The sequence below is a fragment of the Necator americanus genome, chromosome IV (assembly GCF_031761385.1).
Source record: "Necator americanus strain Aroian chromosome IV, whole genome shotgun sequence".
NCBI lineage: Eukaryota > Metazoa > Nematoda > Chromadorea > Rhabditida > Ancylostomatidae > Necator > Necator americanus.
The window spans coordinates 5,422,991-5,494,256 of record NC_087374.1 but is presented as its reverse complement, the minus strand read 5'-3'; the positions used below and the strand labels follow the sequence as shown (position 1 = coordinate 5,494,256).

The 71,266-nt window shown below is 39.2% G+C and overlaps 7 protein-coding genes across 13 annotated transcripts in view; 1 reads left to right on the top strand and 6 right to left on the bottom strand.

Annotated features, from left to right (window-relative positions):
* Positions 1-786, bottom strand: part of RB195_000446 (uncharacterized protein) — a gene marked incomplete at both ends in the record, with an annotated part of 12,025 nt that extends 11,239 nt beyond the window's left edge. The window contains one exon of the mRNA XM_064196798.1: positions 616-786. Within this exon, the coding sequence (XP_064052679.1) occupies positions 616-786 (171 nt within the window). The remainder of the gene's footprint in view (positions 1-615) is intronic.
* Positions 787-2,505: 1,719 nt separating this feature from the next.
* RB195_000445 (uncharacterized protein) lies at positions 2,506-2,763 on the bottom strand (the record flags this gene model as incomplete). 2 transcript variants are annotated; one of them, XM_064196796.1, is made up of 1 exon in its annotated part: positions 2,506-2,763. In XM_064196796.1, the coding sequence occupies one exon, from the start codon at positions 2,761-2,763 to the stop codon at positions 2,506-2,508; it is 258 nt and encodes an 85-aa protein (XP_064052677.1). The 2 variants fall into 2 exon arrangements, with proteins under 2 accessions (XP_064052677.1, XP_064052678.1); XM_064196797.1 differs by having other exon boundaries at positions 2,506-2,736.
* Positions 2,764-3,987: 1,224 nt separating this feature from the next.
* RB195_000444 (uncharacterized protein) lies at positions 3,988-10,204 on the bottom strand (the record flags this gene model as incomplete). Of its 2 annotated transcripts, none has more annotated exons than XM_064196795.1 (13): positions 3,988-4,009; positions 4,077-4,137; positions 4,667-4,844; positions 4,903-5,041; positions 5,527-5,619; positions 5,679-5,767; positions 5,838-6,018; positions 8,129-8,219; positions 8,294-8,436; positions 8,497-8,614; positions 8,764-8,890; positions 9,013-9,117; positions 10,202-10,204. In XM_064196795.1, the coding sequence occupies 13 exons, from the start codon at positions 10,202-10,204 to the stop codon at positions 3,988-3,990; spliced, it is 1,350 nt and encodes a 449-aa protein (XP_064052675.1). The 2 variants fall into 2 exon arrangements, with proteins under 2 accessions (XP_064052675.1, XP_064052676.1); XM_064196794.1 differs by lacking the exon at positions 10,202-10,204 and adding an exon at positions 9,169-9,225.
* Positions 10,205-12,806: 2,602 nt separating this feature from the next.
* Positions 12,807-17,233, bottom strand: RB195_000443 (uncharacterized protein; the record flags this gene model as incomplete). Of its 3 annotated transcripts, none has more annotated exons than XM_064196791.1 (6): positions 12,807-13,033; positions 15,191-15,339; positions 15,408-15,596; positions 15,660-15,815; positions 15,916-15,998; positions 16,748-17,233. In XM_064196791.1, the coding sequence occupies 6 exons, from the start codon at positions 17,231-17,233 to the stop codon at positions 12,807-12,809; spliced, it is 1,290 nt and encodes a 429-aa protein (XP_064052672.1). The 3 variants fall into 3 exon arrangements, with proteins under 3 accessions (XP_064052672.1, XP_064052673.1, XP_064052674.1); XM_064196792.1 differs by having other exon boundaries at positions 16,748-17,191; XM_064196793.1 differs by lacking the exon at positions 16,748-17,233 and adding an exon at positions 16,095-16,127.
* RB195_000442 (uncharacterized protein) lies at positions 17,226-50,692 on the bottom strand (the record flags this gene model as incomplete). Of its 2 annotated transcripts, XM_064196790.1 has the most annotated exons (36): positions 17,226-17,272; positions 17,337-17,339; positions 17,382-17,421; positions 17,545-17,599; positions 19,868-19,965; positions 27,562-27,660; positions 27,735-27,824; positions 27,902-28,029; positions 28,139-28,243; positions 31,073-31,253; positions 31,360-31,479; positions 31,542-31,679; positions 31,944-32,122; positions 32,181-32,316; positions 32,850-33,011; positions 33,122-33,216; positions 34,366-34,465; positions 34,526-34,635; positions 35,080-35,240; positions 36,257-36,389; positions 36,461-36,533; positions 36,595-36,696; positions 36,762-36,866; positions 36,943-37,073; positions 37,171-37,277; positions 38,369-38,478; positions 38,533-38,646; positions 38,703-38,837; positions 38,956-39,068; positions 40,009-40,666; positions 41,528-41,629; positions 41,683-41,811; positions 41,870-41,990; positions 43,372-43,451; positions 43,591-43,694; positions 44,047-44,074. In XM_064196790.1, 36 exons carry the CDS (start codon positions 44,072-44,074, stop codon positions 17,226-17,228), a joined length of 4,392 nt encoding a protein of 1,463 aa, XP_064052671.1. The 2 variants fall into 2 exon arrangements, with proteins under 2 accessions (XP_064052671.1, XP_064052670.1); XM_064196789.1 differs by lacking the exons at positions 17,226-17,272; positions 17,337-17,339; positions 17,382-17,421; ... (3 more) ...; positions 33,122-33,216; positions 44,047-44,074 and adding exons at positions 22,979-23,068; positions 32,371-32,483; positions 50,560-50,692 and having other exon boundaries at positions 41,716-41,811.
* A 1,889-nt stretch (positions 50,693-52,581) lies between these two features.
* Positions 52,582-62,840, top strand: RB195_000441 (uncharacterized protein; the record flags this gene model as incomplete). The annotated part of the gene is made up of 8 exons (XM_013452700.2): positions 52,582-52,679; positions 61,112-61,226; positions 61,303-61,477; positions 61,659-61,841; positions 61,903-62,000; positions 62,056-62,127; positions 62,526-62,679; positions 62,737-62,840. The coding sequence occupies 8 exons, from the start codon at positions 52,582-52,584 to the stop codon at positions 62,838-62,840; spliced, it is 999 nt and encodes a 332-aa protein (XP_013308154.2).
* Positions 62,841-63,465: 625 nt separating this feature from the next.
* On the bottom strand, positions 63,466-70,542 carry RB195_000440 (uncharacterized protein; the record flags this gene model as incomplete). Of its 2 annotated transcripts, none has more annotated exons than XM_064196787.1 (12): positions 63,466-63,627; positions 65,727-65,868; positions 66,458-66,580; positions 66,635-66,727; positions 66,801-66,928; positions 67,044-67,176; positions 67,246-67,351; positions 67,880-67,985; positions 68,046-68,120; positions 68,209-68,288; positions 70,203-70,302; positions 70,357-70,542. In XM_064196787.1, the coding sequence occupies 12 exons, from the start codon at positions 70,540-70,542 to the stop codon at positions 63,466-63,468; spliced, it is 1,434 nt and encodes a 477-aa protein (XP_064052668.1). The 2 variants fall into 2 exon arrangements, with proteins under 2 accessions (XP_064052668.1, XP_064052669.1); XM_064196788.1 differs by having other exon boundaries at positions 70,357-70,416.
* Positions 70,543-71,266: the final 724 nt, after the last annotated feature.

The window sequence follows — 71,266 nt, the reverse complement described above, 5'->3', positions numbered from 1 at the left end:
CGATTGGAGCGCGCCAGTGCAGGCCGCATCTTCCGGGTCTTTTTTATCCAATTAGTAAGCAACTCGGTCACCTACTCTCCATAACCGTACTATCTCGTATACGAATACACCACTTGGAATCCGAACACCTCATTCGTGGGGGGATGCCTTTAAAAAAATCGCAACTACTTTTAACCTAATGTACCTACATTGAATAAAACCTCTTACTAAAAAAATAAGAAAGAAAAAGATTAAAAAACAGTTTTTGGAAAAAAATGAAAGGCACTACAAAATCTTTTTTTATCTTTTATTGCTACCCCCTTGAACGAAAAGAATTTTCCTTCGTCTGGAATATCTATCTTTTTTTGTGTTCCAAACTTTGGAGCAAGGCGCATTTCAGAGGAGACTGGAGCAGTGAACCTGTCATTTTCCAAGTCAATTTTGTTTTTATTCATTTTTTCGTCAATTAGGAGCGTTATTGCACGTCCATGCGCTCGTAGACCTTTAAAAGAATTCGAAAATTCAAAACGGCGAAGAAATGAGGATATACATTGTTTCATAAATAAAACAAATAAATAGTTCATAAGTGAATAAATAATTTGTTAAATAAATAAACAATAAATTCCACATACTCACTCTTGAATAGAATGTCAGCAATCCAACGAATCCCTCATAATCGAGCGCAGAAGAAATTGTGATGAGTAGGTAGGCTGAGGTGCCCATAGTGGGACATGCCTCTTGATAGGAGGGTGAAATTGAGGAAAAGACAAGGAATACGTAGCACCAGAACAACGAATGCCCTTTCATGAGAGTTCTTACTGTAGAATAACTTCGAGTCAGAAGTTGTCAGCGTAGAAAACTCATGCAAGTTCGTTGTTGTTCGTGAACGCTGGAAGTAGTGAGCATTCGTTATCTCATGAGACGACTTGGACAATAAAGTGCACAGCTACTGCTCGTTAAAGAGTCAGCGGACTGCTTCCGTAGATCGCTAGCGATCCTTGAGGAATCTCTCTGAGGATTCTAGAAATTTCAATCCATTTAAATTGAACAGGGTGACCCATAGCAGCAAAATGGCTGCGGAGTATGCGGGCCCAAGTGCTGAAGATCATTTTTCGCTATATTTTACAGTTTTTTCTTCGAAGAATTTCTTTTTACAGTTTTTGTGTTCTGAATAGGGTTAAAATTCTTGAATAAGACAAAATTATTATCCAAACGGATAAAGATGTTCTCCAAAAACCGTGGTGACAGAACCCTTGTTGTAGATAGCAGTTCCGGTCCTTATCAACGGTTATAAAGCAGAGAAATTGCACCAAATCACAGGAGCGGAGCCCATTTTTATTGGCAAACTTGACAACCAACGCTTCTGGATAGTAACACAACAGACACAGGTTGAGAACTTGGTAATATGTAGCAGAGCGTAAAAACCTTTCCCTATATACTTTTCCATATCAATCATCGATGATTTCTGGAAGTACTGTAATCTGATCTATTACCATTGTATCTTTAACGCACTATACCTCTAATTAACAGGTTGTAACTAGCTTAATTAACTACTAATTGTATTATTATTAACGAAATAAACAAAACAAGAAAACTCCCGAAAAACGGAATAAATTTGCTGACTACTTTCATATCCGACAGTGAATTGTCACCTATTGTCGTATTTTTTCACAGTTTACATCATCGGTAAAAAATTATGCTCTTGAGTTGCTCAAATTTTTCATACTCTCACATCAGCAATTCTTTTTATTTCTTATACAGTCTTTTATGACTTTCCAAAACAGATCTCATTCACTAAGGGGTCACAGCCGGTTGTTCTTGAGGCTACCTGGGGCGATGGCGGATAGGAGGCTAACCGCGGATGGAAAGGAACTCCATAGGTGCCCTTGTGGAACCGTATCTTGAAGCTGAGAAGAGCTGAACGATGGTCAATGTCAATTACAAGTTTTCGAACAGTTCTAGATTTTCGGATATCCGACTGAGAAATGTTCCTCGTCGTCAAGCTAAAGTTTGAGAATTCTCATCTCCTGCTTGCGCTTCTCTTCAGGCATCAAAGAAGTGAGCTAATAGCATCCATGATTTCTCTTAAAGGCATCACTCCACGAATCTGAGGTTGTACGGATTTCAGGTGGAGTATTCGTATACGGAATAGCAGATTATGGAGAATGGGGTGATTCCGTCCATTTCTTCCTAATTGCAGTAAAAAACGACCCGGAAGATACGACTTCGAGCGTTCTGGCGCGCCATCTTCTACAAGGAGTTCGACTGGAGCGCGCCAGCCTTGTGCGGCGCCGCATCTTCCGGGCCGTTTTTTACGGCAATTAGGAAGAAATAGACGGAATCACCCTCCTCTCCATAATCTACTATCCCATATAAGAATACTCAACCTAAAATTTGCACCACCTCAGATTCGTGGGGTGATGCCTTTAAACGAGGAAGCGACGATGAGTTTCGTCAGTTCACATAAGTCTGTTACAGTTTTCTGGTCACGTTCGCTGGATAATTTCATTTTCCTAGCATATCGGACTATTGCTCAAGTTCCATCTTCGGATTTGCGTCAATCCCGACGATGACCACCTGCCCGCTAGGTATGTTAGACATCAACGCATTGAGGTCATCATGAAATGTCGTGTCTCCTGTAACACAACAAATGGCAAGACGCAACGCAGAGGTGTCGGAAAACCTTCGGCAGGACGGCTTGTTGGAGTTCACTGGACAGTGCTCGGCGAAACGAATGGTTGTTGCCAAAGATTCCATGCTCTCTTCTGGCAATTGAACTTTCATGTTATGGACCTTGGCGATGTCCAGGACGACGGCACCTTTTTGCAATGTATGCGACTTTTTGCAGTGTATACGAATCTTGAGCCATATTACTGTGCACGTTATATAACTCGTACGTTCCCAATGCGTACACTTGATTGTGTTTAGTTAAAGCAGGGCCACCACGAGCAAGTAGCAATCAGACTTGACTAAAAATCTATTAAACTGTCATATAGACGTATAGACGGCCCCAAAGTTCAGATAATATAGTATCACACAGATAATATCGCATCCTGCAGGGAATTTTGCGAGAAAAAAAAACTGCCGATGTTTTAATTGCAAAGATACACAAGTAGAACGAGACGAGGGAGAACATAATACTTGACATAAGGAACCCAAAATCCTCCTAAATAAGCAACAAAAAGTCACGTCACGATCTTGAAAAAAGGAACTGTTTAAAAAAAAGGCAGTAAGGCGAAACCGTGTACTGCGCGGAAAAAACTGCAGGACTCCCGGAAGACTTCGAGTTCTGCTGTACGTCAGTGACGCAGTAGCTATCGACAGATAACTTCTTTAAAGACACTACATCAAGATATTTTCTAATAGGGTGCCTGCGAGGTGTTTGGATGGAACTATTTGCCTGAAGTTTCGGCTTTATCACCGTCTTCAGAGGCCTAAATAGGGGTTGATTGGAGCAATCCTACGTTTATTCCGTCAATTGTCACACCACCCTGGGTCAATGTTTCGATAATCGTTCAAGTTAGTGGAAACGGAAACCATATGCGTTGAAATACTCTTACTTAAGACAAATAAAATATAGAGAGAAGTGTGCCGAGGTTTCAAGAAAAGGGAACGTTTGAATTACTACATCCCATTCCTTTCTGATTCATGTTGCTTTTTGATGATTATCGCTGAGCAAAGCGCAATATGGCGGGTAGTTTATTTAAAAATTATGGTTTGATGGATGTTCCAATTATTGTTGTACTTATTTTATTTCTTTCACAATTTCCGATGCACATTTTATAAGTATGCACAGATAAATACGACGTTAGACTTACAAATCCACACTTTTGCATTACAGAAATGGAAACGTTTCAAATTTTATCACTGTCTTTTATCGAAATTAAAATATAGATATTTAAAATATGTATTGAAATAGGAAATCCTTGAAGGAGTAGTGGTAATAAGTGGACTGAATAGAAGTAGTAATTAGCGATATCCAGAATGCAACTCTGCTGTCCTCCATCTTCAATAATATCCTAGACTCGGGCTGAAAACGTCTTATTGTTGGAACGCATCTGCGATTCTACAGAAGCAAAAAATCGAAGAACGCTTACGTGATCGGTGGAAGGATAAAGGTGGGAGATGGGTCCAGTACACAAGGAACGACTTCGGCTCCTGAAATTGACAGTTTGAGATGAATTCGAACTCTGTTGTTTACATATCGATAGCATGGGGTCGTCGGTGAACGCCTTCAAACGAGCTGATGCGACGCGTGCAAATCAAAGGTTAGCACTGGTCCCCTCTAGGACCCTACCAGCACAAATTGCGTCAACTGTGGATCAATTGGCGGGAAAGACACGGTACCAGTGCTCGATTCCTTTGTGTATGCATTGGGGCATCTCGGATTAGGTCATGGCCGCGGTACATTTAGTGGGGTCAAAATGACATTAAGCATGGTTCAGTTGCGCTTGAAGCGGTGCGGTCGGGACAGGTGTTGGAATCGAGGTGGGACCGTCGTGAACTGCAGCGATTGATGGTGGTAGCAAGAGTCTCGCCACGATCCCAACCGCTTCGCGCGCAGATGCTTAAGCAAACTGAACCGTCCTCGATTTTGTTTTGAACCTACTATGAACCATTCGTACACGCTATATGTTGCCATCAGGAAAGAAAGTTCGTAGGAAAAGAAGAAAAGAAGAGAACGAACCGTTCTTTGGTTTCTGCTTCGCACGAAGGTGATCCTTGTATCTCCTAACGAAACAGATGTAGGTTAGCAGAGCGATAAGAATCAGCACAAGGATTGCGACTCCTGCGATGAGCATCACCACTTCCGTCGGTAGCATAAAAGCGGATTGACGCAACTGTGCTACTACAGGTTCACAACGCTGAAGAACCTCTTTGAATTTATGTAACACTCTGGCTCAGACTCTGGAGCTAACTAACCTCAATATTGATAACCTTATAGAGCTGATAGAGTTTCGACAGTTCACTGTTCTCGACGGTGGATTGCGATAGTGCCGCCATCACTGCGCGTTCTCCTTGTACTTTACCATTCATCGTTGCATGGAAGCACACAGATGTCCTAAAATTGACGGTTATTTTCTTTCAAGGCTACGTATCATGAAACTAACGTAGTTCAAAAACCCTAGGAAAAACATTGAATTCGGGTTGTAGATCATGGGAACATTCCGCTCATCCTCCCCTAATTGTCGTAAAAAACGGCGTGAAAGACAGCGTTCTTCCCTACAAAATCAGTTGGAACGCGCCACCCTTGCGCACGCGCCGCGTCCACAAGCGAGCGGTCGAAAATCGATGAAGTCTTCTCAGCACTGTAACCAAGTAAAACCAATGAATAATCTGCTGAGGGGACCGTAGAGTGTAGTAAGGTGGTACGTTCTAGCACACAACGTAGGACCTGAAGCGGATTTCACGCAGTTTTTCACGATGATTGGGGGGAGGATGAGCGATGCCATCCTCGTTTCGGTAATCCACAACCCGATCTTTACGTTTTTCCTGGTTCCTTCGTCAATTTAATGCCTTTAAAGCAGTATTCTATATCCAAGATACCAGGTAGAATTCCTCTTGTCTTTGTTAGGATGCGAAAGGTACACCTTCATGTCTCCTTCCGGATGATCTCCGTCCAGAGCTTTCTGCAATTTCCTGGAAAAAAAAACCACTTATTTGTTGGTGTTGTTAGTTCTTAATGATACTGAACGCACTTTGCAAATTCATCACTGTTTTTAGCAAACTCTTCCGGGATCATATTGAAAATATATCGCATTTTCATGTCGTCTTTCACGTAATGGAACTGTAATTCATATTTTAGAAAAAAGAAAGAAAGAAAAAACATGGAATTCCCATGGAATCGTGAATTTTACCTTCTTCACAAATTGTTGTAGTACTTCTTTTGTTGTCGCCGACATCATATTCACAAAAGCGCTGTAAACGCCCTCCGGTTGTTCGGAGATAACCGGATTAACGCGTAGATCACCAGTGTTTGGTTCCACAAACACCAGTGTATTGGTACTGCTGTGAAGTACACCAGTGGAGTCTTGAGCACTTAATAAGAACGAACATACTCCACGTAATTTTAATAAATATCCAATAAAAAAAAATAATCTTGCAAAAAAAAGAAACTGATCTTGTAAAGAATTAAAATTTTTTCTAAAACATTGCCATAGGACTTCCGCAGCGCTCCTCCATATCCCAGGAGAACGCGCACATCCATGGACGAACAGCATTCTTGTACTACAGTACTGTACTTGCAGTAACGCTCAAAATCATGATCTACCACTTTCCATTCTTTCATGATCTATTTTTATCTATTATTTTCGTGTTTATGTTAGGTTAGGTTGTTTGTTAGGTGTTAGTTTTATGTTGGTAGTAATGTAATATAATTACTGCGTTAATATATATTATAATATATATTATATAAAATATATCACATGAATAGTTTTATTTTTTTAGTATTTTCTCAGCATTTCCTCCTCATCCAAACATTATATCTTAACGTAAAAGTTCTTGGATACAATTTTGAACAAGGAAACAGAAAAACAGAACCCTGTTCCTACTGCTGGAGATGATTGAGATTCCGTTCTTTCATCCACGGGAAGAAGAACCGTGTTGTTTCATTGGGAATTATCCCATCACCAGAAACTGGTTTGACTAGAAATCTAAGGCTGTATGTAGGCTGTTCGACGTAATCACTGTATTGTCTTCTTAGAAAAATACTGTTATCGTTTCATGTGTGTCCGAAAAAGAAAAAAAACAACCGCATACTGTAGTGAGTGCGGTGAGCTCGACAGTATGTATAAAATCTTTGTGTCTATATGTTGATTTGGAAACAATATGTTAAAACAAACAATTTAGGAACTTCCCTAAATTTTTAAAATTTTAAGGTAAGGAATTCCTAGCGGGTTTATTTCTCATTGCTCCTTCCTGTCCCGTTCCCTATGAACCACAAATTTCCATCACATCTTCAATACTGGAGGGCAATTATAAGATTATCTACTAGTCCGTTTCCCCTTAAAGCTCGTAAAAAGCGAAAAAATCGCAATTCTTGGTATAGGTACACGAAGAAGTTCAAAAAGTACAAGGTAGAGAGCGTAAGCTCGCATTCTAGTACATTCTGGATCAGTTTATCAATAACGCGAAAACCACGGGTGATCAACAAAGTGGCTTTCCTTCTGGTCTATTTACAATTGTCCCTTATTTATCCACTATATCGCGCAGATGAGTTTGTGAGAAAGTTTGCTTATTCCGTTTTCCGTGAGTAAATCCCGTTACTCGGAAATAAAATGCGAATGACGCGACCGGAAATCGGAACGGGAAGTCATTCGAAATTTTCCAGTTTCCAGGGGCGAGCAATGACAATATAAGGATAAAAGGACAATGTCCACGGCGTTGAGGACCATTGAATCCCTATGGGGATTGATCAACGCCGAGTACTTTGTCCTTGTTTCAAAGCTCCCCAAAAAGTGTTTCTATCCTCGCAAACAAGCCTGGTACCACTTTGACGACCGCAGAGGGACGAAAGGCATGGTTGGCACTAGGGGGTTTTGAACCAACGATTGGTCGCACAGTCACAGCGGAATCTCTTACCGATTGCGCTACACTCGCCCTAATAACAATCCTTGGAAACAAATTTATGCGTTGAGAAAATTTATTTGAAATGTAGTATTCTTCTTATTGTCTAGAATCCGCAACAGCAGCCAGAAATGAGAATCAACATGTTTTTTTTTCTGTTTTTAGTCCCTACTATATATTTTCGGCCTGTTAGTAGAGTAGCGCACATGAATTTCTTATTTCTGCCACCAATGGATGCATGCAAAATCATCCTTGCATTCTGGATCCGCTGAATCTGGAGAAGATTGCTGGGAAGCGAGAAATTTGTTTTCTTTGTATGCAACCAAATAAAAAGTTTTCTTCCTATGAAGATGTGATGGAGGGGCGGAGAGCGGTGGTGGGAACGAAGTTTGACGAAATTCGATGGTCAAAGTTAGAAGGGTCCCCGCAAAACGATGCAATTGATCTTTTTTTGCTTAATGTTCATGAACTCTTTTCCGTAAATCCTATTGATTCTTCCCGTTCGATAACATGAAAGGTGAAATAAAAGTAGATATATATATTTTTTGTATTTCCCTTCGTTTATACTCTCTGAACAACTCACGGTTCAAAATCGACGTGATCCAATGAGAAATGAAAAGCTGGATTGGAGCTGCCAACAGTCACGGGGATAGGAGTGTCACGGAGATTCTCTTCTGCAAAAAAAAAGAACCTCGCCAATCCTCGTACTTGTGTAAATTTTAACAATTTCCCGAGAAAAACCCCTCACGAATAATTGTCACAGTATTGTTCTCAATTGGTGGAGCTGGAGGTAACGTCTGTGTTTCCGTCTCAAAAACCACTGCCACTCTAATCATACTCGAATTTTTCGCGTCAAATTCCAGTTCACTGACATCTAACTCAGGATAATAGCTGTAATCAATAAATTGAGCAATATAGATCATTTTTTTGCAAGAGAAAAAGGAGTGAAACCTTGCCAAAACACATAGCATGAGGCGCGCTGGACGATCCCACATAATTCCACCCTCAACTGTTATCTCCCCTGAGTAATCGTTAACCGAGAATTTCTCGAACTCGGCCGTGGTGCTGCCTGAAATGTTTGCAGTTCAGCTTTCCGTTCACTTTTTTTTCCAAGCGTATACGAAAAGTTTATACTTTTCGTGAAGTGTCAGGATGTTCCAGTGGATGGATCCATTGGAATGTTAACTGCACGAATGGGGAAAATCCCTGCAAACCTACATTTCGGCAGTAAATAATAATGAATAGCGTTTAGATCAGTTCCGTCCCGATCATCAGCGTACACTTTTCCTAAGATGATGTTCGAACGACTGGTTGAGCGAGGAACGACAAAAACCAGCGGAGCACCCTAAGAAACGAATGAACTTCGTGACAAGTTACTCTGACAAGTAAAAAAAAGCAAAGAAAAGTCGAAAAAAAACGACAAGATGGAAAAAAGACAAGTAAAAAAGAAGCGAAAAAAAAACTGACTTTAGTAAATTGTGGAATGTTGTCATCCACGTCTTGTATTTCCACGCGTAGAACCCGAGACGCATTTCTCGACGGGTCGAACACGCTCCATGCAGTCACAATCAACTACAAACAAAAAAAAATTATGTTATGGAATCCACGAGGTCGTTTTTTCACCTCTACAGCGGGAAAAAAAGAGCAGTCCAACCGCTGAGAATTTCTCAGATTTTCCATCTTAAAGTTTAACAAAGAATTGCCGTGTTTTTTTTTTGTGAAAAAACTTTGTAAGCAAAAAAAATAATAGAAAGTGCAAAGACGAAAGATTTGGAAGAGAAAAAAAAACGGAATTTGGAATGTTCAAGTCACTTTCACGAACCGATACCGATTAATGAAAACCTTGTGAAGTCGGTGGGGGAATTATTTCTTTTTTTCGACATTTTCTGTGATATTTCTTTAAAAAATAAACAAAGTCTACAGTAACAAAAACCAAATGATCTACAATAATAATAAAATAAGTAAATATAGAATAATAAATAATAACAATAGTGTACAATAATAAACAATCCTAAAGTTTTCTTCGAGATTTTTAAAAGTTCATATTAATTACGCCAGCAAGTAGCGAAGTCAGCAAGCTATCAGTTCAGATTGATTCGAACTCCTAAAATCTCTACAGGAATTTTTTTTTCTCCGTAGACTTTTAAAGATTACTGTTGAATGAAGGGAATTCTACAATAACAAGGACTCTTGTTAGAACTGTTTTGTTGTATTGTTGAAATTTTTTCGTCAGGCCATAAATATAATTTCTTCGAAGTTTTTTTTTCAGCAAAACGTTAGAAAAATTGAGTTTTTCAACGTAGGTCTCAAAATAAGAAAATATAAGAAACAAGGACTTTTGTTTGAGGAGGTCTTGGCTTTGAAACATTGAGCAATTTTTAAAATTATTTTCCCGATCCACCGCATTACCTTTCTTTTAAAACTCTGCAGATCTCTTTAGCACTAGCGCTACACGTCGATTTCTCTTATAATTCATATTATTTTCCTGACGTCCAGGATTTTTTAAGTTCCAACTGATATGGAAAGTCGTAAAAATGAAAAAAAAAATGAAATTATAGCGTCGAACCCCTATCTCCTCATGGTATCAACGATGAAGTTTAAACTCTTCACTCAAAGGGAAACATAAAACCTAGGCTAATTACGTGCGCATAATTACCATGTCGATTTTTCCCCCCGTACAGACGCTGGGTTGGCTCCGAAGTGATGAATTTGGTTACTGTTCGAAACATCTCACCACTACTTCTTCCGTTACGGTAATTATTAAGAAACTGGTTTGATTACTGCTAATTGATTTCACATCGCCAATGACACAACCTTCACCATTTTTTATTCGTTCATTTTTGTCGTTTTAATTTCACCGAGCGATAAATGTCACACGTACACAACAATCAGTGTTCACTTATGGCTCGTAAGAAATCGCTTCGCTTCGCCACTTTTTTTTCCCCTGGAAATTCATCTATCTATTCGAACATTAATGTGATATATCGATATAAAGAAACAGCACTAACAAGTTTTGTATTTTTGTCAACGAAGAAAAGTTCAATGCCATAGAATTTGGGAGAGTTTTTGAAATTATTCTAATTGACATAAGGTTTAGGGTCCGTTGCAGGGAGTAATGAGGTTAAAATTCCTCCACTATCCCCCTTCACCCTCCCCTAACTCAGAATAATATACTAATAATATCATATATGATAACAATAAATAATGAATTAATAAATAATTTTAATAAATAATAATATTATATGCATAATACATACATATAATATATAATTACACATAATAATATATAATATATATACAGTATATTTAACACGTAGTTATATTAAACTACTTAAAAAAATTACGTATTATATTAAACAGTTTATGCGGAAAAAAGCTACCAACGCCCCTGGAAGTATTCCAATGGATTTTCGCTCTATAACCGATTACAAAATAAAATAAAATTACAAACCAAAAAAAAACAACCAAAATTAATCTTTAGCTCCTCTCGCAAACACAAACATCACGAACTTGTTTTTGACGTTGAATAAAAAAAAGTGTCATTTGCAATATTAAACTAAATTGCCTTCACACTTCTGGTGAAAGATTACAGTGTGACTAAAAGATTATAGTATGTAAAACACATAGAAAGAACGAATTCGGAAAATAATGATAGGTCATGTCCGGTTTCCGAACTTTTCGTGGCAGCACAGCGCACAGCTATGTGAAACATTTCTGAGAATTGTTTCAAGGTCGCCGCGTACCCGAAAAAGTTAGCCGTTTTTCAGTTCGGAAAAGTTAGCTGTTTTTTATTCGGATAAGCTTAGAAGAACGAACAGAGGTGATTTGTTCCTGTCCTATTTGTGACTCAACGATCCATCACGATCACGGAAGTGTGGATGCTCGTAAACTCTTTCGAATAGCGCAAATATTCTACGTACACACGAAGAATTGTGAACAAAATTACGACGTGAACTATTTCTTCTCGAAAAAAAAAACTCACCACATCTTCGGAGCCGTGCACGCTACACCCGTGGTGACCGCAACACACTATTATTTCTATTTTAGTTTGATTTTCATTTTTTTCCATCTCCACATCGATTTCATTTTCACTTTTTTTCATTTCATTTCCCCCTAGTACGGTTACGTGTTGATATTAAACGCGAAATTTCCTTTAACACGTCCAGAAATTCCTTCCAAGCCACTCCAACTTTTTTTTCCAGATTTTTTTCTCCACAATGTAATGTGTTATGAAAGACACACAATAACATGGGAGTGTTTTTTTTGTTTAGTAGTTCAATTTATAACATTTTACATATTATATCCGTATTATTTCCATATTATTTCACATATTTATTTTTTAAAGTAGGAAATTGCAGTTGTGAAACCATGAAGTGAATGTAAAGTCGTAAGACACGCTATGTGCATGACACTGTTTCCAAATCTCTCAGAAATTTACTTTTATTCATTATTTTTTTCCACTTTTCACTTTTTACATTTTTTACATTTATGTGCATTTTATTCGTTTTTTTTTACTTTTAACTTTTTACATTTATATGTTTTTTTCGAAGTGTCTGTTTGCCTGTGAAGGTGTCGCTAGTTGGGGCATCTGATAGAAGCCGATAAAGCGTACATCGCATCGCTGCGCGACTCCGGCAAAAACCCGGAGCGACGGCGATCAGCGCTCGGCTCAGCGACACGCGCCAGACGTCCAGGAACTGTTTTGCAGCGGCGTCCGGGAGCCCGTTCGATGCTTCGCGTTTGATCTAATGAAGTGTGAAATGTCTAGCGTATCAATCCGCTTCGGATCCGCCACCACGTTCACTTCAAATCAGAATTGGTAGAAGTTTACGAAGATTGATCGTATACATTGATTTGCTGGGCCAAGCCGGCGAAGCCACTGTTTTTATCCCAGCAGACAGGTCTGGTACCAATTTATCCGACCCCCGAAGGGATGAAACGCTTGGAAGAAGGTGAAACAGTAGAAACGAAGGATTTTAGAGCAGGAGTATGTGTTTATCTCATGAAATACTGAAAACTAGGTGGGTTTTGAAATATCGATTGATCGTGTCTCATTGATTGTACTTCTGCAACAAAAAAAAACACAAAAAATCAACAGCAATCTTTATACACAACCCGATGAGCGTATAAGCTTTTTTTTTCTGGAAAATGTGCTCAATTTAATGTACAGCGTAGAACATACACACACACACATACACACACAGCATAGAACGCATCACTAAGTGCACACCAAAAAGAAATAATCGAAAAGCAGCAAGCGTTTATGCGAGCACATCGTGTGATTGATGTTTAATACCAAAAATTGATAAACCGATAATATTGAATGAAATAAATGAATGTGTACGAAATTTCGTGGAATCATCCTCGAGAAAAGCAGATTTTTGTGGTCGTACAGGTGTTTGGGAGAGTTTCCAATACGGTGCATGCCATGTCGGTGTGGCCGAATGTACGAACGGTAGAAGTTTGTGATAACAACGTTGATAGACGCCTGTAAATTCTTTTTAGCGATTTTTTAAGCTTTTTTTCTCTAGCCACGAGACTTCTCATGGATGACGGATGAGATGTTTTCATGGAAGACGCTCTTCCCGTCCACCGTGGTACAGTACGCGCAAACATAAACATCTATATTTGGCTATCAGCTAAACGTAAAGCAGCAGTTCAAACTTGATGTGCTTCGCCATGTGGTTGAGCGAAGCATCTCACACCTTTTGACAGAAATTCGATCCGATCAGCACGTATATAATCGCATTAGAGCGCTAGAATGACGTACCGCTTGGGAGGGGGGTGGGAGAGACGCGCAGCACCGCAGGTGGTGCACGCAATGCACGTTGCGCTGCGATTATTCGATTATCACGGCGATTTATAGCGATTACGGATTTTTACTAAGAATATTGGATTGGTAAACATCGCAAAATTCTTTGTAGGACAGGTTCTCCGGTAGTATATCCACAAGGTTTTTAAATGGGACCCTCACTAGAACCTGAACATAGGATTGTTCTAATCAACCTCTACTCTAAAGACTTCTGAAGAGGGCGAAAAGCCAAAACGTCAAGCGAATAAAGGTCCCGTTTTGAAATCTTGTGGGAGCACTAATAGAAATTATAGAGATACGCTACGCTTTAGAAGAAAGTTTTCTTATCACCAGCAAAATTGGAGAATTATTTTAATTTATTAAATTATTTTACGCTAAGGTGCCAAAACACGAGAACGTTTGAGCACTTTAGAAGGAAATTTTCTCATCATCAGCAAAATTGTGGAATTTTTCTTTTTTAACACATTGACAACAATGTCCAATGATGCCGTAGAACAGTTTTTTTTTTTCTGCGGCATGGAACAAAGTCCGGTGAAGAGATTGGGAGACTACAACATAAAAATATTCTATAAGGACCTACGAAGTATTTGGAAATTCCAAAATATTTTCTGATTTTTCGAACATCTTCCTAGCATGTACATAGTCAGACAATAGGACCTCAAAAAAAAAAGGAACGTGTGGTCCCATACGGCAGATACACAAAAAAAAAACTGCTCGGTCGTCATTGTGTTAATAAAGACACCTCCCGGTGCTCAGATTCAAAATCGCACTAAAAATTCTTTAAACAGTACTAAAATATTTTGAATACAGTTGAAAGAATGGGTTATTTTATCTTAGGATATTATTTTTATTTTTATTTTATTATTATTTTAGTAAATATATTTATTATTTTAGTAAATAGACTCAAAAAATAAAAAAATACAGCCTTTCTGGTGAGGAACTAAATGGTTTTTTTTTTTCAAAAATACCCCTGGATGGCTCTATCTACAAAAATCTTCCATTTAAATCACACCTGGAGCTAATTTTATTTTGTAGAGCAATTTTTTTTTCCATCCCTGGATTATTTTGTATGAGAACTGCTCCACACTGCATAGTTACATTAAAGTTCGTCCACTTCTTGAAACGTCAGCGTGTTAGCGTTCGAATGTTTGACTTTTGATGGGAAAAAAAGGGGAATCGATTCGACAGAGACTGTGATTCACATCGTTCATTACATTCACTGCCTGCTCGGTGGATCAAATCCTGTGAAATTTACAGCTCGACTCGAAAGTTAGACGATTTTTAAAATAAATTTAGTTCAAAAGTGCCTTTACTGTTTATGCTTTCACTTAATCACCTTCTCTCCTGTTAGGTTCATGAATAAGTAATGGGATTTTTCAAAATTGAAAAGAGCGCAGAGAAAAAAAAAGAGTTTAAAGTTATGATGTTTGAAACAGTGAAACAGTAATATTTTTTCTTTGAAATTCTCTTGAAATTGAAAAATTACATTTCTTTCTCCTTTTGGCTTTTAAAAGAGCATTTTTTTCTCTACAAGATGGCGTTCTTAGTTTTCCAATCAATCCAATTTCAATCGATTTAATTTTTGCCAATTTTTCTATCAATACTTGGATACTTATAAATACTTGAATTATTATCATTGCGTGCAAAATTGAGTAGTAATTCGCGCCACTATTTCAAATATTTGCACCTAACTAGAATTTATTTGATGGGGCTCAGCAAAAAGCCAATGACTGAATATAGTAAGTAGGATATAGCGGTAGAAAACGGCGATTTTTCACGTATCAATTTTAAAATTTTAATTTAAATAATTCAAAGTCATTAAACAGTGGTCACCTTGAACAGCTTGAAGCTTTGAATCGCTACAGATATTTTCTTCAGTTCTTGCTTCAGCCATATGTATCGGTAAAACTTCACTATTCCCTTTCAGATAAAGAATTCGACGATTATTTTCGAGAAGTGAGCGGAGCATTTGCTGTTTTAGTCTGGAATACAGTCAATTATAATATATATATTCCAGAGGTAATTCCAGAGATAATTGGTGGATACTGACATTTGCTCCAGTTTTCTGGAGCGTTTATCAAGCGGTACGGAGAAGTGAAGTTCGCTAGCAACGATGAGCATTTTACGTCCAACAAACCACCGATCAAATTCGGCGAGAACGTCGTCGATAAGCGCTTCAAGGCCTGCATTCGCCGCTTCGAATAGACTTGTCACACATTTTGATTTGTAAACATTTCTGCTGGAAAGCAGAACACTGATTAATGAGGACGTGAATGGTATTCAGAAGAGGAGCAGCCGGCACCTTAGGAACGATTCGATAGTCTCGTGAGTTTGTGTGGAAGAGTCGACAACGGCAGAAGTGTGTAAAATATCACCATGTGAAGCATGAAATCGTCGTTTTGATGGTAACGGTTCGTTAGCGACACGTTTCCGTGGACGAGTCACCACCGTAGGAGACCTTTAAAGCGGAAATGTCTACGGAAACGCTAGCTTCGCCGACGTTTTCACAGAAAAATTTTCCATAAAAAGAGAAGCAGAAGAAAAAAGAGTGGACGTACTTTGGCCGTCGAAGTGTCTCGGTGCTGCTCGAGAACTCCCACGGTGAGCCGGTGAGATATCCACTATCTCGACTTAGGCACATCTGAACGTATTTAAATACTTTCCCCCCAGGAAAAAATGTCAGGAAGCTCCCTAGAGCAAGGATAGGAGAAAGCATTAAGAAGCGCTTAGCACCCACATTTGATCCTGAAGATCTTAAAGAAGAATCCATAGTGGGTTAGGAGGAAAATTACATTTATCAACTGGGGTTTGGACAGGCACAAGTCAGTAATATATCAAGATTTCGATTGTGTGATGATGACGGAAGCGACAGCGTTGGGCCAACGAATGTTGGAGCTGTGCATACATATATTTGTGTTTTTATCAGTAAATGAAATTGATCATGTATATCGCACAACGCAAAACGCCACCACATCACTGACAGTCTGCATAATCGCTCTATTCTCTGTAATCAGTCATAGTTCACTAGAAATGTTTTCTCCCATGAAAATATCTGTGAAAATTGTGCGTAGGCACCAGAAAACGTTGTGCGAAATGCCGACGACCAGTTTGAAAATTTGTGGAGTTCTAGCGGAGAAAAATTCAAAAATTGACTTTAATTCTTTCATAACCCTCTCTTCACAATGGCATATAGTCGTTTTATGAATCCAGATCAGGATCAGACCGAGAAGAAATTCCAAGAAAAGAGAAGGTAGAAGGAAAAAGATGACGAACCATCAAAATTTGATGCTTTTTCCGCAATGGAATGATTGTTACAGTAAACCAGAACGGAATTAGGGTGCTAAGCGCTTCTGCTAAGCGCTACGATAAGCAATATTTAGAGGCACTTACCTTCTCGAACTCTCTACTCCCAAATCGTTGAAGAGACAGTTGTGGTAGAGAGGAAAGTAAAGAGTGTCGCTCTAATGGTTTAAACGATTCCAAGTTATCATGGTCCGCTGGGGTGGTGGTGGTGGTGGTGGCGGACGTCATCGACTTCAACGACCTCTGCTGTCCTGCCACAATCGAATTCTGCAGCGATTTAAGTCGTGCGTAGGCGTAAAGCCTTATAAGTGCACGAGAGATTTCTTGAGAAGGTGGACTGCTACGACGAGAAGCAATTCCATTCGGGAATAGTTTTTCTTCATATTTTAGGCATAATTCCGGCGCTACATCTTTCAGATCTTTCGTGTTCTCGTAGCGTTGCTTGTTATTCGAAGTGATTTCTCCTCGGTTCAATTGTGGCGAGGATTCAGTCTTCTTCGACCGTCGCTCTCTCCGTTTTCCGCCGCGCATACGACGCCAGAGACGAGCGAGCCTCCTCTCTAGTTTATCCATTCTCAGACGGATCCTCTGTCAGAATGAAAGATCGGCTACCTGAACGGGAAAGGAGGAAAATCGAATAGAGTTGAAGGAAGAAGGAGAAGCACTATGCTTTAACCCGCTGAGATGGTACGAGAAAGAGGCGTGGCCTATACACACACACAAGATGCGGCAGCTGGCTCGAGTTCACGATCGTAAACGAACTAAAATTATGATTTTAGTAACTAAACAGAAAATTCCATGATCATAGAAATCAAGTAGTGGTGGAGAGGTGCTTTGGTGACAGAAAACTGTAAAGTGCATCGAGGATACAGTGAGAGGCTCACCTCGGATGTCAACAGTGGCTCTCCAAGTCTGTTGATCCAAGAGAGGCCGCTCTGACTAAACTATATTTTGAGGGATGTTTTGGTTGAGGTAATGTGCTGTTATATTGCCAAGAAATGCGATGAGTTGTTGGATTGCGATGTAGGACACGAACAGAAGAATGAAGCGCACAAAGTTGGTCGAAGGTAAACAGAGAACGTGTAAAAATTGTTTGCCGAAGATAAGATCTCGTGGATCAACTAACGCATGCAAACAGTAAGGAAAATATTGAAATTTATTGTAGTGTTGTGAGATCAAACTACAAGTTAGTAGGAAAATACATTATTTTTTGCACCAGGTGGGTTGCAGCACCAGCTGGATGTGATGGATAAGACCTAAGTTAGGGTCCAGTTGTCCATAAGCTTATAAAAATCACATAACTCTGACAAAGTGTTCAGATTCTTCGAACAAATCCTCGACTTAGCAACAAATTTACATTGTCGCTCGTTTTTGACATTTTTTGCGGAATTAATGATGCGGGTGCGCGACAAATTTGCATACGAAAGGGATCCGATGTGTTCCTTGGTGATTTCACTTAAGGTCGGAAGGAACGATCTTTAATCGAAGAATACTCCTCCAACACCTTGGACAGACAGAGAAAAGAATCTGCTTCCAGTGAGCTGCAGTATCTATTTATTAAAATAGTAATTAAGAAGTTGTGGTGCCGATCGATGCCTTGATTAATATTCTATCGCTTGATTAATATCGATTGATCGGTGACTGAGAGGTAATTACGAAAAGACCACTGGTATTGTTAAATTCTTGGAATTCTTGGAACGCAATTGAAGGTATGGTCAAGCATCAGAGACTATAATTATTCGGAAGCGTAAAAGTTAGTTAATTTATATAGCTGCAATTATTCCTTCTAATTTCGTTCAATTCATTATTATTTATATTTATTTATGTTTATATTTGTTTATATTTATATCATTACTACTTATTGTGCTTACATTATTATTCATTTATTTTAATTTACTTTTATTTTATTTATTTCGTTTTTTTATTTTATTTTTTCTAATTTTATATTCAAATTTAATTTACCGGAAAGGCTAGAAGGAGTTAGTTTATTTAGCTGTAATTACTCATTTTAAACTCGTTCAATTTATTATTATTATTATTTCCATTTATATTATTATTATTTATTGTGTTAACGTTATTGTTCATTCTTTTTTTATTCTATTCAGGACTAAAAGAAATTAATATATATATATGTGTTCAAAATTAAAAGAAGTTAATTTATTCAGCTGTAATTATTCGCTTTAATTTCCTTCAATTTATTACTATTTACATTTATGTTGTTATTATTATTATTATTTATCATATTTATTTAATTAATTTTTTTGTACCAGGTGGGTTGCATATTATTATTATTATTATTATCATTATAATATTTTTTATTATATTTATATTGTTATTACATTTTTCTAAATTAGCTCAAGTTCAATTAATTCGTTCATCTATTTAGCGCACTCATCGTGCACGGGATAGCGTGGTCTAGATGAGTCCAGTCCGAGGCAAAAACTCCACATTCCTTCGTATTCGATCACCCCAATCCGCGGAATTCAGAAGAACAAGATGGAAAAGTCGAGGCGACACCGACGATCGACCGCACGATTTTTTTTGCTTTTTTTCCTGGTCAGCTAGCGACCGTTTCTGTACGGATTATACGGATCATGATTAGTGCGCAGCGGAAAGCGAGTCGGCTCGTTTCAGCGATGAGAGCTATGTACAGGATGTACCGTTATTCACTAACCAAGGATCGTCGCACCGTACCTGTACGGTTCAGTTTTAGAGGATCAGAGGTAGCGCCCCTACCGCACATGCACGCACGTTCACATCGACGAATTTCAATTATCAATCGAACTGGGTAAACAAAAGTGCTGAGTGCAGTGTGCATAGATTGTCGATGTTCCGTCGTCGAGGGATATTGACAACTCTGCTGGAAGAACTCAGTAAGAGTAAGAAAATACCATTTTCCCCCTTATCAACAAATAATTCCTCGCTATTTCTCATCTTATTTTTTTCATTTATTTTTTTTCTCAATTTTTTTCGTTATTTCCCGTTGTTATTCGCACCATCCATGCATTTCCAATGAAATTTTCCTCACTGTATCTGCCGGATCAAAGAGAAATCTGCTGTTATTTGTCCTAGTCGGAGACCTGTGGATTACATTCCGCTGAATCCTAGCATCGTTGAAGTTGCTTTACTAGTTCTAGATCGATAGATAACATCAAAAACGCACTCGTATCGATGACTAAAACCATCTACAAACGAATAGCTACGTACATGCGCGAATTTTCCGGATATGACGTAAGACGTCTGCTAAGAACAAGGAAGCGAAAAGCGGGTCCGAGTATGGGAAGAACATCGATGTCTATACGTGTCTGCAAACAATAACGAATGATTCCCCGCTCATAGTGTTGTGGATGGCGGTTGTTCGTCAAATTTCTCCATGGAATTCACTGATCCAGAACATTTTTCCGTGAAAATCATTGCTGAAGAGGTTTTTACACGCGACCACGAACGGTTAGGTGATGAATTTCTATCGTTCGTTGTGCGATTCGCTACCGCAACAGAGGGGATCGACACCTGGGCGGAGGAGCACTCGCAATCCGCAATTAGGTCGTAATTTTACTGCTGCTTATTTCTTTATTTATTTCGTTATTTATTCCTTTATTCACTCCGCAACGCTCCATTACCTCGTCAATATCTTTTGTTATCTATTTGTTTATTTAGATACACCAATGGTGCATCAGAAAAAAAAGAAAAGAAACATATTCATTTATCATACATCAAATATATCGTCATATATCTATATTATTATATTTTTTAGTTTTATTTATTAGTATATCCTGTTATTTTTTTAGCATATTTTATTTCTATTGGGCTCCTCGAGAAGCATTTTCCTTTTCATTCATGATAGTTTCAGTTTTTTTTTCTAAAGCCAAAAATATTACTGTAAGTTAATCAATAACAAATAAATAATTAAACGACAAATAAAAAATAATTAATTAATTGATTGATCTGGGAATTCGTAAATGAAAACTTGACAATAATCAAATCCCAGAATGTCATTTATAAAGTGTGAGCTAGTTGTGTCATTGAAACAAACAATAAAAATAAAATATAAGAATATAAAAATATCTCTAGGGGTTTTTTGTCCAAAATTGACTTTAATCTGATTCTTTTATAATTCCCTAACCTTTGAAAAATGAGTATCGTTAACTTTCCGGCTCCTCTAGAGTAAATAATTACTCTCTATGAGGGTTCTATCATGAAAATAAGCGACACATTAAACAAATTAATGCCAACGGTAGGAGAAAACTCTCTCTCCCCATAATCCCCTGAGAAAAACATGAAATTCTTCACGAAACAAATCGTAATAGAAAAGAGCTTAAAAATATCGATTTTCTAATGTGGCATTCAGGGAGAAACAAAAAAACATGGATTAAAATCGATCAAGTCCTGTGTGTCGCAAGCACCAAGCGTGAAAGGTAAGTACTGTCCTGGAGGAACACTCAATAGCCGTAAATCGCGTAGAAAGAGAACAGAAATAGTAATTGTGGATCGTTGTTCTTATATTGGATTCCGGTACACGGATACTACATAATTGAATGCGTTTCACGTATACGTACACCTTTATGGTTTCTTATGGCGATTAGAATTGGAACTAGGTCCCATTTTCTATGTAGTTCACCGTGTATAAGCAACTACTGCACTTGGAATGGGAATGTGAAGGTATGTCGTGTACGACCAGATCCCCCCGGTGACACTCAGAAAACGTGATTAGCCCCGGCGAAGAGGGAAAAATGGAAGAGTTCAAGGGCGGTCTTCTTTTTCGAGAACGAACTCACTGGGAAGGCAGTGAGTTCTGATTTCTCTCAGGCAGAAAAAAACGCATGATGATGGTGATAATTACATCGCTATAGCACAGCACAGCCACAGCAACAGCACATTTCTCGGAGGGTAAAGGGTAATAGGATCAAATTAGGCGGAAGTCAGGAATGCTACGGGAAAAAAATTCTACTTTTACTTCCGAAAAAGGAAAAACGAACAGCAACGCAACGAATGAACCGTAGAAGCTAGCGACAAGAGAAACAACGACCGGTAATGACAAAAGATTGGTGGGGGGAAGAAGATTCGTAAGCACAGGAAAAACACTAATGATTGATCACGTTCCCTAAATCAGATGATGATGCGATCAAGTCCGTAAGCACGTCGACGTTCTGCGCTCCACACCGCGCTATAGTACGCGTCTACAAAATGTTTTCCGTTTTTTTCCCCTCGGACAACTATTCGAAATGGTTGATTAGAGCACGTATGTTCACCGAGCGGGTTTGGAAAGGACCGGGTATCACCGTACCGTGACAAGCGAGCGTAACGACGACAATTCACCAGAGTTGCTCCTCCTCTGAGTCATGGCGCCGGCCGTCGTTCTCGGTTATTCTATCGGACAGACACGAATAGTACGAATCTAGAATCTATCGTTTCGTCGTCGTCTTCTTCTTCTTCTTCTTCTTCTTCAAGCCCTATGAATTCTTTATTTCATTAGCGGCTAAAGAAGTGTGGAGGAGGATGTTGGACGGGACGCTGTTTGCGGGCGCTGATGACGATGGGACGAGAGGAACGTAGACGTAGCACCGAAAAAAAAAGAACAACGGCGTAGCTGCTTTGTACGAACTGTCCTGATCCTAAAGATCTATACCTAGGATTTTTGTGTCTCTGTTTCTTTGGATTTCCAGTTCATTTCACTGGGACTACGTTCGATGAAATAAAATATTTCGATCCCTCAATCGAATCAATAATATTTTCAGATAATTTCAATCAGGAAGAAATTATGTGCATAATCGTCAAAAAATTTATTTGTTTCAGGAATACATAATCGTCAAAGAAGTTATTTGTTTTCTTGTGATATATTCGAGATAAGATCAGTGGTTGTGCAAATTTCAGGAATTTTACAATACAAATTTTAGGAATTTTACAATACAAACCCTACAATTTTCAAAAGAATTGTAGAGCTAAATAAATAATAAATAATAATAAAATATATTTAATTTTACAATAAAATAAACCACTTCAAACTAGAATGCAGTATCGCTGAGAAAGAAAGAAGAGCGTGCTGAAGTCGTGTTCTATTTGCAGTATTCCCCAGTTTTTACGGGAACCCTTGAGTAAATAAACTGTTTTGAATTTCTGAGTCATTCTGATATGGAAGGAATGGAATAAAAGACGTCGTCGAGAAAAAAAAATAAAGAAAAAGAATGGTTGAGATCTTTGTATGAGTATGTATGTAGCACGTAGATTAGAATGGAACAATGTTCAGAATAATGTTGTTACTGTCATCAAATTTTTCCTGCAACGAAAAGAAGCACTTCTTCATTTTTACTGTAAGTGCACTTAGTCCCATTCATATCCATCCATACGGACAACGATAAAGTACCAGGCGATTTGTGCAATGGACAGGATCTGCAGAGCTGTCGCCGGCGGCTAAAATAAGCCGAGTTCGAAAATATCCTACAAGGAGGATCGGCTCGGAAAGGCTTGAAGAGACACAAATGTTCTCCAACCCCTCTGCCTCCCTCTGATGGTTCCAGAGCTAAGACTCCAAGTGTTGCAAATTACGAAGACAGTTCCAATGAGGTTCGTGGTAGAATAAAAATCAGAAAAAAAAAGGAAAAGAAAATGAAATTTCTAGGAAAAATGAGTCTGATCACTCGTCTACGAGATTTGAGTAATAGCTGAGCGTGGGATCACCTCTTCAACACAAACACACTCTCCCACACACACACTCACTCACTCAGTCACATACCTTTCTCAACATCTCCCCCTCCGCCCCTCATCGCACGGAAAAAACAAAATCCCGTCTGTCACCACTGACACCTCGTGTCGTATGCTATATGACGTTTTACGGGGAAATATGTACCCGATCGCAACAATCACTCCCTCATTTCCCCTCGTGTGAAAACAAAATTCCCTCGCTCTCCCTTCCCGAACCAACTCATCTCACCAAATCCCTAAAGATTGTTCTGGATAGGTTCACGTCATCAAATCCCCAAAAATTGTTGTGGATAGGGAAATTCTCGGGAATTTTCCCCACCATTTCGAATCAGCTGTTCACACCACAAATAGTATGATGTGTGTGTGTGACAAATTGTGAACAAATAACATAACAAACATAGCGAAAATATTGAGAGCATTAGTCATCACCGCTAGAAAAAAAAATTCGTCTTGGTAACCGTAATGTACACATTTTCACAGAAATTCTCCCTGACTGTGACTTTTCAAAAAGAATAGCAACCTCAACACGGTATATTTACACGTACAGCACGTGAAAAACTCTTCAAACGGCTATGCTGGAAGTGGGAAAAATAGCGATGTTTGCAGTTAAAATCTTAGTATTAAGAGAAATCTAGAGGAAAGGAAAAGAAAGAAGTGAAATTTTATTTAAATGATAGAGGGCTAAAATTGAGAAAATTAAAAAATTAAAAATTAAAATTAAAAATTAAAGCTAAAATTGAGGAAAAGTAGCTACATTTGCACTTAAAAACTTGGTATTAAGAGAAATCTGGAGAAAAGGAAAAGAAAGAAGAGAAATTCTATGTAAATGTTAGAGGTTAAAAATGAAAGGGTGGATTTTTTCTTGCCTCTATCCGAGACGATCCATTTTAGATTAGTAGCATCCCTTAAGGTTTCGTTTAGTTGGATGAGCTGTAAGTGTTCAAATCCAAAAAGAAACCCAATAGCCCGAGGTGAAATAGCAGAAAATAAAATAAATAATAATAAAAATAAATAAATAAATAATAAATCATCAAAAAAGACTATGTATTATTTTCACTTATAAATGCTTTGCACCAACTTCAGGAAAATTACCGGTGTCTGCGTTCGAAAAATCAGCCATCAATTAGCTAAGTGCTGCTCACAGTTTAAACACGAAAACATAGCGAGAGGTGAACGACCAGAAAATAGTATCCGTGTCATGAGAAAACAGTAATCATCATCAAAATACAGTATCTATTATCCTTATTTATGTTTTATTCCAATTTCAAGAAAATTAGCGATGTCTCTGTTTAAAAAATCAGCTATCAATTTTGCTAATTGTTGCTCTCAGTTCAAATTCAACAACATAGCGAAAAAAGAAATGCCAGAAAAAAGCTTCATTTATACTATTGTAGAGGTTTTGTTCCAATTTCAGAAAAAAATAGCGATGTATCCGAATTCGAATACGAATTTTAGGAAGAACAGCGATGTATGCGATTAAAACAATCAGTTAGACACAACGATGGTTCCATGTGGGAGTAGAAAATCGAAATAATGGAGATAAATGAAATAAGGTTTGTCCTCCTGCAAAACTAGTTCCCTTTCGTGTATCTCTCTACATACAGACCTGTGCATTCGAAAAATCACCACCGAAACAACAACAAATTAGATATGTAGGAAAAATATTGGAAATATGAAGAAAAATTCAGAACACCATTACATGGGTATCACATTTTCCTTCTAGGAAAATGGAAAAAAAAGAAATTATTCTGCTGGAAATAAAAATTCGACAATAAATATTTAGGGACCGATTTCGAATAGAAATTTCTTCTAAACTCTGTTAAAATCACGAAAACTTTGCCATTTTATGATCATCGCAAAAATTTTACGGACTTTATAAAGACCTCATTCTTTTGTTATATGTTGCTCTAGAGTTTTTTTTTTGGAATTTTCGAGAAAATTTTAAACCATAGCTTCTGGCCTTGCATAATTCTTTCACTGTCACATCCTCACCTGACTTTTTTTGAATTGTTATGGCAACAAATATTTGATGATAAACACTTGGACAACTGTAAACTACCTCAACTATAAATAACAACAGGAAGTGTGAATAAATACTAAATAGGTAGGAGGAAAAGAAGAGTGAGGACTCAATTTTACCTCATTTAATGGTCATTATGGTTCATCTAATTGTTTTTTTATTCTTTTAAGGACCTCAATTAAATTCATGGATTGCACAGGATTAGGCTAGAAGAAAGTACCCGTACCCGTACCCAAAAGTAAAAAGAAGGAATTATCCTTTAGAAAAAGTACGAATTAATTATCCGAACATTTCCAGAACTACCTAGCGCGGTTCCAAACTGCAAATACAACGACATTGTCGTTAATTAGGGAAAGGAACTACAATAAGATAAGAATTAGTTGAGCTTGAAGAATTTTTTAAATTGAAATCGAAATGGATCGGTTCAGCATCGGGAATGGGTTCGTGCGTTGGTGCAGAGAAATAGACAGAAACGTCGGTGCACGCCGCCTAAGACACCATCGCCACCGCCAGCACCGCCACCGCCACCGCTATGGCGACACACAAGGCTCTGAAGTGGACCAGCACTTGAGAGTCAAGGCAAGCCACCATCGCCGTCGAACACGACAATTATCAGTGCGAGAAAGAAGTATCCGAACGTATGGCATGCAATGGAGAACGCAAATTGACGGAAGAGAAATAGAAAATGCAATTTCATGTGATTTTCTCGTCAATCACCTGAACGAAATCCTTACGCGTTTGACCTCCGCCGTTACGGTAGCTACCTACTCACTTCTCCATCAGTAAAAGAAAGACTAAAAAATATGACACTGAACGAATATACGAACGAGAAACGATAGAAAATTCGTTGACGCATCGAATGGCAAACACGAATACAATAAAGAAAGAAAACAAAGAGAAAAAAAGAGAAAGAAAACACAAACACAGTATACTTGTTGAAAGAATGAAGAAACAAGTATTTAGAAGAACGCTGAACGAATAAAACTGGACGAAAGCTTTTGCAAACAAACACGAATCTCGCCGATAGCGTCGGCGTGAAACGCCAAAAATAATCGTGTATTCAACGAGGGCATTCGACCGTACTTTTACAGTTGAGGGAATTGTATGCGTGGATCAGCACACGCATTCTTTTCCACCTCAAACCGTGTTTCTCATTTTTTTTAAAGCGCGAGTTTATGGAATCTCGAACATGGTTTTCTTAACATTTTTTTTTCTTTAGGATGAAATAGTAGTTCTCTGAACACATTGAACACATGTGACGTGAATCCGACGTTTAGATGGAAACTTGCAATTAATCCTCAGCGACAAAAGTGATGAATGAGCCGAGTGATTGGTCATTTTTCCTCAAAAGAAATTACTGTGGAAGACCTTGAACCGATGCCTGTCGTTTCGAGAAACGAAAGATGCTCACCTGTCCGGTGTTTTCGTTTCTGAATGATATATTTAGTGCAATAATCGTCTATAAATTTGCGATAACAAACGTTCTAGGGTTCCACGAAGAGTTTCATCGAGTTCTTTTTGGAGAAACAGTACAAACCCTCCGGAGTTTCTTATTTTCCATGGTTTCTTTCGTAAGAAGAACTGGATACGCAGCTATTTATACTTAATTTTTATTTTGCAATCAATGTGGCTGGATTTATGACACATTTTTTTTTCAATTCATGAGTTTTTTTTAAGATTTCACCGTTCTCTTACTGGAGGAACCGTACGTGACCTCAGGCATTTTCCATGATTTCCTTCATAAAAAAGATCCGACACGTATCTATCTCTGCTTTGGTTTTATTTTGCAATCAATATGTCTGGATTGAACAAACTTTTCTTCGAGATTTTTTAATTCATGAGTAGTAATTTTTTTTCGTGGAGTTGTGACGATGTTACATCAAATTTCAACCCTTGATGATTTGTTTGATAAGCTGTTTCAACAGTTTTTCTAATCGAGTGAAGTGGATGCACTTCTCTGAGCGATTCTGATAGATTGGGACAATTATTTCCAGAATTCTTGAGTTTGTATTTGCTCCAGGTGTGTTTGTGAACCCGGGACACCAGGAGAAATGCAAGCCTCCACGTAATTCCAACAGAAAAATGAAAAAATAATAAAAAAAAAACTATGTCATTCCAGGTCCGATAAACTGCAGCTCCATTGGACAATATTGTTCTGAATTAAAAGAAGAACAAAACTAACTGAGTAATATTTCGTGCTTTCATAGTCCAAAGCTCTTGTGACGTAAATTTCTCCGGAAGACTCATCAATGTCGAAATATTGAACATCGTTCAGGGTATCCTGGACAGAAATGAATAATTCAAAATGGGAATTAATGGAAATGAAATTCTTAAAAAAAGGAGGAAAGAGTAAACCTTTAAAGAATATTTGATATTCATTCTTTCCTCTCCTACACCTGCCATACGAGCTTTCACATTGTAGATGTGTTCATTTATTGGCGTATCCTAAAAGTTCAAAAGCCTTTCGCACACTTCTTCGATAGCTTTCTTTTTTTTGCAGTGTGACTATTCCAGAAACTCACCTCCTTCACTTTAAGAGTGTATTCAACCGATGGATTGATGAAATAAACCTGTCCTTTCTCGTCCCCATCCATAAGCGGTTCACTCACTTTCAATTTTATTCGTACCGATGAGCTGAGACTAGGAGTGCCTAGAAAAAAAAATGTATATTAATTTGAGAACTTTTTAATTCCCCTGAAAAAATCCAAAACTACACGGCAATGCAGAATAAATTGCCACTAATCGCTTATCGACTGCACCTGCATCCTCGGCCACAACAACCAATTCGTATGGTTGTTCTCGAGCTACACCAGCAAGTTCTCTCCCTATTGACAACTCTCCAGTTACGGCATCGATGGCGAAATCTGTGATGATTTTTGTGTTACAAAAAAGTTTCGAACAACAAAAGTACAAAACGATTCAGTCAACGTAACATCGATTATTGTGGAGAATTATAAACCGATTCGAGAATTACAGAATTGGCTAGAAATTCCACTATGAATATTCTCATATTGATCGCATTGATCCGATCTGATATCGCATACCATCCTTTTAATATAATCAGAGGAAAAAAATTATACCACTCAAGACTCATGAATTCTATTCAAGGGCGTTACTCGCGCAGGCCTTTCTGTTAATCACGAAATTCAAATTGCAGCACGGAAATCTCATGGAGAACGTAGAGTTCGGATTGTAGATTACGGAAGCGAGGGTGTCTCCGCTCTATTCCCCCTAATCGTCCTAAAAAACAGCGTGGGAACCGCTTTAATTCCTACGATGCACGTTACAACGCGCACTTCTGTGCACGCTCTGCTCCCCTCAGCAGCCTATTCATTGGTTTCACCTGAATAGGGTGCTGAGAATAACTCATTAACCTTCAACCGCTTGCTTGCGGACGCGGTGCATGCAAAAGGGTGCACGTTCTAGCGTATCCCGTAGGAACGAAAGAGGTTCCCACGCTGTCATTTAGGATGACCAGGGAGAATTGAGCAAAACCACGCTCTTTTCCGTAATCTACAATCCGAATTCTACGTTTTCCCTGTGGTTTTCGTACCATGTGAACTTTGTGGTACGCTGATTACTTGATGAAGGTAGCACAGTTGGTTTTACGTTCTCAGGATGTTGCTCAAAGTCGTAATTAACTTCGAAACATCCGCTATGCCATACGGAATCCTCAAATTTAGCATTCCTGCGAATTTTCGATGCTGCGATCTCTACAGTGCTGCAGATACGGTTTGGGATGTGCATTTGCACAAACACGTGTCGGGTACACGCTAAAAAGGCCAGAGGACAGAGGGCTCAGATGCACAAGAGGGATAAATTTACTGTCGGGAGCAACTGGCAACATTAGTTACCTGACGAACTGAAGGTGGACTGAAGTGAATTACTGGTGGAATTATTTCTTAGAACAATTCGTGCAGTAATGAAATTCATCCCAAGAAATTTACCTCCATCATAGATCTGCGTATAGAACAGTTCCCCTTGGGGTATACTGATACTTCAGGTGTTTTTGATCTTGTGCAGGACTTGTTGCGCTATTCTATCTATTATTATAATTACATCCTTATTTATTATTTTATCTTATTTTCTAATGTTCTCTGGTCTTGAAACCTCGGCATATTCTGTCTGTGTTTTGTGATAGTGCGCCTGCGAGGTTTTTAGATGCATCTTTTATTTGCCTGACGTTTCGGCTTTTTCTTATTTTTATTATATTTCATTATATTCTATTCTGGATTCTGTCTATTATAGAGAACCCAATATTTCATTGACTTTAACAAGTTCATAGCTACTTTAAACTATCTGTGATGGTATGAACAGAATGGATATCGATTGGCAGTCATTAATAACACATACTCCTACATCTCGAGGGTGTCGTTACTGTTACCTACTCACTACAGAAAAAGATTCTTCACAAGAGGTATGTAGGTAAAGCAACCACAACCGGCACTGAAAAAAAAACCGAAAACAAATCAACCGGAAAGTAAGAACATTGATGTTTAAAATGCTGACTCAACCAAGCGTGAGGAAAAAACCTTAGGGAAGGTCAAATTGAGAATTACCGGATGTAGTGGAACAATCAACTATTAAGCAAGAAAATGATGGTTATTGAGGGTTTTTTGTTGTATGTTCTTAAGTGCTTGGAACCTGCTATACTGGTTGACTCAACAGGTAAAGATCTTCCAGTTTTTTTTATAGAGCACCAGTAAGTCGAATTTTCTTCTTCTACAAGAGAATAACAACACGAGAAATTAGCACTCTTCCTATTCTGACCCGTGATGTCATGATGTTGGGTGTTGGTGTTTGGAGCTCCTCATAATGGATAGAATTTTCTCCTCATATTCAACTGGAGAGTGGGTCTCTTCAACCACTTTTCACTGCGAAGCTAAGCTCAATGTTGACAAGTTTGCTCAGTACTGGGAAAAAAAACCCACTTGAACACCAACTGCTAAGCACGACTTTCACCTCAGTAGCCCACACACCGAGCCTTGACGCCTTAGAAGTCGGGAGACCGGTGAGAGACAATCTTTTCTTAGGTTGGTCACAACTTCTATGATTCTGGACCAAAGCGACACAAGTATGACTCGCTATAGAAGCTGCCTTGCTTTAAAGGCATCACTCCAGGAATCTGAGGTGCTGCAGATTTCAGGTGGAGTATTCGTATACAAGAGAGTATATTATGGAGAGGAGAGTAATTCCGTCCATTTCCTCCTAACTGCCGTAAAAAACGGTCCGGAAGATGCGGCGCCGCACAAGGCTGGCGCGCTCCAGTCGAACTCCTTGTGAAGAAAATAGTGCGCCAGAACGTTCGAAGGCTGGGGCGCTCCAGTCGAACAAGGCTGGCGCGCTCCAGTCGAACTCCTTTAAAAAAAGTGTGCGCAAGAACGCCCGAAGCCGTATCTTCCGGGCCGTTTTTTACGGCAATTGGGAAGAAATGAACGGAATCACTCTCCTCTTCATAATCTACTACGCCGTATACGAATACTCCACCTGAAATCCGTACCACCTCAGATTCGTGGAATGATGCCTTTAATTGCAAGTTTTACCAAATCTTTCACTGTCAGTTCATGCAATTTTAAAGTTTTTTTTTTCGATTTCCTATAACTGACTAATTTACTCTACCTGACCGTGATGTTTTAATCGATTTACTGTACCTGAATAACAGTAATGCGCTATAATTATTTATAAAACCTTACTCTTTGCGTTCTCAGTTGACAGTGAATAGATCACATGCGAATTCTTTCCACTGTCCGCATCGATAGCCCGCATCCGATCCACAATGATACCAGGTGGCCAGTTATCAACTACTTGCATAGCATATTGATCTTGTGAAAAGCGTGGAGCGTTATCGTTCACATCCAGAAGCCGAATCGACAGCTGAAAATGACAGGAAATCGATTAACGAATCCCCTGAAATCTGAAATCCCCTGAACTTGAATTAAAATCAAAAATAGTTAAAGTAAAAAAAAACTTGAAGGAATACCGTTGCTGAATCCTGATTTCCAGCTCCATCCTTCACAGTCAAATGTACAGTCTGTCTCTCTAACTGTTCCCGATCCAACGTCGCATTTTCTGCCACCGCAACGACAAAGGAGCCGTTAATCTTAACCGTCGCCAATTTTATTTTGCTAAGGATATGGAGAAAAAAAATCAAATTTTTCTTACTACGGAAACAGTGTACAGCTCACTGCCGTGGCCAGATTTCTCTGCCACGTAGTTTTCTAGATTTAAAGGATCGTCTTTATCTTTGATTTGAAGACGAGCGATAATGGTCGAAGGAGGAAGATTTTCTGGGATGGCTAACTGAAATTTACATTATTTTTCTCAAGTTTACAATTTTCCAGAATGACGTAAGGTTAATGAGAATTGTAGGGGAGAAGAGGATTGTAAAATAGTGTCAAGGGTGCTACCGCACAGGATCATTGGCGAGGTCCAATCGTATTTTTTGTAATAAGTGGAGAAAATCTCCACTGTCGGAAGTCAGTGATTACCAAAAATGAAATTCAGATAGGAAATGTTGGCCCTTTTCCCCAACTACTGCAAAATTCGGAGAAGCAAATGACTTACCTCATTTTGTACTCCCTCTTTTTCCAGCATTGGTGGACTGTCATTTACGTTAGTTACTGTAATCCTTAGTTCTGCCATTGATTCATAGCCGTCCAATCCAGCCTTGAAAGTGAGCGAGAAGGTACGGTCATTCGGAGCCATTGACTCAAAATCCAACAGATGAGCGATTGAAATTGCACCTGAAAATGTCCCGTGATAATTAGACACCCAAATAAGTAGGTCAACATTATTTTCTACCTGTGCTAGGGTCAAAGGTGAACGCCCTTTCCATGTCGCCTTGCATTGTGACGGGGACAAGTGATCCATCCATCGGGTTGATCGCTGGGAGGGAGTAAACAACGTGCCCGGCGGGGAGCTCCTCAGCAATGCTTATCTACACGGATGAAGTTAGTATAAACTTCAGATACATACTAAAAACAATATTTACCTCGATCACGTTGTTTTCTCGCGTCCATGGGTGCGGGAAAAATGGCCTTGAAGATTCTTGCCTTTGATTTTCAATGAACTCGGGTGATGAGGTGAGCGAGAGCATAATATATGCTGGAAACGACTGGACGATATCCAAGCATAACAAAAATTTCCGTCTCATTTCACTAAGTTCAATTTCAGTTTTTTTTTTTTTGATAACCTCACCACTCTCTTGTGCGAGACTTCTTTTCAGAAAAGTAAAAAAATTTAGTGCATTGTGAAGCAATTTATTTTTTGTATTGTCCATCCTCGCTGATTGTGTCGGCTCAAACATAGAAGAACTGCGGAGTCGAACAGATGAGCAGAAATGCTTTGTTCCACCAGCTGGTCTCTAACGTCTACAACGGGTGCGAACTCAGACGAGCCGGTTCCTCTAGTTCAGTTATTCTTTCAGGATTTTTCCGATGCCTATAGAGCTCCCCTAGCCCCCTACCGTACGGTAGAGGGTAAGTCGTGAGGTTTCCAAGTCGTAACTGCTCCTTCCTCCTCACAATACCCCTCTTTGTGAACTGGGCCTTTTTCTAATTTATTTGCTTTCCCATTCCCCTCATTTGTCACATCCAACTCCATGAACATCTTCTCCAGTTCTGCGCCGTTCTTCTGAATAAAAGCGGCAAAATGGAGGCCATCGAATCACTCCGTCGTAAATCTTTTCCAATTGGAAATTGTTTTTGAAAAAAACTGCATAGTCGTGTCCCGTTGAAGGTAACGTCATGTGGTGGATGCCAGTCAACCGAAAACGGCAGCATAACAGCAGCAGCATATGACGGGTTAACGTTTCCGCACTGTCGGCAGTCCTCTCGTACTTAAAGGCAACATACCACGGATCTAATGTGGTGAGGGAATCCACAGCAAAAGCTAGAGATGGAGTTGCAGGATTGCGGGATCAGGGGTAGTTCCGCTCACATCTCCCTAATCGTCGTAAAGAAAACGGCGTGGGAACCGCTTTATTTCCTACGAGGAACGTTAGAACGCTCCTCTATGTATTCGTTCTGGTCCCCTCAACAACCCGCCAAGGAGAACTCACCGGCTTTCGACCGCTGCGCAGCCGGATGCGGCGCGTGTACTAGCGAGCATTGCAAGGGAGCATGACAACTGAAATCGCAGTAAAAAAAGGAGTCTTTCACGCCGTTCTTTTCCTACGATTAGGGAGAGATGAGCGGAATGTGTAGAGTTTGCCCATCGGAAGTCCATACCACGCCAGATTCGTGAGCGGGAGCGTAGCGGTTGGGATCGAGGAGGGACCCTTGCTAACAGCACTCGTCGCTACAGTTCGCGTTGGCCCAACCAATCGCGATCTCCACCGCGCCGCTTCGAGCTACGCAGCCGCTTACGCAAATGCACCATGATTCATGTCGTTTTGACTGGACTATACGTAGCCGTCAACAATTCGCGATCAACAACGATCATTTCTATCGCTTTTGCACTTTCACCGCAAATTGTTTCGGTTCTGCAGAATGCAACGAAATCTGCAGGAGTAATTGATTGAAATAATTGATTGGGGATGTCGGTACCTCATAGGAAGTGCTATCAGGTAATTATCGACACTATTATATATTATATAATTTGCATTTTTTATTTTTGTTATTTTTATGCACTATATATTCTATTATATATTATATATTTTGGCAATATGAGCGGAGAAACATGACAGCTAGTGCTTTTCTACCCACGCTGAACACAGTTTTTACATATGCCCAGAAGGGTTCGAGGATTTCATAATAATCTAAAGTAATAATAAAAAATTTCAAAGTAATCTACAGTATGATAATCTATATCTATAATAATCTATCTATTCTTTTGTAATTTAGTATTTTCAGTACTTAAGTGTTTTCTGAGCACGTACATTGCTTCCTTACATTAGTATTAGTGTCCAAAAAATTGTCCTGCCGCAGCGAGGTGTCGGCTAATCCCACAATTAGCCCTGTCAGGAAATAATAACGCTAATATGTACCTTTTTCGCCGTTTGACGACAATTCTACGCTGACTGCTCGTAGTTTTGTTAGCGCAGACTTCCTGAACACAACCTCTTGTCCAACAATTTCTATATGCTCCTAAAACAACAAAATTATCCGTAACCGGTCCCGGAATACTAGCATAGCATCCGTGCATACCTTTCCGAATTCCTTCTGTTGGCCGTTCTCGTCTATGGCGAACGTCGACTCCACAGTCACCGGATAGTTCTCGAAAGTTTTGAATGGAACAGAAAATCGGTTTGATTCTTCTGTAAAATATTTTATTACTCCTACATATTTGTTCGTTTCTGAAAAAAAAATATTTTCAGGAAAAGGCCGGCACTTTTCAAAAATTTTTACTTTTTGATTTCGCTGCTACATCTTTTTGTGCACCGTTTTGAATTTTAGAGGTGCTTGCCAGTTAAGATTGTGGAAACAAAAGGGAGACGTTCTAAAAAAAAACAAGAAAAGGAAAAGAAAAAGGATAAATAGGTAGGTATTGCTCAAAAAGAAAACTGTGATGGTAGCGTGAAAGAATCAGCGAGATATCTCGAAAAGAGTTCATGACTCACAACAACTCCGACACTAAGCTTATTCTACTACTCCATTACTATGACAAATAATTATTAGTAACGCTTGTTTGGAAAGAACTACTCCTCAAAAATTAAATTTTTACGTTTGGTCGGAATCATTAGAAAAGTCGAGTCACTAACCGCGATCCACCGTCTTCTCGTAGAAATTTTGCTGGAATATTTTCTTCTCAGATTCAGCTCCACCGATAACTTTAATTTCAAGACGAGTTTGAGCCAGGAGAACGTTGCTTTGACGATCGACGGCACCGATTTCCACCGAATAATCACCCATTTGAACATTTCTGAAAATTTGCAACTCTTATACTTGAAAAAAATAGGAACAGTCCTTTAATCAAAAATAATAAAAATGTGTGCTAGGAAAATTTGAGTTTGCACATACGACAAATTTGTAGGAATAGCATATACATGCTGGAAAGAGAAAAAAACAAGAAAAGAAAAGAGAAAGAGAAAAAGCTTTATTGCCACTTTTACCAAGTAACAAGTATAGCATTTTATTTTTTTCAAAGCAAAGTTTTCTCCTGTGGAATACAAAAAATAGATCATATTTTTTGCACGGGACCCTCATCTATGAACCAACAAAATTTCGAAATTTGCTACTCCGTTGAACATTATCGAAAGGTTGATCGCTGACCACTACTACAGCTTCGTCAAGAATCGCCGTGTCAGTTGTTTTTTTTTTAAGAGTTTTCTGTGGTACATAAATAGATCGTTTTTTGGGGCTTTTGAACAATTTTTCCGTTGAACATTATCGAAAGGTTGATCGCTGACCACTACTACAGCTTCGTCAAGAATCGCCGTGTCGCACCTCGTTGTGTTTCCGACGCATCCATAGTAAAGATCTTTTTGGTGGGACCCTTGCGAAACTCACTCCTTGTTCCAGCCATTTGAGGGTTATAGTAAGGTCAAAACGAAGTGAAGTACGGTGCTGGTGCGCTCGAAGCTGTTCGGTGAAGCGCGTAGCGATTAGGATCGTAGTGGAACCTTTGCCAGCCCCATAAACCGCTGCAGTACGCGTCCCACTTCTATTGCGACCGCCGTGTCCATGACGCCGTCGCTTACGCAGCTGCGACGCGCTCCATGTTCTTTTGATCCGGCTATGGAAAGAAGTTCACACATTCTGCGCATATTACCTATCTAGATATTCGTTCCTAATTTCTGTACTGTGCATAGAAGCATACAGCTGGTACATTGCGTTCATTAAGAGGTTTAAGTGCGACGCTACTAGTTAAAAGCATGTATCAAGTAAGCGGACCATCATATTTCCTCCTAGAGTTTTTATACTTAGCAAAGCAGAAACCTGATAAATTTTGCTATTCCAACTCGTCCACCGTAATCGTCTATGCTCAGCCAACCAGGGTTCCCGTGAAGAATCACAAAACGAGCTTCGTCAATTGGTACACCTTCTAATTCCACTTGCAATAACTGATTCCCTGAACACAATACATAAACATAGTAAACAACCATAAGCGCTGAAAATTTGCTTGGATAAGGTGTGTCTCACCTTCATGTATTTTGTCTGCTGTGATCGATCTTGAATATTTCTGTCTTCTAAAATGAGCATGAGACCGAGTGTTCTGGAAGAAATTTCCAGGATATAAAAATTTTGCTGATATGCTTTCCTTCGCCTCTGGCTACCTGCACTTGAACTTCTACGATAATTTTGTCAGAGGACTTCTCGTCAGAAACACTTATTTCCAGTTGATGAACGCCATGCGGCGCGAAGCCTACTACGTTTATCTGAAATGTCATAAATTTCAGGATTATATGTCTTTGCTCCTGAAATGTTCCGAATACAGCCGCACCTGATAAAGATTTTCGGAAATTTTGGATAAGGCAAGAAAAGAGGCGGCTGTTCCAGATAGCGACAACTGGTTATCGTTGGTGGTCGCTGCATCCGCATCCACCACCTCAAATGGAGTTGTTCCATTACATTTATGGATGGAAATGTCACCAATAAATCTACAGTCATAAAAAAACTGTAACCTGAACAAGAAACGGCATAATTAGTTTGTTATTAGAAAGTCGAATGAAGTTATCCGAAGCGTCAAGGCGTGGTCGATTGTCGTTAACATCCTGTACGTTAATCTTCACATGAATAGGAGCGGATGCCCTTCCTTGAAATAAACAACAAATAAAATGTGTAAATATAAGCTATAATAATATTAATAATATAAGATAATAATAATATAAGAATGAACAATCTAAGTTAACCTTGTGCATCAATCAATAACACATGATGAGTTCGCTCTGCCTCGTAATCCAAGCAGCTTCCCTCATCCGGACAGGACAGTATCAGGTCTGATCCAAGTAGTGAGAACCTAAAGATTTCCTTGATCCATCTTTCAATATTGCGATGTAATTTTTAAAAAAAAAATTGAACTGGCATGCAAAAACTTATTTACAACAGTGCATAGTGGCCACAGTATTAGTTTTAGGCTGCGTAAAGGATGAAGGATAAAGTAACTGGCGTTACTCAATCCGCTTGGCTTCACTGCGGATTGAGTAACGCCAGTTAGCTCATGCGCCCTCACTTTCACTTCAATTCAGAATCGTTTGAGTTTTAAGAAAGTGTAAATGGCCCATACAATGACTTGCGGTGGCTAGCCGATGTGTCAACTCAGTGTTTTTATTCTCCCAGACAAGTCTGGTACCAATTTATCGACCCCGGAGGGATGAAAGGCTTCGTGAGCACTAGGGCGGATTCGAACCTCCGATCGATTGTAGCAGCCACAGCGGAACCTCTTACCGACTGCGCTACAGCGCCCTTATAGGCCAAATAACTAAAGAAATGTTTGCAAAACAGGTCTCATTCCAACCAAGAAAAAACAGAATCATTATAATTTTCTCCTCAACCTAGATACAAATCATTAAATATTGTGATAATTACGAGAGTTACAAATATGTTAGGAAGTGCATTGCATAATTATATCCAAAATCGATGTGGTAAGCCAGCGAAATGCGAATTTTAAAGAAACAAAGGAACAAAAAGATAGACGTTAATTCTTGAACGATTTCTTTCAAGCCTTTCATCCCCTGGGGGTGAAGAAATTCTACCAAAATTTTTCCCCCGGGAAAAAAAAAAAAAAAAAAAAAAAAAAAAAAAAAGGGGGGGGGGGGGGGGGGGGGGAGGGGGGGGGAGAAAAGTAGAAAAAACGGACGTTTGAATTTTGCACAAAGGAATTTTGACGAAATCGAACCGGAATCCCAAAATAGTATCCAAATGGTCCGGAGCATGAGCTACGATTTGTTGGCAATCGCGTTGGTGGATCCCAAGCGGATTGATTAACCAGACACTTTATCCTTTACACTTTATGCTTAGAAGAAGATATATTCTCATAATATATGATGACCGAATTGTTAGGATGTATCGATGCGAAAGGATGTTTAATAAAAACTAATCACAACTCACAATCCAGGAGGTCCAACCACTTTCTTCCCTGATCCGTCCTCGATCTGACCAACCGTTGAACCTGACGGTGCATTTTCGGAAATCGAGAAGTTGTATTCAACAATATCGACCTAAAACAATAACTAAAAGTCTTTAAGAGAATGATTATCAGATCCTGGAGTTACCGTTCGTTCTCCAGAACTCGAGACATCCTTATCGTTCGTGTTGCCGCGAGGTGGTGAAGTGGTTGTGATTTTGATTGTTTTTGTATCTAACGAGTTCTCTCCTTCTGCGATTATCTAGAAGATAAAAAGAAAGTGGTCCCATTTCATCTCATAATTTCTCAGTATCGTACCGTAACAACAATTGGAGTGTTCGTCTCAGGAAGCTCTCTGGCAAAGAGATAAGCTTTGCTTCCGGAGTACAGTAGTTTTGGCCGTATGTCAAAAGCTTGCGAACCCTCAAGCGATAGCTTTGCGAACGGATTGTGCTAAAAAAGGAATTCATTAAACGCTAATAATAATTAAATTAAATAAGAGATTAAGGATAATTAAGAGAATAATTAAATTCAAAACTGAATTTAATTATTTCATTAAAAAAATGTTCACCTTTGAATTGGAAAGAATCGAAACAGCAAGACCTCTGACCATGTCTCCCTTTCCAATTGAGTTCTTGACTTTGAACTCTCCTTCTTTGGTGCCTTCGATGACGATTTTCAACTCTGAAATAGGGACGCCAAATTTTTGCTGACGTCTCAAGTGTTTAATTGGACAATTTCTATTTTTCGTTGATATCCATCCAAATTACTTAGCCGTACAACAGTTCAACTACTCACAAAATTCAGGTGTAGTTGTGTTTACACATTATTACGATTTTTTCTGGCCGTTTTGAAAAGTTCTTTCCTTGCAAAAAAAAAAAGTTCAAAGTAAGGACGAATCACAATTTTACACAATATTCAAAATTGCAAAAATGAGCAAAAAAAATAACAAATCAACAATTTCATGTCTTTGCATCAAAAATCAAAAGTTTTTGCTTTTTGCTGTTCAGACCAAATGTGGAAGTTTGAGTTTCTAAATACTTTTCGAATATAACTTCAGGCTATGTTGGGTTCCAATTATTGCTTTTTGGCGCATATTAAGGGTCATTTTCTTCCTTTCTCAAAAATATCCACGTTTTTGAATAGATCTCAAAGAGAGGAATCTAGAGGTATATGAAGTGTTCTCAAATTTCTATTTTACGACAAACTAAGAGCGATCGACGGTGGCCGACGATCTCGCACCGTCACTTACCCTCAGTTTTTCACTATTAATGCACATTATTATAGTAGTTTTGTTTACCAGGCTTCATTCCGTTTCACATCCTTTCTCTTCCTCTTCCTGTAGCTTTACAAATGCAATGTTAAAATTGATTTTGTGATAGACGAAGAAAAGGACGAAACAAGCACTGAAGATCTAGGTGAAATTAGTTTACGTTCGCAAAAAACCCATTATAAGTCATTTTGATCTTCTATTATCTATATGAATGATTTTTTTTCTGGAAAATCTCTCAAAAAAATTCTTCTGATACCGTGCATACATTATTCTTGCATCCATGAAATAAGTTAGTATCTTAGGTTTCCAGCAACTATAGCAGTTTTTGAAAGAGGCGGAATATCAGCTGACCTTCGGTGTCTTTCGCGGTTGTACTGAACTCTGTGGATTCTCCAGACCCTTCTTCATCCTTCATGTTGCTGACTTCAGTGGTGAACATAAGATTTTCTTCTGGTGTTGTACTTTCGCTGGTACTTTTCTCCGAGTGACTAGCAGATCCGAATCGAACAACAGGGATATCGTCGTCCATACTTTGCAGGAGCAGTGTAGAAGGTGATTCCGTGGTTGAAATGTCAGCGGTAGTGGTTGGAAGCGTAAAGTCAGGATCTTCAGTTGAACTTGCATCCACTCCTCTTGAGGTAGTCGCCTCTTTACTGCCTGTTTCACTCATCAGTGTTTGGTCCTCAAGAGAAATTTCCGTAAATTCTACTGCTGTTGTTTTCGTTGTAGACGGCAAAGGCGATGACTCTGCGGAACCACCATCAACGACCGTCGACGACCTCAATATGTTCTCGGTACTTTGTTCTGCTTCAAGTGTACTCTCCACACTTTTAGTAGTAGTTATTAAAGGTGTGGTAAATTCTAAAATTTTCCGGGAAGTCCCCGTTGTCGTGGATTCGACAATCGGCGTGGTTGACGCCGGGGTGGTGGTGCTTCGACGAGTGGTCGGTGATAGCGAAATTACGTCCACACGAATATTTGCTATATGCATGGTCCCTGCATCATGAGCCTGAATGAAAAAGTAATTATCCATAACTCGTGTAGGTAAAAAAAATCGCGGTTAAAAAAAACATTTTCCTCAAATTTCCTATTATTTTATGGAGTGAATGAATTAGGGGATAGGTCTGCACACAAATAAATATGTAAATTTAATTATTAATTAATTAATTGATATATTATTTTATTATTTATATATTTTTATTATTATTGCGTTTTGTATATATATATATATATATATTACTTTGTATATATTTTTATTCCTATTGTATCATATATTTTTATTATTTATATATTTGTCTCTTAAGAGAAGTTTTTCTAGAGTGACGACCCCATGAAGATGAATATTTTCGCACAAAATGCAGCAAGTGACGTATCCGCAATAAAATTAAACTAGGAGTTCAAATTTAATTATCTTCAAGTGGATAAAAATACATTAACACACTTTAGGACCTGTTGCAAACACATTGGAGCTGCACGTACTATTTGACTCTTAACACAATAGGCAGTTTCTAAAACCTATTTAATTTGAGATTTAATAATTCAATAATTTTTTTCCAATTTTAATCTGAATGAATTGATGACAAAAACTCGTATATAACATTTGTTATAACTGAAATAGTCATAAAAGTCAAGAGACATCCTCAAACAAACTCTCTAGTACTAATGCTAACTGGTAAATAGGGTTATGGTAGGACTTTTCGCTAATGGCGGATGAGACAAGATTTTTAAATTTTTTGAATTTTTGTTTTTTACATATCCTATTATTTATATTGCATTTATATTACATTTGGATTAGCTTTTATTATTACTTATTTCAATTATTATTTTATTAATTATGAACTTTATAGATTTTACTTCTTTATGAACTGACCTCAACTGAGAATTTGTAAGAACCATTTTTCGTCAAGCTGTACTGTACATACACATCTGGACGCTGATTTATTGTCACCTTGTATTCAATGTAGTTGTCTAGCTAAATCCAGAAAAATAATCTGGCATATATTGAGATAGTCGAAAGAAGTTAACTAAACTTGCCTCCTTCCTCATAACATCGCCAACTTCGAACCATCTCATACGATCAAATGAAATCTTAAAAATTGGTGTCGGTTGATCTTTCCGTCCTAAGTACGAGATCACCGCCAACACGGTGGAAACCTTAACAGAACATTTATTGGTTTTTCTTCAGAAATCAATCCGAAAAGATGACTCTGACTGGATTTGATCCTTCGGGAACCATGAAATCGTAGGAGCTGTGCTCGAATTGCGGCATGAACTCGAACTGTGGACGTCGTGGTGTCGCCTCAGTGCTTAGGTCGGCTGTCAGATTCTTTCCGCTGGAAACAGAAGAAAAAGTAAGTCAAGCTGCTGTGGACAGACAGTCTTTCAAAATAAACAGAAATAATTTTTTGTAGCATGTGCTGGTCGAATTTGATGGTCACATTTCTTATGCTTGAATTCATCTTAATTAATCGTAATTGCTCATTCCTATATTGTCGACATATATTATTTCGAAGGTTCGCTCTGAACAGAAGGATCGCAAAATTCCGTCGAAACGTGTGGGTGATTCTGGTAAAAACAGACATCTACAAAAAGGTAAGCCTTAGATACAGATTCATTTAAAGGCATCACTCTACAAATCTGGGATAGTGCGAGTTTCAGTTGGGTTATGCCCATACGGGGTCGCAGATTATGGGAAGGAGGGTGATTCCGTCCATTTCTTCCTAATTGCCGTAAAAAGCGGGCAGCCCAGAAGATGCGGCTTCGAGCGTTCCGGGGCGCTATTCTCCACAACGAGTTCGGTTGGAGCGCGTCGGCCTTGTGCACGCGCCGCGCCGCTTCTGGGCCGTTTTTCACGGCGATTAGGAAGAAATGCACGGAATCACCCTCACACTCAACCACATGCAAGGTGAATAAAACAAATGGTAGAGTAGTTTTTGATCATCTATTATTATATATTAGAAGAATTATTTTTACTCACTATCAGCTATTATTATCTATCAGAAGAAAGGATAAATGGAAAGAAAAATAAAATGAAAGGAATTTCGCTGTACGATTAATTGCAGGGGAGTTATATATTTGCATGAAAAAAATCTCATTTTGTAATTCTTGAATCATAACCGATTCACTACTGATTAAAACATGAATAAATGGATAAGGTTTCTGGCGTTAATCAATCCGCTTGGGATGCGAAACCGTGTTTACTTGAATTATGGATCGTTTGAGGTTCACGAACCCGTATCTAGCCTATAGAATTATTTCTGGAGGCTAGCCAATGTATCACGTCAGTGTTCTTATCCTCCCAAACAAGTTCGGTACTTGGTTTTATCGACCTCAGAGGGACGAAATGCATTGTTGACGCTAGAGCAGTTCCGAACAATCGACCGATCGTGCAGTCATAGGGGATCCTCCTACTGACTGCGCTATAGCCGACCCACTTCTGACTATACCAGAAAACAACAGATTTTCGTTAGAGCGCAATTGAACTTCTGTTTTTACTTTGTTCCCGACGAAGATTACCGGTTAATGTCCAAAATAAAATGCTTAAGATACAATCTAATGATCTGAAACATTGATCACATATCACGTCTATGAATTCATGCCAAAAAAAAAACTCGATAAATGCTCATAATTACTGAGAAGGAAGAAAAAGTGTTTTAAAACGTTTAGAACGCAGCGTTAAGCAACTCCTTTAGGAAATAATGATGAAGGACAAACTTCTCCGTAAAGTCTTCATCAGTGACGACGGTGATGGCGGTAGAGTTTAGCACCTCCTCAGCGGATAACTCGGCAAGTATCTGAACAGTTTTTTTTTTTTACATTCGAGAGATGAATTGAATCGAATTCAAGAAAAAAGTGCTCTTTCGTTTCTTCGTTTAAAATATCTTTAAAAATGACATCTCTTCATACAACTCTGAACTTAACAACTTATTTTACCATTTTATCAGATGCTCTCCCAATGACCAAGTCGTTGTCAGCTTGTGATGGTAGTTCGGGAATCGCCTCCAGAGAAACAACGCGATTACCATTGTCAGCAGCGGCTGCAACTGAGTGTTTCAAAGAAGGTATATTATATACATGTGTCGGAATTTTATTTATATAGATTGTTTCCTGTTTAGGAATTTGACCTCATCTATGCCTCAAAATATCTTCGTAAAGTGGTTTTACGGCTACAAGAAAAAAAAAAGAAAAAACTAAAACCTAAAAATTCTAAACCTAAAAATAGTACTTTTCGATTCCAGAACTTCCTAAAACTTCCTACTATCATGCGTTCCTACAAAGGACAAAAGTCGGAAGAACGGATGTTTAGAAACGTTTTATTGTTGGAAGTTTAGGAAACGGAACCGAAGAACAGAAATATGCACAATCTTAGGATGCCAGAAACCTCCATACCGTAGTGTCCACGTATATGTAAAGGCATTTTCAAGCAAAAGAATTAAATTGAAATTATTCAATTCCTGAAAATAATTTTGAGTGTTTTATAAGATTACATTCGGTTGAACAAGGCAGATCCTCTAATTTTTAAGCTGAACCCTCGTATGTGTTATAATTTCACACATTTCAGACCATCCTCTCTAATTTGCGTAGCCATGCAAATGCTCTTCCGCATTTTTTCAGAGTGATCCATTAGCATCACACGCACAAATGGACTTCTCTTCAATGGTTCACTGGTTGTCAAATTGCGGACAAATTCCGTGTTCTCAAATGGATTAATGGATGGATTTCTTGGATTTGGATTTTCTTTTCTCCAAACGATTTTAGCACAATTTTACGACACTTTTCTGCGATAATAATACGATTTCACAGATGATATTAATTTTGTTGGGTGTTCCTGCGAAGAAATGCGACAACGTTATCCAACAAAATACTTTCAAAAGTGGTCCACGCTTGGAAATCATCTCAGCTGAGCTTGCTAGGACCGAAACTGAGAACGTCTATGCAAAAAAAAAAACACATAAAATTGGTCACATCAGCAGAACGAACGTAGAACGTCGATACGGAAGAGTGGGATTTCAATATTAGTGACATTCTAACAAAGTGACCTTATAACATACATGTGTAATCATTAGTCTCATTTTTCATTAGTCACAAATTCGCTTTACGGATACTGCCGGTGGTTGTGCTTCATTGAAACCTAGTAATAGCACAATAAAACTATGTGATTTCATGTGAGCATTTAATGTTAAATGAAATATTTCTAGCGAGCCTGAGCTGGATGACATTGCCCCCCCCCACTCCATATTCCTACAGCTTGGACCTTGCTCCATCCGACTATAACCAGTTCCGAGCCCTAAAGCAGCATTTGCGCCAAAAAAAACCTTCAAACATGCGATGACCTCAAATGCGGTGCAATCGACTTTATATCGTCCTAGCCGCTCTCCTTCTGGACGAAGGGCATTGGGATTTGGCTCATTAAGCGGCTACACGTTACTGATAAAAGATAATGGATAAAGTGTCTGGCGTTGATCAATCCGCTTGGGATGCACCACCACGTTAACTTCAATTCGGAATTATTAAAGGCTTACGAACGTGTAAATGGCCTGTACAATGACCTGCGGGGGCTAGCCGATGTGTTAAGTCAGTGTTTTTATCCTCCCAGAAAGTCTGGTACCAATTTGGCGACGCCGGAGGGATGAAAGGCTTGGTGAGCACCAGTGCGGATTCGAACCTCCGATCGATCGTGCAGACAGCGGAACCTCTTGCCTACTGCGCTACACCCGTCCCACGTTGCTGATAATGGCGTAATTATATTGCTGATCCCTGATTTCCACTGATAAATTGAAAATTTGAAAGAAAATTCACAAAGTTTTCAAAAGTGGGAAAATGAGGTATGCAAAGAGCTTATTGTAGGATCTCGTATGCACAACTTTTTAGTACCATCATCGATCCGCTACAAAAGAGTTACACTAAACATTGAAGAACTGAGAAGAAAAAATAAAATTGAGGAGTAAGTAATAGTAATAAATTAGTAACAACGTAAACACTCGGTTGTCGCAGACTTTCCGATCCCACCTTCAATGTTTGTGGCTTCAATGCTTCCAGAATCAGCTACAAACTCTTTCAAGGGTAGAGGATACAACGCGGAACTTGATATGTACTGTGCATCAAGATTTCCGCGAAAATGAATTTTTTTGGTGGCCGTATGACCTTGGTTTCATGCAAGAGACGAGTTTTTTTTTAAAGGATTTCTTAATATCATTGAAAAAATACTTCGAAAATTTTATTCTCTCAATTTTTATTGAGAATTGCAAATATTAAAACATGTATATGTACCTCGTATATGACAAAAACGTAGCAGAACGAGGAATACCAAGTGAAAAAGCAACATTTGCTTTTTCAATCCTGAAAATATTATCGCAGATGCGGCAGAAAAAAAGGAAAAAGTCTAACATTTACGTGTAATTTAAAAGTATCTAGGAATTTAACCACAAGGAAAGGAAGGTAGCGCAATTGAACACAGCTATGAGTGTTCGCGTAAAAGAAATGAACTAAATCAACGACCTTGGAGTTTGACCCAGTTGTGATCTTATCGGAGAACGAACTTGCAGTTGACTAACGAAGAGAGAAACGAGCAAAAAACATTGGGATTTACTCGTTGCACAAAATTCTTCTTTTGTAGTGGTTAGAACTGAACTTGTTTACTCGGTTTCCTTTTAGATGTTTTTGTTGTTTTTTTTTTCGTTGTTGTTTTCTTTTAGACATCAAAGGATATGAATTTGTTGAGAGGAATTTCGAGGTTTTGTTTTTCACCGAGGACTACGGAAAAATCGGCTGTCTTTAGAGTTTTTTTTTTCTAAAAAATCACCATTCATTTTTTGGCGGTTGAGTAATTAATTTCAAAAATGTACGAGTAATAATTAATAGTCATGACAATTAGCAGCGACGTTTAAATATGTCAAATAAACCTAATAGAATCCCCTTCATTTTTGAACAAATTATTTCTTAATCGCAAGCCTTCCTTTGTCTCAGTTCTCTTTTTTTTTCGAATATCCTTGACCAAATGCCTCACGGTAGAAGGAATAGAGTTTGGCTGATCTTCGATAGAAATAGAGTTTGGCTGATCTTGCACAAAATTCTCGGAGGAATGTCATTGTCAGCATTTTCGAGTAATTTCGTAGTGAAGAAAAAGAATTATGAATGATTTTTAACACTGCATGATTCCTATTTTCACATGCTCATCCAGAAAAAGTCAAAGTGAAATCCCTTGTGGTTTTTTTCTTGAGTTTTCCTATAGAATCCGATAATAATTACTTTTTGATAATGTATTTTTCATAGCTGGTCGTAAACTACTCGTGGCTTATCGGCATGATTGCTGGAAAGGAAATGGTGGCACTCCTGACGAGGTAATCATATCGCCGCAAGTTGTGCAATAGGAAGCTGTGCTTTCCACTAAAGAACGAGCTTTCATTAAGAAACCAATGAATCACGTTGTTTATGCTGGACATAATCTTGTAAACAAGTCGCACCTGAATTAATTTCTATTTCGTTCTATTTAAAAAAAACAGGTACCGAAAAAATGAATACAAATATATTAATGAAATTATTCAAAAAAAATGAAAACAAATATGAAATAAATATATAAATGATTCTACTTCATATGCATAAGACCACTATCGACTTATGTCATGTGTCCTAAAATCGGTTTCCGACTGATTAATCCGCCGCAAATCGTCGAAATCCTTAGGAATGGGGAAAATTAAGTACTGAAAATAAGAAGATAAGAAATTCCTAATTCTTTATCGTTTTGCTGTAGTAGAGGTGCAAACCCTTACAATCTACCATTAACCACAGGTTAGATTGGTTAAGCTTTCGAAAGCAAATGAGTCATTGATTTCAAAAATACTTCCAGAATTTATGTAGGTTTGACAAATGTGCGGCCTAAACACAGGGGAAGTATCCCCAACCTTCGTTAATTACTTTCACACCTCTGGAATTTCGACCCTACCCTCGGATACATCACTGTGCTCATAGGATTCGCGCATCTACGAATGTGTACGCCTTTATTAACTTTCAATGTCAATTCCCGAAGGCAATGGGAATTTCGAATCCAGATATGGTATGGAGTATCAAAATGTTTAAATAACCTCATAACCACGAATATATTAAACATTTTGCGGAATTTTGAGAAATCTCCGCGAATCCGACGAACACCTCTTCCTTCCGCGAGGATGTGTCCGCGTGGAATATGCCAATGGCAGGATTGTCACACATTTGTCACGTGTTACATTGTCACACACGAAATTAGGTAATTTCTGGAAGCATATTTGAAATCAGCAGCTCATTTGCATTCAGATGATATTTCAAAGCTTAATTTTGCCCAAGGATTCTGTTGATCTCAATTGATATATCTCCAGTCAGTCCCACAGTCCCATGGGAAACAGTCCCACAAGAAAAAATTAGCAAAGCAGTGAGTGTTTTGTATTTTTGCCTTTAAATTTTGTATTGTCATTTTTGATGTAGGAGATATGAAGTTTTGAATTTTTAAAGAAAAATCAAGTACCCTAGATCCATATACATATTTCAAGCGCTACAGTCTCCTTTGGGAGCACATCTCGCCGATGTCCGCGATGAAGATTTAGAGTTACAGACATCAGTACCTTTCCATAAAAATGTCTGCAATACCAAGGACGCGACAGTCTTGCCAAAAAGATCGCGACTGTAGCGCAGCGTTCCGCTTCGCTTCCGACGAATCTATGGCAGTTGGCTGCGCGATGGGACCTACGTCCAGCTACATCGTCGGGTTGGAGACTACCCGCCAACAGCTGTAGGATGTTCACATATCCATGCAAGCGCTCCAGATTTTGCGCTCCCTTGTCCGCTACCGATTCGATTGAAGATTTAGTAGCGGCAATGCGTCATCAACTGGAGTGTCTGTCGTCGATATTGTTGTCACTGGTATGCGCATTTTTCGCGCAATATCTCGTTTTTCAATCGAAACATCTTAAAATATGCGGGGAAACATGTGCCTCCGCTGGCCGTCAAGAGAGCCACCTGAACGCACAGGTGTGTTCCATCTGAAACTGTTTTCACTGATAGTCACGTTAGCAAAGTTATTGAAATTATTGTGGTGTTCGTAACTAATTCTTGTCAAGGACAGCACACCACGAATCTGACGTGGTACAGAAATCCGCGGGAAAAGCTAGAGTTAGGGTTGTAATATCCGCTGTAGGATTACGGGATCCGGGGTGGTTTCACTCATCTTCCCCCAATCATCGCAAAAAAAAACCGCGTGGAAGACGACGTTTTTCACGATTTCAGTTGCAACGCGCCACCCTTGCGCACGCGACGCATCCAAGTTCAATCGTCGAAAATCAGTAATGCCTTCTCACCGACCTATTCAAGTGGAATCAATTAATAAGCTGCTGAGGGGACCAAAACGTGTCCATAGAGAAGTGTTCTAATGAAACTCGTAGGAACAAAAATGATTCTCATTCCCTTTTTTACGACGATTAAAGGCATCATCCCACGAATCTGAGGTGGTGCAGATTTCAGGTGGAGTATTCGTATACGGGATGGGAGACTACGGAGAGGGAGGTGATTCCGTCCATTTCTTGCTAATTGCCGTAAAAAACGGCCCAGAAGATACGGCGCCGCAGAAGACTGGCGCGCTCCCATCGAACCTCTTGTACAAAATGGTGCGCCAAAACGAATGAAGCCGTATCTTCCGGGCCGTTCTTTACGGCAATTAGGAAGAAATGGACGGAATTACCCCCTCTCCATAGTCTCCCATACGAATACTCCACTTGAAATCTGCACCACCTCAGATTCGTGGGGTGATGCCTTTAAGAAGAAATGAGCGGAACAACACCGGATTCCGCAACCTACAACCTCATTTCTTGCTCTTCTCGCGGATTCTCTTCCTACGCCAGATTCACGGTATGCTGCGTTTAAAGCAATGGATGTGCGTGTAGTCTTCGTTCCCCCAAAGGCAGTATATTACAAAGGTGACGGTTGAGGTTGAGATCTCTACGGGCAAATGTAGGGTACGAGTATGGGGGTCGCCCTGCGTAGTTTCCCCTAATCGTCTTGATAACACTTGTACACACTCTGGTTCCCTCAGCTGCCTATTCATTGGTTTTTCTTGAATAGGCTGCTGAAAAGACTCTATTGATTTGAGAACGCTCGCTTGTGGATGCGGCGCATGCACAGGAATGGAAGTTCTAACGTACGTTTGTCAGGGCAAACTTTCCACCACCGTTTTTCAAGACGATTAGAAGGAACGACGAATGCCATGCACGTACTCGTACTCTATACCCCAAACAACTTTCATCCGTCGAGATCCCAGCCCCATCCGCTTCCTGATACGCTGGCTTTAACTGTCTCTCTCTCTCTTTCATGACATTTTTTTTATTTTTCAATGCTACTGCTAACTACTGTCCTCCGTAGTAAACCCCTCAAGTTAATTTTGCTATCAATTACTTGTGCTTATTATGCTACAAGAGGCAAACTCTTTATTATTAGCTCTTTATTTGAGGAATAATAAACATACAGTCAATAAAGATCGGGAAGATCGAAAATGTAATTAGCCCAACGATATCGGCCGGATGTTGGGAATTATGAAACCGACTCCTACTAGTACGCGTAGGTGGCCAAAGTTCTAATTATTATTGATTAACAACTGTTCTAGCAATCAAAAATTAAATCCGGTAAAACGATAAAATATATAAAAGTAAAAATAAAGTAAAAGTAAAAAGTAAGTTAAAGTAGTAGTAAGTAAGTTAAGTAAAAGTACAAGGCATTTTAGTGTTTGCGAAGAAAAACGAAAAGACTGACAAAATTTTCACGGGATTTATCGAGAACTTGAATTTTGTCACAAAAAAAAACCCTTACACAACAATTTCAAAGTGATTAGTTGAAATTAGTGAACACACACAGCAACATTATATTTACCGTAAAGGTACATACTATCGCAATCATATAAACAACATAACACAAAGTACAATCTGAGCATGAGCATGACATCGTCAACACCGATCAGGCCCAGCATACAGTTCTGTTCACCCGGCTGCCCGTCGCATGACCGCTGCCGCATACACATTTCTTGCCTGATGTGCTCTCTCCTGTATGTACAGTAGCTCAATCGACTGCATTCCTCGGGCAAATAAAACCACATCTGATTATATGTACACCTATGGTAAGCTACCGTTGCGTAGGACAAAGACTTCAGGATAAAATGTAGTTGGGTTGAAGGGAGGTAGCTTTCAACACTGCTCTAATCGAACTGTGGTTTAGAGCGCAAAAATCGTCCTTAGAGCACAAAAACTGCTATCAACTGTCAAATTACTTTCCTATTTGAGAAAGCGATAGTTCATCAATCGAGATCACTGGAAGTGAATAGCTCAGTTAGTTGGGGGCCCTAAAACCTAAGCATAAGTCTTAGAGGATCCATGACATGCAGCCTAAGGTTACTAAGAGGAACGAATAGTTAAGTCATATCATATGACACTTTCAATGAGGCCGAAAATGGCCTCAAAGACGGCTTCTCCGCAATTCGCATTTGACAGTGAAGAGCGGTCTTTGTGACTTAAGGACTTTTTTGCGCTCCAAAGTACAGTTCTATTAGAGCAATGTTGAGTGCTTTCTCCCTCCCTCCAATCCCAACTAAATTTTCCCCATACTTTACAGACGCTATCGATTGTGGATTTTCTGCTTTACCCAAGAAGCACCCTGCACATATTTATATGAAAATCATGGAAGATATCAAACGCTGAGAAAAATCTTCAGAAAAAGAAGGGAAAATTCAGAAGAAAAAACGAAAAATGAATAAAAACGGGGGTAAAATGTAGTTGGGGGAGGGGGCACTCAGTGGCGCTCTTATTTCTCGAAGTAAATAACCAAATCAATCGGAGCCCTAAGGCCTAAGCATTAGTCTTAGAGGATCTATGGCATGTAAACTAAAATTACTAAGAGAAAAAAGTAAGTTAGAGAGTCGAGAAATAAGGGCCCCACTGAGTGCCCCTTCCTCCCCCGATTACATTTCTCCCTGAGGAAAGAACTCTGGGCACTTCCTAAACAGAAACAAAAAAAAACCTGGGAGAAGCTTTGTGATGGACACCAGCGACCGCAAATCTACAGCTCTTAAACGGATCTGCTTCTAAACCTATCCTTTTCCTTCCGCAAAGCAACGCACTTCAGGTCCATGGCGACATGTACTTAGTTAGCTAATTAGACACAGTGAATTCTCACATCCTGGGAAGATTTTGTCGATCCAATCAAGCTTCGTCGCAGACCTAAGGCGTGTGGGAAATGCTTCGCTTTTGCTCGATGAGGCTTCGCGTCGAGAATTCTGAGCAAAGAGCACAAACTATGGATTGGAATCATAATATAAATCTTACGGACTCCTTCGCAAGAAACCCAACAATATTATTTGTAGAAAAAAACTACAATCATCCACAAATTATCCACACGTGATAAAAACAAAAAATCGAATATTTCGACAGAGCCAGTATGCCCTCGATTCCGTTTTGAAAAACAAGTGTACCTATACGGTGAAAATCTGAAACAATCACACCAGGTCCTTTAATTTTGGATTTCGATCAATGCGGGACCAGCGCCAAAAAGTGTGTGATTTCTTCGAATCTGGAGGAGAAAACAGGGATTTCCATTGTTTTAAGATCCGTACTAATTCCTTACTGGGTTACTTACTGAGTGAGAGGGTCCCGTTCCCCTGCGGAGTTTCTGCCGGCGGGGCGGAGCTGCGCCCTCAGCGCCTTACTGTCCCGCCCCGTATGAGGCGCATTATTTCGATAGGCGGACGATGCGTGTGCTTGTTACCGGGTGTACTTTCGCTTCCGCTATGTTTTTAATCTTTCCATCATGTGATAACTTCATCTTTTTCCTTTTTCCTACAGTTACTAATTATTTACAGATCTGTCGTATGCTTTAATCAACGAAGAAATTGAGAATATACAAAACTCATTGTTTTAAATGTATTTCTCGACTATTATTTGTCTGTTTTTTGCGAATACGATAGGAAGGATATGGGCTGAGGAGCACACTATCTACTGGAACGTCACCAATACCAAGTATGTCTATTTTTCTTTATACTTTGCTTTTTTCAATTGTTTTCCATGGTTTTTGTTGATGTTATGATGAACATTTCTGTTGGAACAGCTACTAATTTAAAACTACGGTGAACAGCTTAGTATCCTCTTTTGTTTCCTTGTTGGTAGCGCTTCGATATCACAATAAGACTCAGCGGGTGCCCCTCCGATCCTATTTGTTTATCGCTCGAATAGAACCAGAGTAAACTGGCGGGTCCTACGACTTCCTTGCTACTTGGGTAATTTTAGCAAATCTTATGCGTGGAATTGTCAGTTGACAATTGGAACATTCGACTTTCAGTGAATATCGCCACAATAAGATGTTGTATTGATTTTTGATTGACTGTACACGAGGCTGTTAGTGAATGTAATTTCGCTGTACGACTATCTTACTGCCATTCTTTCGCCTCTCCTCTAAGATGCTAGGATACACTTTTGCTGTTGGGGAACAATGTGAGCAATTAATTCTTGAAGATACTGCAAACTACAAGACAATACACAAGTCGAGGTGTAGGGTTACTGTAGTTGCGAATGATTTACTGTCGCCGTTGGTGACGGGCTATAACCAAGAGACATGAATTACGTGCGATTGCGTTCAGGTATCTCCTGATTATTCTTAGATCGTGTTGATAAGATTACTAGAGATACCATTAAGTACAAAACCATATATTTCTTATGCACATTTAATTGCTTCCTTATGTTTTCCATTTTTTTGCTGGTCGTGCTACATGCACACTTATTGTGATTCACTGACATGATTATAAGGACTACTTCCTGTGAGAGGCGAATGCATTATCCTACTTAATGCTGCTGTGAGAGTCACTTCTTCACTCTCACACCTTCTTCAGGGGGTTTATCCACTTCATTAGTTCTATTATATCAGGAGCATGCTTATGCAAACACTAAGGAAGATTTTCATGGTGTTATAGATCCACCTATAAATAAATGTTTACAGTTTTCATCCTTCAAGACTATAATGGTGAAGCACTCGGAATAATGGCATCTCTGTAATTTTTCAAAGAAAAAGATGTCTCCTTCTCACAATCGTTAATGAAGCAACACTTAGCACTTCTTTCATAGTCATTTTTTGTGCGCTTAAAACCTCAGTGCATGGATTTTTTTTCCGTTCACATGTGGATGTAGAATGGCTCGCATATTTTCGCTCGTTGAAGGAATAGGCTCCTAATTCAAAAACTCATGGGAATAACGGGTCGAGGATGGGAATATGATTACACGACGACTTTCTGCTAATGGTGTGTTCATCTATGGCTGGACACATTCTTACAGAAGCTACCTTCTATACATTTATCACGGAATGTTCTTTCCATCTTATATTTCGTTAGTCTTACTTACGAAGTAATCAGCAAGTAACCTGTAAGTAATCCTATAATAATTGTGAACATTGGAGGATCTAGGCAAAACAAATGTGGAAAGAATTGAGGTGTACCTGTCTGAGGTCAATTTTTCTGTATTAGTTTTCAAAAATTCGGTGTTTACCTGAAATAGCCGGTGTTGGTCATAACTCGATAGAAAGTCTCGTGAATTGTTCCGTACACGAAAGAACGCTTAGAACGTTTACTGCTGTTGCAACAGTCCATCACCCTTCATCAAATAAACAGATCTTATGGCGGCCGCCATGGGATTGAGCAATGTTGCGTATATAGGAATGTAAACATATGTCTTTGTTAACTAGAGATTGTAGTGTAAAGGGGACAAAGCCATTCATCTGCACATTTGTGCGAACGATGCTGGTTGTTCGCGCCAAGTTGGACTTGGCTTTTTTTGTGGGACAAGATTTACTGCTGTCGCTGAACTCACCCACAGCTTTGCAATGCCGCTATCTCTTTCGCGCGCATTGGGGTCACCTTTGCCTCCGTTGCGATATTACTTGATGATTCCCGATGGACTCATTCTCTTTCAGCTGCCATCCTTTTGCTTTACTTGTTAGCAGACTGTTGGACGATATATGTTATAATAAGCCCAAAATTGCCTGTTGGTGGACAATCTGGCCGTTGAGGATTATGCAAGCTGACAGCTCCAGGGCCATATGTGAGATTTACGCACAACAATCGTGAATACTCACTGCACAGCGATTCATAAATGAATTCATCGTGAGAAAGCGGAAATATTTGCAGTGATTCGCTCGTCCATTACAACGATGGTGCTCTTGCCTTACTAACTGCAGCCAATCCATTTGCATGCATTAGAATACGGATGTGCTCCTCGCGGATCGCTCCCGTCTAGTGCTATGGCGAGTAATCTGCTTGGAACGACATCGAGTACTCATCTCATTTGATGTATAGTGGAATCTCCTGTGTTTCATGATATCCAAAGAAACTGAACCGTTGCAATTCAACGACGAGACGTTATGGGGCGTGAAGTATTAATAGTTCCCAGATTGACAGCGAAAAGTTGTATACAGAAATAAGTTGACCAAAATGACGGTATGTGGAATTCCTACTAGTAGATCGAGAGGTTGGAGTGTACTTCACGAGTATTAGCTTGACTTCATGGACTACGCCCCTTTCCATATCCGTTTAGTTAGAGATTCCAACACCGTCAAATTCGTGATTCACTCGCTACCTTCAAGGTTCAAGGTAACCGCGATGTATAGAGCAAATCGGATTTCTGTCTAAATGTGTTGCAGTATTTTTGTTGAAAGATGAAGTAATTCAGTAGGAGTAAACTATATTTGGCGCTTTACTTACTAAAATTAAAGTTGTGACAACCCACTGTAGATGAACCTTTGTTGAACTACTGTAGACGTCCATGCATTATTTCCAATCCTTATCGTTTTATTAACCGCTGGAATACTAAATGGGTAATGCTTGATGAAGTCTTCTCATACACGCTAACTATATTTCTATGGTGAATTTCGTGTGTTGCGAAAGTTTAAGGTTAAAAATCATTTCCTTTTCTTACTGCATTACTGTCATTTTCGTCCTACGATTTTTCGGCATATGTTTATTGTTTAACGGGAAAGTTTGTTTTGTTTTCTGTTTTTAGTTTTGCCCTTTTCAGAAGCACAGTAAGCCAAGCGATGTTAGCCGTAAACGAAGCTTATATTCATTAATGTGACGCGAGTGCGCAGGTGACACCAACATAGCCATTAGTCTCAATCCTTGATAATGAAGCTTGTAGTCGTGAATATTTTGGATTAACCTGGGAGGACAGGAATCACCTTTCACACGTTCCTAAATGAGAGATCTTGTTGTTGGTCGTTGTAGGTAGTAATTACTCATAACCTGGCTGCTTCCGACTAAATATGTCCTTGCTTTGCATCATAATGGATGGTATCACATTTCGCATATTACCTCCATTTCTTTGTCTTGAACCGAGTCTGGAGGGAGAATAACAATACCAATTATGTAACTCAGTTCTCCTATTTTTGATGGTATCACTTACTTGTCTTAAGGGCTTCACCAAGCAAATTGGTATTAAAGTTTTCCTTCTGCTCTGTCTCTTTAATAAGTTTCGGCTTTGAGTTCACAGCAGGCAACGAATACGAGTCCTTTTGTTGAACCGATTTGCTTTATTTGATCGGAGGCAAAGTTGGGATGACACTACGAGAGGATGTAGTGGTCATTCACTCGAGAATCACATGTTTGCTTGAGAAATCCAGTGTCAACGGCGATGTCGGTGAAGTACCCATTCATTGCTGAAGAACGTTTGTCGGTGGGATTATGGTTGCTGCAATAACAGTGGTAGGAAGGAAAAAATTGCTTCTGCATCAGAGTGACCAGAGTGGTTGTTGCTGTGCGAGCAATTTGTTAATTGCACAATTATTTCCGAAGTTAGGCGAGCGATCAACGGATATAGATTGGATCACTTGTCTATAAACCATGGGAAATGGCTGAATGGTGCGTATTATTGCGTCACTCGCTAATTGTTTCTCGAGAATTTGGAACAACTGGCGACAATCACTCGTGTGAACACGTTGCTGCGTTCTCGTAACTACTTCTAATCATTACAGAGATCTTTTCCTAGGACTTACGCGCAGTCATGTGCCAATCATTCTGTCCTGCTAACTCTGTCACCGGATATGCGTAAGACTTGTCAGATCAGTTCCAGAGCGATAGTTGATTTGCATAATCATGATCCAGAGTGACTCAGCCACGATTCGACCGCGTACGCCCTATTGTACGTTTTTATCCCATGTGTAATCTTGTACAGGCGACCCTATCATTGAGCTATGAGGCCTTCAACGTTGCGTAACGTACTTGTGGAACCCCTCCATGCTTATATTGCTAGCGTAAGGTCAGTAAATAGCTTGTTCTTTCCTGACATCCATGACAGTAATCTGATCCTGCGCTATTTTTTGCTTAAATTTTATGTAGCAGGGAACTGAAATCCGCCTGGTGGGACGCTGCTGCTGTTGTTATTGTTTGTGATCGTCCGAGTTCCCGGATTATTAACTAGATTAGGCGCTGAGCGGAGGCCGTCTCGGTCCTCTCGTTAAAGTAAGAAGATTCAAATGAGGGATGTTTGCGGATGGGGTCGGAATTCACACATGATGCTGTTGCGATTTATGAGTAATTTGGCACTTAACCTTCTAAATTCCTTCCTTTTTAAATCTATTCCCGCTTTCCGAAGCATTAGTTGACGTTTGCTGTAGCTTTTATCCGTGCAAACGTATCCACGATTCAACTATTGGGCCTAGTCCATTAGATCAGTAGTTGTATAATTTCTATAATTATGACCCCTTTTATGTAGTGCTAATGAAGTCTGCGCAACGTAATTAAATTCAAGTCTTGGGCCTTGTTGGCTGTCATTGCCCTTTTTTAGAGGAACCTTAGGAAGTTCTGTTATCCTGTTTACATTTCCTACTTATTATTATTATAACTCTGTTATGAAGTTGATATTTTAGCTTCCTTGTCTTTCTCAAGTCTTTTGTCTTTCTGTCAGTTCTCTTGTCTTTCTTCCCTGTCTTTCTCGACTCCACGAATTCTCAATAAGTTTGTAGAGGAGGAGCGGACTTAAGTGCAAAAATCTTTCCTCGTAAGAAATGAGCTCAGTACTGAAACGCTTATATTTCTTTTTTTTTTTTAGCTACACATGCAGTTCTATCTGCGTATTAATTAATTACGTTTTTCGTCGTCTTCTCTTTGATATTAGAGGATTGCGCGGAAGATAGCGCCAAAAAGGTCATGCGAATGAGTTATGAGTGCTTCTGATTAGATTATTGCTTGATACCCTCCAGAAAAAAACTGATCCCGATTGTTGTGAAGAATCATGATGTCGTAAACAAACAGAACATAATAGATGTATCCATTTTATTCGATAATATCTATTCTATCCGTACAGAAGATATTTGGTGGATGGTGTTGCCAAATCAAATAGCTTTCCAATGACGTAATGGCATTTCGTTCAATGATGCCTGCTGTGTTCGAGGAAGCAAGTAGGGATCGCGCTAATGTTGATTTGAGGGATTAGTGACGTAATAAAGTGTTGCTGGAAGGGCTTAGCATGGTCAGCAGGGGTCAGGAAATATGACCGGATATAGAGTGGCTGCAATTGTGACATTTTCTGCTAACATAATTCTATGACCTGCTATGTTTCTTATAACTCTTTTCTTAATGCTGTATTCAAGGATTTTTTTCCATTTTATGCGCTGCGTGTTACCGTTTGCTTCAGTGTCCACTACGATTGTCCCCGGTTAGGGGCTGGTTTTACATTTACGCGCTCTGATATGGCGCCACCTTTTTGCACATGCCTCATTTCACTGTAGAGATGTAAAAAGAGCTGCGCGACCATGGTGTTTTTCATATAAAAGTTGCCTTTCCTTCCCCTCTCTAATGGAACTGAGTGCACATCAGCCGATTGGAAGGTTAGAGTAATCCAGTCAGAACCGGCACTCCTTTCTACTTCTCTCCTTCGAGGAACAATCGCTTCACGGATCCGATGACACTCTAGAGGTGTCCGGCTTCATCGTTCATTGAGCTAATGTCGGATAGAGCACAGATGTTACGATAATGTTCTTTGATGAAAATGCACTGTGACTGCTCCGCATTGCACGGAAAACCTCAACAATGAGCACACATTGACCGTTCCATGGTCGTATAAAATTTATAACCCTTTCAAATTGGTGCGTATGAGTAATGGTTGACGAACTGTCAGACTCTGTTAATTTAAATGCTATCCTACCTTGGGATTCTTCGTCGTTAGAAAGAAAAAACATTTAGTGGCACCGATTTAGTTCATATGGTAGCGTAGTATCTGCTGGAGACGTCTGGTTAGTGACTGTTTAGGTACTTGGGAAATGTGCAAAGGTTATGTTTCTTAGCTCTGAGATGGATCCATCAAGTAAGAACCCAATAAAGCTCACTAATTGAGTTAAATCGGTTATACCTCAGTTTTCTTTCCATTAGATTTCAGAGCTTTCTCTTTCAATGATTTGTTTGTTCTTGTTGGTGACCTAAGAGTGCTGAGACAAGCAGTATATTATTTCCTTTTATAATATCTTCCTCTTCATAGCTGATGTGCATTCTTGGACCAAAGAAATCTTTGTGGCGTTATCTGATCGGTAGACTCCTTTTGTGATTTAGATTTCTTGTACAAAGAGGCGTGAAGACATATGCGTGTTGATGGTTTTCAGGCGATTAGGCTCATTACGGTACCACATGGGACAAATCTTTTAACTTGCCGACCAAATTGTGCCTGTATGACAAGAACCCGCTCATAGTGCATGAATGGCTGGTTGAGGTCAAATGGGTGGATATGCATACCTGAAAGGCTCAACCATTGTTCTGAATATTTGCATATCTATAGTTGTCGCGTAGTTTATGACTAGAGCGCTACTCGTTGATCACGACCTCAGCACACATGGCCTCACGGTTAGTCTTCACCGTTGCCCTCTTCGAAGGGTATCTGTTGGGACTAGTCCACTTTGTTTGTCGTCGGTTGAGAATTTCTTTTCATATTGGGTGAATGGCGGCGTGAACGGTCGAATGGTCTAAGTCGTCCTAGTCTATCGCGACTCCACCACGGTCGTTCATTAATAGGCTGGCAAACAGGAGCACGTCGATAGGCGGTAACTCTTTGATTGACTGCGAAAAATTCATCAGATAACAGCAGTCCGTCGTTCGCACATGTGATTATCAGCTCGTATTTGCCCGCACATGCTATGCTACGTTTGTGGGAATAATATGCAGGTGTCATGTGGTCAGTCATGCACTACTTAGGTCAAAGTATTTCATCAGTTACGCTGGCTTTGTTCACACATTAATTGCGGCTGATTTTTTTCTTTTTGGCTGCTGCCACGAAAATGGGTGCTACTGTGGCCGTCAATTAGAGACTGGACAGGTGTCAGGCGGTCAGCAAACAAATACTGCTAACGGATATGGCGGAGTTGCGCGTTGACCTCCAGCAACGTAAGCTGAAGACAGAGAATCTGAGGAGGTTATAGGTTAGATCTCAGGCTGTTGCTGTTCGCCTCACATAAATTCACTTTTTGTAGTGGAGTTTTTCATTAAATCCTTCCGTGGTAATCTCGGTCCTCCCTACTCAAAGGTGGATATATGTGCTGCTGCACTGACAAGAGGGAAAGAGAGAGAGAAGGAAAAAAGAAAGGGAGAGACAGAGAAATGTTTCTCATCAATATTGGTTGATTATAGGTTATTAATCAAATTAATATTATAAAACTGTGAGAAATCCACTTCATTGGTGAACGTCTGGTCTTCTTACACCTGTATTCGAAAGAAAACTGTGCTTTTTAATCGTTATGTGATGAAATTCTCTACTGCTTCAATTTGTGCGTGCTGTCGGTGTGCAGAAAAGTGAAGTTTTTGTGGTTTTCTTGGTTTTCTTCTCGACGCTTATAAGAAGAAACGTAATCAAGGTTTTATCGCATAGTATGTTTCTGAGATTTCTTTCGTTCCAATTCTGGAAGTAAGTACTACAAAACATGCAGCATACTGCAGATAACCTCTCCTTGGATTGCATTTTGTCGCTTCTCAAGTTTAGAATCTTGCTGTGCAGCTAGCATAAATATTTTTATAAGTATTTCTTGAATCTACAAATCTGAGTGAGGAATACTTCTGTGAGTCCTTTAAAGATCTCTCTTGCTTACCATTCTTAACCTTTGCAAGCTTTCAAGAGAGAATATACCGACATTTTAATTTTTTTTGTACGGTGTGCGAATTAAACTTATATTCATATGGATTATTTCGCAATTGGTATACTAATTTGTTTACTAAGCTGTGTAATGAACAGCTTTGTGAGTGTCGGTGACGTCAAACGACAGTAGATCCACCGCCCACGTCTTTTCTCTCTTAATGGGATTGAATCAGGCGGATGCACTGACCGGAAGACAGTCGGTGTCATTGGCGAGTATTGCGCAAGGGGTCGGAATGGGATTGGATTACGTTCCCTTGTTAACTTGCACAATATAATTAAGTACTCCAGTTGTATTTTAGGTTCCGTTTCCCTGATGATGAAATTTCGAATTCTATAACAGTCAACATGGACGATACATTACGAGTGGTGTGCCCCGGTCCTGGAGCAGAAAAGAGATACTTGAAGATCCATAAGGTATGATCCACTATCTGGGTTCTTTTTTCTAGCATCCATTCTGAACTTATCTAAATGCTTACCGCCATCTTTTTAGGTTAGTGCGTTATCCTACACCGAGTGTCTTCTAGAGACTCAGAAGACGCTGGTAGTCACTTGTGATGGCGGCAGTTCTTCTGAGAGAGCGACAATAATTGGGGTCCGTCGATACAGTCCACTTCCTTCTTCCGAATCCCTACTTTTTGATCCCGGCGAGACGTACTATTGGATCTGTAAGTGTTTCATGTAATGATTCGCTACGTAGGGAACTTGCATCACTGCAAATAGTTTTATTGTTTTTATTCATGGTATTGCGTTGTAGCACCACAAAATCGTCGGTTTTTTTTATTTAAAGAGAATTTGAATTGTGAAGGTTTGTAAGTTACCGCCATGAAACTGAAGATTATTGTTTAGCAACGTCTAGTGGTGAAAAAGAAGGTATCAATAATACACAGTACGGGATTTGTGCTGCTGACAACATGCGTCTGGTGATCCATGTTCGTCAACATAACGAGGTCACAACAACATCAACGAGTCGTGCATCTTTTGAAAGTGCCGAAGACCAGGAAGACTTATCACAGCGGGATATTCCTCATCGTATGTCTAAATGTCAACAAATGCAATTTGTTGCGATTTTCAGAAATAGACTTTTTTTCAGTTAATCCAAAGTTTGCTGCAATCGCTCATTCAGTTTCTCAGCCTCAAAGGCGCGAACAGAAAATTCCTGATGGTCTAAATCAGGAACAACTACAGAAGGTAGATATTGTCGCTTTTTTCACTTATATCATAGATCTGAATTTTTGTGTTTCAGGTTGCTGCGCTTGCTCAGCAAGGAGCTACTGGCACCTTCACTTTTGACACACCATTGGAGCATGAACGAAAGGTAGGGAACAATTTCGCTGAGTCACAATTAGTCAACTTTTGCTCCCTAAGAAATCGCCACATAGATATCAGAAAGATCTCTTTTTTTTTTGTTATCGTCATACGATCTTTTTAATACCCGAGATCTAGACTTTCGTAAAAATAGGAATTAATTACTACGAAACATTTCTTCTTTAGTTGGATTTTTTTCGAAGCATAAATCTTCATTATTTATGTAAGGATAGATAGGCAGTGCATGGGTTGGAAATTGCTTGAGAATTCCTCCTAATTTTAGAGATCACTTTTTTCCAAGGGTCCCTCTACCAGCTGACCTCAAGCAGAACTTCTGAAACATCTGTACCTGAAACACTAGACCCAACATACAAACGCGAGATGTCCATATTTACTGCTATTTTCTAGGATGCAATGGGCGCAGTTGGTAAGGGAGAAAACTCTTTCTGGGATGCGATACCACTGATGCAAGATGTTCTCAGTGGCGCATCTGATAGTATTCTGTTAGGGACGAATCGAATCGGAAACGAGGAAGGCGCATTTGTGGTCCATGAGGACATAGGTAATAACTATAATTTTCAAAAATATTCACCTACCGTTCCACGCTTCCCATTTTCAGCCCGATCGTACGAGTATCAGTCGAATGTCGCTGGATTCTCTTCAACGCAACATGTCCTATTCATGATGTTGTTTTTATTCCCTGGATTTGTTTTATGGTCGTAGTAGCAGCTGACCACATTCGTATACACTTTAGCAGTGCGATCCAAACGCGCTTTCCACTTCGTTTATTGGGTTACAGTATTCGCCGGTTTCTTAACGGGTTATAAGTTAGATTAATGGCGGCTCCTCGGTAGCGCAACATTGTACACATTTCGAAAAATCTTCTCTATCGATCGCACTGTAATTGCTCCTTCGAGATGATTTCTGTGCATTATTTAACTGTGATTTGTTTACGTTAACGTCGTTCACATTTTCACATCGTTCATTTCGTGGGCGTTTCACTAGAGCATGCGAATTTGCGTTGTTTTGTTACGCGGTATTCATACTGTTTAGGTTTTTTTCGAGCCTACCTACAGAATCGAATTGTACTTCTGTTTTGCTCTCATATTATACAATTTGTTAGTTTTCAACTACTAGTTACAGTGTTGTTCTTTCTGGAAGTTTCTGAGATTCAATTTATATTTTTTGTAAACATAATCCTTCGCGAGTTTTTAGTGATATAGTAATAAACATGAGATAAATATTTTATTTTAATCATGATGCCTTGCACACAACCTTACTTGAAGATTGGTGGAAGGAATGTGGATTCTTGGTGGAAATTAGACCTAATGTTACATCATAACTGACGTTAAGCATTTGTTGCATCACGTTTCTCTGCACGGCTTTTGAGTTCCTGGACAATATCCAGCGTATCTCTCCCTTGCGTCTCCGGTAGGTACAAGTACACGTAGATGAGTGCCAGAGAACATGGAACGATGTAGATGGGCACGAAGCAAACTGCTCCAATAACCTGAAATAATCTGGTTGGGTTTTTCCTATATTTTCAGTGCATTTCATATTTTCTTGAGAAGTTTACTAATAGGGAAGAAGAACCGGTCTTACGCTTCTTTTTTGAAGTAAACATCACCCCAATCAATACAATATATTAATATCAGTCGGCATGGGTTTGAATACGAAATTACCTGGGCCGGAATTGTACACGAAACTGATCCCTACTCGTTGCATTCTTTTTTCGGGTTTTTCACAATTTATTTACAGTATTTGGTTGTGTACATATTCAGTAGTAATTTTTCTTAGGACGTTGACATGACGCTAAAAAACTGTACTCGAACAACCTTAATATTGTTATTTTCGTAAGATTAATTGATTCTAGGATCACTATTCAATAACTAATAAGGAACTAATTGCCGAACTACCCTAAGTATTGTTATTTTCGTAAAATTAATTGATTCTGGGAACACTATTCAATAAATAATAGGGAACTAATTGCCGAATTGTTTGAAATCGCTACTTCCATTAGAAGTATCAGGTAGGTAATCGAGTACGAATCGCCGTCATTCATTTCACCGCTGAAAGATTCAGGTCGCGATTATTGAAAGCATCAGTGAACACTGTGCACCACAGAGAAAAGTCATTCGTTTCTCCGAAAAAAAGTGGAGTATCTTCCCAACTAGTAAGTTATCACCATCACAGTATGGTGCAAACATATTCATTTATTGTTTTCATTTATTTTATTGAAGCACTGGATAAGCGGTTACTGTTTTCAACCGTACATGCCCGCTAATATAATTGCAGTGCACCTAATGGCGGACTTTTAGTCCGAGAGCGGAGTTAGAAGCATCACCCCACGAATCTGACATGGTATGGATTTCCAGGGGCCAAAAACTATATGGGGGCGTAGATTGCAAAAACGCATGGGATCGCGTTCATTTCTCCCTGCATCAGTGTGAAAAGACGGCTTCGGGATGCATTCCTTACGACGTACTTTGTTGCAACCCGCCACCCTTGCGCCCCGCCCCCGCCCGCGATTGGTCGAATATCCGTTCGGACGCCTCGATGGGCAATTCATTTCATTCGACGAATCGCGGGCGGGACGGGGCATGTTGCAATAGAGGACGTCGTATAACAGTGAATGAGTAAACCCACAGCTTGACTTCGTAAACGAGTTGCCAGTTGACTAAGAATACTCGGTCAGAGAGTTGAATATGTGGCAGGGACTAGCGCTTCTCTGGTTTATATCACTCTCGTAGTTTCCGTTGTTCTGCAGCGTACAGCCCAGATGACAGAACTCATCCACCACTTCGATCAGTTGCGCGTCCACCCTAATTCCCGTCGGAGGTCTTAAGGAAACCCACATTTGGCTCCACTTCTCAGGGTGCAGACGTAATCCATAGGGTGCAGCCAGCTTCGATATGCGGTCGACAAAATGTTGAAGTTTCGAACTGCTTTCTATAGCAACATAGCAGCAATATAGCAACGTCGTCGGCCTACTTGAGATCGGTCAAGGGCACCCTGAGAATGCTAAGACGATGTTAGAGGACACTGATCGACTGTCTTTCGCACTATACCATTGATGGCGAAGTTGAACTGGAGACAGGAATGCTCCTGACACTGCCCCTTGTCTCCCTCCGGTTGCGACTTTGAATGATGTACGTCCCCTGGTGTTCGAACTGCAGCAATTTGTTCGTTCATTCATGTGATCAAGAAGGCGAACGAACATTCTCGGAACTCCATCGGTGCAAAGAGCTTGAGAAGACGGCCGCTGTGAGGAGACTCGAAGGCGTCTTCAAAGTCCAGAAAGGCTAATTGCATTGGTTTCGAATACCGCTGCCAGATTTCTATCACTCTTCTAACGATGAACACCCTGTAAATCGTAGGTCGGCCAGAACAAGAGTCAGTTTGTCCATCTCCTCATCGTTTCTTCACGAGCGAGGTCCTACAGAGCCATTTCGAGCGCTGCAGCTTACGAAATTGCACCACAGGTCAGGTTGTTTTGACCCGAGCGCTTATGGAGCGTTCTTAATCTATTGAAAAGCAATGCAAAACGGAAATAATCCCAATTCACCTAATTTACCGTTTTTCAAATTTACTGAATAAACATATACTCACCCCTATCAAAGGCAATGTAGCAAAATTAGTTAGCACAACTAGCATCGAATGTACACCGTAGCACATGCAGAACATTGTTGATCGGTACTGTAGCGGCACCAACTCTGGAGAGATGAACCACACGACAGGACCAACTCCAACACTGCAAAAACAAAAAGAAAAATTCTTTTCCGTTTATACCTCATTCCAACTTAGCAGATCAAATGTGAGGACAAATTCAACATTTTACATATAAGTTGTTTATATTGAGATAACTGGTGTATGGTTCCGCCTTCGTTCCGGAGGCAATAAAAATAGGATCGATCCTTAAATATTCGAACACACTCCTCTACAACTACCTTGGCAACTAATGTCAAACCAATGTGGGGTGGCGAAGAAAAATGTTTGTCTCAGTAACGACTACTAACTTTCATGAGTTCCTGGACTTGGAACAAAGTGTCATTATTGTAATCCCATCTCGAGTAAAACCTTATTTAGCAATGGAAAAGTTTACTTATTATCTAATAGGGTAGAATTGTGCCCGGAAGTGTGGGAGACCTATGTTTGTGGATTTTTTAAAGAGTATCTTCACTATTTTCGATGAATAAGGTCTTTTAAAGTAATGCCTTGTTCTGGCGTTCCTTATTCCACGGTAACGTTATGAAAGAATTGAAGAAAGGCAAATATTTTGAAGAGGAATAAAGCGTTGGAATAAATTAAGAAAAAAACTCCTATAATAAAAAAAAACCTACCCATAAGAGAAGACGAAAACGAATACGGCAGTCATGGCTATGTATGTGAAGCCGTATTCTGCAGCTATGACAAAAGCAGTAAGTGAGAACATGCATGATGTACCAGCTTTTAGCAAAATAAATCTTAAAACAAATATTTCCTTCAACATTCTTTCAATTTATTCGAATTCTCTCGACCTTCTTGGAAGTTTATCCACTATGGATGTTGAGATAATGCAAGAGAATGCAAGTAGAACCATTAGCAACGAAGAACAGGTCTGGGCTATATCGCTGAAAATCATCCCTCATAATTTCAGATGAAAGATATTTCATAGATGTTTACGCAAAAGAGAAACCAGCTCACCTTGGAACGTGTAGATGAGTGAAAAAATAAGTGCTGTTCTGGAGAATCGGATAGAAAGGAAGTGTTAGGACAAGAACGGCGGTTGAGATTGTGAACGCTCGACGAAGATGACTGGTGGTGATAATCATCTGAATTTATTTTTATTTTATTTTGGTTTTTTATCCACTTATCTTGTACTTGTACCTATTTTATTACTTAATCTGTTTAAAACCGATAGAAAAGTGTTTTCCAGTCACTACTAACCTTCACACCACCCTCATTTCTCCCCGAATCACTGTGTTTGCTTTCAACTTGCAATTTGTCGAGTTCCTCCTGCAATTCCTCCCGATCCCCTTGATAGAAACGTAACGAAGCAAGTGCGGCCTTCAAATTATGTCTAAATGAGAATTTTTAGACGTTGTTTTTTTTTCGATTTGATTACTGTGATTTTAAAGAAGGAACATACCGCGAAATTATCAAAAATTTAGGAGTTTCTGGCAGGAAAATCAATATCAGCAGAGAAATCAGTCCCGGTATAACTGGTACGAATAGGAGAACTGTGAGCGAGTGACCTGGAAGAATTTCTTCTTGCATCGGAGGATATTCCACCGCTCTATGTATTCTCAAGGTTGAGAAAATTTGCAGCAGAGCAAATACTATTATTGGTATTGTAGGAAATTGTGGATATTATTGGATTATTTTATATTTATTTTATAAAATTATCATTTATTACATATATTATACTATTATATATTTATTATACATATTATGCTATTATTTTACAAAAATTACTATTATTATATTTTATTTTATAAGACTATTATTACATATTATTATTAGCTATTTTTTACTATTATTATAATTATCATTATTATTATATCTTATATTATTATTGACTTTTGGTTTAAGCACGGGAGCACCAACACCTTCCAACACCAAAAGGTATGGACGGCACCGCCAGCGTTCCCTCAAAGAACTCACAAACAGTGTGAATTTGTTATCTACAGTACTCCGGTATGAATACCGTAGGCGATATCGCAATAACCGACATTGGGAGACAGAACTACGTGGAGTAAACCAATTGGAGAACCTTGACTCACCTAGCACTTCTTCATGTCCGAGAAGCATCCCGAAAAGACACATTACAGCATAACCTGTAGAGTACAATGATGACATCGTACCCCTGAGGCTAGAGGGCGAAATTTCCTGAAAAATTCTGGGATACAGTGCTTGATTCATCACTATAGCTTGTCTAAATCTTTATACCTGAAGATAGAGAATAAGTGCTGCATCACTTAGCGGCGAGAAAACGGCTGTGATTATTCGACCAACTATTAAAATCTAAAGTGTATAGATTGAAATTGAACGGTTTTTCTTGAGTTAGGGGGTTTTAGGCCGGTTCGTACGACCACAAGGTGGTTGGATCTACCTCTGGAAAAGGTGTGAGGGAAGCAATCATCTGCATTCCACACGCTGCTGTCATCAGTACCACTGAGATAATGTAGGCCGCTAAAACTGGACGTTAGTCGGACGCCATCAATTGGCTAAAGACATTTTGGCAATTTGCCATTGGTTCATATCATTCCGGATTATGTTTTGGATTATGTTCGCTTCTATAGTTTATATCATCCCGAATTTCCGTCAGCATATTTTTAATTAATTCAATTTTCAATTCTTATTGTTAAGTTATTACTGTAGAAAGTTGACAATGTATTTTATCCCTATATTACCACATTGTAAGTTCTCTACGGAGGTCAATATTCGAGCCCGGACATATTCATCGCCATCAGTCAACTAAAAATTTGTTATTCACTTCCAGTTGAGATAAATTTTGTATTATTCGAATTTAAGATGATCGGAATGGTCAGTCACATCAGTCATCTAATATATAATTCATTCGCCTTGTTCGCTACATAGTTTGGTTAAGAATTAATATGAAAATAGCAAAAAATAAAAAATAACTAAAAAATAGGAAAGGTAATTTAGAAATAGCGCTGAGTTTTCTTCCGCCGAACCTCCTGCTCCGCATCTCACATTGGAAGCCAGTCACTGGCTGCTCTACTGTGACACTCTCGAACGCAATCGGTTATATTATTTTCCGCTTTACATTATCTTTTTTTTTGATCCTACTCCATTCAATGCTTATAATGTTAATTTTCTCATTTCATCACATTCTTCAGTTACTGTTTAAAAAGTTTTAGAAAAATTCGAGCATTCATAACTTTTCTATTACTATTTCTCTGCGATCGTAGTGCTCAGCATATGCCTATCAATTCCACAGCCTTTTAAATGAAGATAGTAGTTCCATTCTGATGTCGAGGTGAACGTCTAAAACATTTTTTACGTCGCAAGTTCCGCAGATTCACGCTAAATGCTAAGAATAGACAATTTTTTTTTTACTACACCCTCCCCGAAAAGGCTCCTTCAGAAAAAAATCCGAACTGTAGTGCATCATCTAGCCGAAATTATACACTTTTTCCAATCGCATAAAATAAAGTTTGAGGAGGAATTCTTGGAAGAGAGGCACTGATCTTTTGACAGAAAGATGGAAGAAAGTGGAAAATGAACCGAAACCCTATATATGTATATAAGATAAAGTATAAGACGTTTCACTTCGATCAATCAATCAGTTGGGATGTGTCGATACGTCCGCTTAAATTCCGGAACCGTTTGAGGCTCACGAACGCGTGTCTAACCTATGTCCACGTCTGTGAGCTAACTAACGACTAATTAACTACTAACGCTGTCTCTCCCGCTCGTTGGAATACGCGGCGCGTATGCTTGCGTACGCATATATGTGCGATACGCTTTTGGGTGTCTAGCAAGAAAATTCGATCGATAAAGCCGTTTTCCACACCTAGGATATTTCAGCGAAATTGAACCCCACTCGCTCTTATACTCAAGATCTGGCCCAGAAACCCTATGTTTTCTTGAACAAATCCCAGCGTTGTCAAATCCGTGTCATATGCTGCCTTCTATCAAAGAATATCCACTTTGAAATTTTTCTGCACTTCACAACTTGGATTACGTTTAGAAAATCAAGTAGACAGGAAGCCATTAAAAAATTATTGATTAGTTCCTTGTACGTACTAATCTTCTACCTATTTCTATACCTTTATCTTTCCTTTTACGTAGTATTCTTCTTCAGTAGTAATAAATTTTGTTGAAAAAACATATTCGAAATGTCCAATTCTTTTAGAGGTTCGGAAAAAGGATTATGAGTGGATTGCTGCTACTCTTAAGCAGAAATGAAAATAGGGTTCATTTCATCTAGGTTTCCAGAAATTTTCTTGGAATTCTGCAAAAATCCCCGTAAAATTCTGCGGTTGTGATGTTAGATCTACTAAAGACCGGTTTCTACGGATGTCTTTGAAACAAATGTAGAGAAAAAAGCAGAAGGAAGGGAGGAAAAAAGAAACTAACGTTTTCTTCCCCAATTATCGCACACATATGGACTCATAGCTGCACCAACCACTTGTCCAGCATACCAAACACTATTTATAGTTGATTTTATTAAGGAAACCTAAATGGTGTATTGTAAATACGATGAAAATTCTTCGAAAATTGACAAATTCACCTCATGATGGTCCAATGGTCGATAACGATCCGTAAACGAATCGTTCAAATATTCGTTCATTTTAAGTACGGCCGAGTTGACAGAGGTATGTGTAAAAGCAGCAGGAAAGTTAGTAATAGCGGTTAAAATCCATCCAAGAATAAATAGTCTAATACCGTTCGATGAGAAAAGAGTGGGACTCCCCATCCTGAACGTCCATGAGAATCCAAGATGGAGCAATATTTGAATTTTAGCGATTAACACGAGGAATTTCAACAGATAGAATTTGAGAATTTTGAGAATTTTATAAATTTTTCTCTATGAAAAACGGAAAAAGAGAAAAATTGTTCGAATAGAGAAGAAGGATGAAGGTGAAAAATATCCATAATAATACGAGATGGGGCGAGATAGAGATGTGGCGGATGTGCACTCGGCAAGCGTCATAGGGAGAAGGATAAGGCTCAGGTCATCGCAGACAATGGGCGACCAATTATAGAGGCGTTCAAAGATTAAGAGTCAAATTGAGTACAAATGCACTCAAGGAGGAACACTTTTATAGGGTTGACCAGATTATAATTGAATTGATTTGAACCCTAGTCCACTGTAGAATGACAGTAATTCATCGAAAATTAAGCATATGCATGACCGGAGGGCAGGACAGATACCAAAATCGCACCCGAAGACACACTTAAGCGTTCAGATGTGTGATTTCCACCAAATAATCTGTGAGTGCGTAGCCCTATCGGAAAAAAACAATTTGCAATGTTTATGGATTATTTTGCGCTACCCAGTTTTTTTTTCTTCTTTCAGTTCTAGACTGGTTTTTTTCTTCAGCTAGAAAAAAAATGTTTAGGTGCGAATTTGTTTTTAAAATACTTCTTAGAGTTCCAAAGGAATGGTTTTAAAAAACGCTCATCTTAACGCTTTAAGT